This window comes from Rana temporaria, assembly GCF_905171775.1.
Source record: "Rana temporaria chromosome 9 unlocalized genomic scaffold, aRanTem1.1 chr9f, whole genome shotgun sequence".
Taxonomy (NCBI): Eukaryota; Metazoa; Chordata; class Amphibia; order Anura; family Ranidae; genus Rana; species Rana temporaria.
This window is the reverse complement of record NW_024404482.1, coordinates 582,303-654,391: the sequence shown is the minus strand read 5'-3', so window position 1 is coordinate 654,391 and position 72,089 is coordinate 582,303. Positions and strand designations below refer to the sequence as shown.

The 72,089-nt window shown below is 49.1% G+C and overlaps 1 protein-coding gene and 1 long non-coding RNA gene across 2 annotated transcripts; both read left to right on the top strand.

Moving 5' to 3' along the window:
- The first annotated feature begins 13,456 nt into the window (after positions 1-13,456).
- Positions 13,457-70,016, top strand: LOC120921942 (phosphatidylinositol 3,4,5-trisphosphate 5-phosphatase 2B-like). Its single transcript, XM_040334453.1, has 21 exons — positions 13,457-13,590; positions 15,464-15,527; positions 16,379-16,505; positions 25,764-25,923; positions 27,071-27,152; positions 28,424-28,495; positions 32,588-32,666; positions 34,726-34,919; positions 36,888-37,008; positions 38,518-38,614; positions 39,044-39,182; positions 39,372-39,471; positions 47,746-47,831; positions 50,662-50,743; positions 52,450-52,533; positions 52,625-52,723; positions 54,959-55,047; positions 58,375-58,453; positions 58,541-58,717; positions 61,513-61,597; positions 69,711-70,016. Exons 1-21 carry the CDS (start codon positions 13,457-13,459, stop codon positions 69,922-69,924), a joined length of 2,364 nt encoding a protein of 787 aa, XP_040190387.1. The 3' UTR covers positions 69,925-70,016.
- On the top strand, positions 25,743-28,496 carry LOC120921944. Its single transcript, XR_005745016.1, has 3 exons — positions 25,743-25,923; positions 27,071-27,152; positions 28,424-28,496. It is a non-coding gene; the product is annotated as an uncharacterized LOC120921944 (long non-coding RNA).
- Positions 70,017-72,089: the final 2,073 nt, after the last annotated feature.

Below are 72,089 nucleotides of genomic sequence, written 5' to 3'. Positions count from 1 at the left end.
GTTGTGTGTCTACGTGCCCGTTGTGTGTCTGTGTGCCCGTTGTGTGTGTGTGCGCCCGTTGTGTGTCTGCGTGCCCGTTGTGTGTCTGCGTGCCCGTTGTGTGTCTGTGCGCCCGTTGTGTGTCTGCGCGCCCGTTGTGTGTCTGTGCGCCCGTTGTGTGTCTGTGCGCCCGTTGTGTGTCTGCATGCCCGTTGTGTGTCTACGTGCCCGTTGTGTGTCTGTGTGCCCGTTGTGTGTGTGTGCGCCCGTTGTGTGTCTGCGTGCCCGTTGTGTGTCTGCGTGCCCGTTGTGTGTCTGTGCGCCCGTTGTGTGTCTGCGCGCCCGTTGTGTGTCTGTGCGCCCGTTGTGTGTCTGTGCGCCCGTTGTGTGTCTGTGCGCCCGTTGTGTGTCTGCGCGCCCGTTGTGTGTCTGTGCGCCCGTTGTGTGTCTGTGCGCCCGTTGTGTGTCTGCGCGCCTCTCATGCTTGTTTGAAAAAAGCCTCGGGAGGTTTTTGTGGCTTGTGATGTATTCAATGTCTTCCTTCCTTCTCACTCCGAACGCTGAACCCGGCGCAGTCGACAGCAGCTTATGCAACAGAGAGAGAGAGAGAAGAACGTCTGTGTGATCGCCGTAAGCCGAGCGACAGAAGGTGAGCAGATGTGCCAGGCTTTACACAACTGATTTATGTGCTGGTAGTCGCCATATACCGAGGGCACCACCCAGCCTGTACATGACCTCCGCCATGGAGCCGCCTGAGCACAGCCTCTAGTGGGACGTAGATTGGCGCTCTTTTGGTTTCTTGTTTGTCGATGTGGTACGTCTCAATTTGCATACTTTGCTTATTGATGATGAACTTCTGAAGAGAGCTTTCCAGGAGCAGACCGAAGCACGTTAGAGAACATTTAGCGATTTGTCAAAGCCGTTCAATGTGTGGGAAGCCTATAGAGTCTTCGGGGACATCTCTGAAGGGATCACCAGCACTGTGCCCATCAATTGCTGCCACTGTGCCATCAAACGCAGCTTCTGTGCCCATCAGTTTCTGCCACTGTGCCCATCAATTGCTGCCACTGTGCCCATCAATTGCTGCCAGTGTGCCCATCAATTGCTGCCAGTGTATCTATCAATTGCTGCCAGTGTGCCCATCAATTGCTGCTACTGTGCGCATCAATTGTTGACACTGTGCCCATAAATTGCTGCCAGTGTGCTAATCAATTGCTGCCAGCGTGCTCATCAATTACTGCCATTGTGCCCATCAATTGCTGTCAGTGTGCCCATCAATTTCTGCCACTGTGCCCATCAATTGTTGCCAGTGTGTTCATCAATTTCTGCTACTGTGCCCATCAATTGCTACCAGTGTGCCCATCAATTGCTGACACTGTGCCCATCAATTTCTGACACTGTGCCCATCAATTGCTGCCACTGTGCCCATCAATTGCCGCTACTGTGCCCATCAATTGCTGCCACTGTGCCCATCAATTGCTGCCATTGTGCCCATCAATTGCCGCTACTGTGCCCATCAATTGCTGCCAGTGTGCCAGTCAATTGCTGACACTGTGCTCATCAATTTCTGACACTGTGCCCATCAATTGCCGCTACTGTGCCCATCAATTGCCGCCACTGTGCCCATCAATTGCTGCCATTGTGCTCATCAATTGCCGCTACTGTGCCCATCAATTGCTGCCAGTGTGCCAGTCAATTGCTGCCAGTGTGCCCATCAATTGCTGACACTGTGCCCATTAATTTCTGACACTGTGCCCATCAATTGCCGCCACTGTGCCCATCAATTGCTGCCATTGTGCCCATCAATTGCCGCTACTGTGCCCATCAATTGCTGACAGTGTGCCCATCAATTGCTGCCACTGTGCCCATCAATTGCTGCCACTGTGCCTATCAGTTGCTGCCAGTGTGCCCATCAATTGCTGTCACTGTGCCCATCAATTGCCGCTACTGTGCCCATCAATTGTTGCCAGTGTGTTCATCAATTGCTGCTACTGTGCCCATCAATTGATGCCAGTGTGCCCATGAATTTCTGCCAGTGTGTTCATCAATTGCCACTACTGTGCCCATAAATTGCCGCCACTGTCCCCATCAAATGCTGCCAGTGTGCATCCCCCGCCCGCCCGACACTTACCTATCTCGGTGGGGCAGCGGTTTACAGCGGCGATATCCTCCACGCTGCTCGATGTCCTCTCCCGTCCTCTGCTCTAATTGGACGCCTGATAGATCACAGCACCTGTCATTTCAGCCAATCAGGTGACAGGTAACAGACCCGAGCACCTGATTGGCTGAGAGGCGGTTCAGTGTTATATTAATTTGCTTTCCTAACACAACGCTGAGTGAACTGAGTGCGCCCAGCATGGTGCCCGCTCTTCACCTTTTTTAGACGCCTATTAGAGCCTGTGGGGCTTCCAAAAAATACCCCCGCCGCTGTAATTCAGGTGCCCGAAAGGGGGCGGGTACCTGAATAGGGGGCGGAGCGGCGACCATAGATTCATACAATGCATGAATCTATCTATGGTGAGTGAGAGGGGGCGGAGCCCGTGCACCCTTTATGGACGCACCACCACTGACCAGCAGGAGGAAGGAGGTCCTGATCCCTCTATATAGATCTTTATATCACTAGAGGGGTCTTCATCAGGAGGAAGAAGGTCCCAATTCCTCTATATAGATCTTTATATCACTAGAGGGGTCTTCATCAGGAGAAAGGAGATCCTGATTCCTCTATACAGATCTTTATATCACTAGAGGGGTCTTCATCAGGGGGAAGGGGGTCCCGATTCCTCTATATAGATCTTTATATCACTAGAGGGGTCTTCATCAGGAGGAAGGAGGTCCTGATTCCTCTATATAGATCTTTATTTCACTAGAGGGGTCTTCATCAGGAGGAAGGAGGTCCTGATTCCTCTATATAGATCTTTATATCACTAGAGGGGTCTTCATCAGGGGGAAGGAGGTCCTGATTCCTCTATATAGATCTTTATATCACTAGAGGGGTCTTCATCAGGGGGAAGGAGGTCCTGATTCCTCTATATAGATCTTTATATCACTAGAGGGGTCTTCATCAGGAGGAAGGAGGTCCTGATTCCTCTATATAGATCTTTATTTCACTAGAGGGGTCTTCATCAGGAGGAAGGAGGTCCTGATTCCTCTATACAGATCTTTATATCACTAGAGGGGTTTTCATCAGGGGGAAGGAGGTCCTGATTCCTCTATATAGATCTTTATATCACTAGAGGGGTCTTCATCAGGGGGAAGGAGGTCCTGATTCCTCTATATAGATCTTTATATCACTAGAGGGATCTTCATCAGGGGGAAGGGGGTCCCGATTCCTCTATATAGATCTTTATATCACTAGAGGGGTCTTCATCAGGAGGAAGGAGGTCCTGATTCCTCTATATAGATCTTTATATCACTAGAGGGGTCTTCATCAGGAGGAAGGAGGTCCTGATTCCCTCTATATAGATCTTTATTTCACTAGAGGGGTCTTCATCAGGAGGAAGGAGGTCCTGATTCCTCTATACAGATCTTTATATCACTAGAGGGGTTTTCATCAGGGGGAAGGAGGTCCTGATTCCTCTATATAGATCTTTATATCACTAGAGGGGTCTTCATCAGGGGGAAGGAGGTCCTGATTCCTCTATATAGATCTTTATATCACTAGAGGGGTCTTCATCAGGGGGAAGGGGGTCCCGATTCCTCTATATAGATCTTTATATCACTAGAGGGGTCTTCATCAGGAGGAAGGAGGTCCTGATTCCTCTATATAGATCTTTATTTCACTAGAGGGGTCTTCATCAGGAGGAAGGAGGTCCTGATTCCTCTATATAGATCTTTATATCACTAGAGGGGTCTTCATCAGGGGGAAGGAGGTCCTGATTCCTCTATATAGATCTTTATATCACTAGAGGGGTCTTCATCGGGGGGAAGGAGGTCCTGATTCCTCTATATAGATCTTTATATCACTAGAGGGGTCTTCATCAGGAGGAAGGAGGTCCTGATTCCTCTATATAGATCTTTATTTCACTAGAGGGGTCTTCATCAGGAGGAAGGAGGTCCTGATTCCTCTATACAGATCTTTATATCACTAGAGGGGTTTTCATCAGGGGGAAGGAGGTCCTGATTCCTCTATATAGATCTTTATATCACTAGAGGGGTCTTCATCAGGGTGAAGGAGGTCCTGATTCCTCTATATAGATCTTTATATCACTAGAGGGGTCTTCATCAGGGGGAAGGGGGTCCCGATTCCTCTATATAGATCTTTATATCACTAGAGGGGGTCTTCATCAGGAGGAAGGAGGTCCTGATTCCTCTATATAGATCTTTATATCACTAGAGGGGTCTTCATCAGGAGGAAGGAGGTCCTGATTCCTCTATATAGATCTTTATATCACTAGAGGGGTCTTCATCAGGAGGAAGGGGGTCCTGATTCCTCTATATAGATCTTTATATCACTAGAGGGGTCTTCATCAGGAGGAAGGAGGTCCTGATTCCTCTATATAGATCTTTATATCACTAGAGGGGTCTTCATCAGGAGGAAGGAGGTCCTGATTCCTCTATATAGATCTTTATATCACTAGAGGGATCTTCATCAGGAGGAAGGAGGTCCTGATTCCTCTATATAGATCTTTATATCACTAGAGGGGTCTTCATCAGGAGGAAGGGGGTCCTGATCCCTCTATATAGATCTTTATATCACTAGAGGGGTCTTCATCAGGAGGAAGGGGGTCCTGATTCCTCTATATAGATCTTTATATCACTAGAGGGGTCTTCATCAGGAGGAAGGAGGTCCTGATTCCTCTATATAGATCTTTATATCACTAGAGGGGTCTTCATCAGGAGGAAGGAGGTCCTGATTCCTCTATATAGATCTTTATATCACTAGAGGGATCTTCATCAGGAGGAAGGAGGTCCTGATTCCTCTATATAGATCTTTATATCACTAGGAGGGGTCTTCATCAGGAGGAAGGAGGTCCTGATTCCTCTATATAGATCATTATATCACTAGAGGGATCTTCATCAGGAGGAAGGGGGTCCTGATTCCTCTATATAGATCTTTATATCACTAGAGGAGTCTTTATCAGGAGGAAGGAGGTCCTGATTCTTCTATATAGATCATTATATCACTAGAGGGGTCTTCATCAGGAGGAAGGAGGTCCTGATTCCTCTATATAGATCTTTATATCACTAGAGGAGTCTTCATCAGGAGGAAGGAGGTCCTGATTCCTCTATATAGATCTTTATATCACTAGAGGGGTCTTCATCAGGAGGAAGGAGATCCTGATTCCTCTATATAGATCTTTATATCACTAGAGGGGTCTTCATCAGGAGGAAGGGGGTCCTGATTCTTCTATATAGATCTTTATATCACTAACGAGGTCTTCATCAGGAGGAAGGAGGTCCTGATTCCTCTATATAGATCTTTATATCACTAGAGGGGTCTTCATCAGGAGGAAGGAGGTCCTGATTCCTCTATATAGATCTTTATATCACTAGAGGGGTCTTCATCAGGAGGAAGGAGGTCCTGATTCCTCTATATAGATCTTTATATCACTAGAGGGGTCTTCATCAGGAGGAAGGAGGTCCTGATTCCTCTATATAGATCTTTATATCACTAGAGGGGTCTTCATCAGGAGGAAGGAGGTCCTGATTCCTCTATACAGATCTTTATATCACTAGAGGGGTTTTCATCAGGGGGAAGGAGGTCCTGATTCCTCTATATAGATCTTTATTTCACTAGAGGGGTCTTCATCAGGAGGAAGGAGGTCCTGATTCCTCTATACAGATCTTTATATCACTAGAGGGGTTTTCATCAGGGGGAAGGAGGTCCTGATTCCTCTATATAGATCTTTATATCACTAGAGGGGTCTTCATCAGGGTGAAGGAGGTCCTGATTCCTCTATATAGATCTTTATATCACTAGAGGGGTCTTCATCAGGGGGAAGGGGGTCCCGATTCCTCTATATAGATCTTTATATCACTAGAGGGGGTCTTCATCAGGAGGAAGGAGGTCCTGATTCCTCTATATAGATCTTTATATCACTAGAGGGGTCTTCATCAGGAGGAAGGAGGTCCTGATTCCTCTATATAGATCTTTATATCACTAGAGGGGTCTTCATCAGGAGGAAGGGGGTCCTGATTCCTCTATATAGATCTTTATATCACTAGAGGGGTCTTCATCAGGAGGAAGGAGGTCCTAATTCCTCTATATAGATCTTTATATCACTAGAGGGGTCTTCATCAGGAGGAAGGAGGTCCTGATTCCTCTATATAGATCTTTATATCACTAGAGGGATCTTCATCAGGAGGAAGGAGGTCCTGATTCCTCTATATAGATCTTTATATCACTAGAGGGGTCTTCATCAGGAGGAAGGGGGTCCTGATCCCTCTATATAGATCTTTATATCACTAGAGGGGTCTTCATCAGGAGGAAGGGGGTCCTGATTCCTCTATATAGATCTTTATATCACTAGAGGGGTCTTCATCAGGAGGAAGGAGGTCCTGATTCCTCTATATAGATCTTTATATCACTAGAGGGGTCTTCATCAGGAGGAAGGAGGTCCTGATTCCTCTATATAGATCTTTATATCACTAGAGGGATCTTCATCAGGAGGAAGGAGGTCCTGATTCCTCTATATAGATCTTTATATCACTAGGAGGGGTCTTCATCAGGAGGAAGGAGGTCCTGATTCCTCTATATAGATCATTATATCACTAGAGGGATCTTCATCAGGAGGAAGGAGGTCCTGATTCCTCTATATAGATCTTTATATCACTAGGAGGGGTCTTCATCAGGAGGAAGGAGGTCCTGATTCCTCTATATAGATCATTATATCACTAGAGGGATCTTCATCAGGAGGAAGGGGGTCCTGATTCCTCTATATAGATCTTTATATCACTAGAGGAGTCTTTATCAGGAGGAAGGAGGTCCTGATTCTTCTATATAGATCATTATATCACTAGAGGGGTCTTCATCAGGAGGAAGGAGGTCCTGATTCCTCTATATAGATCTTTATATCACTAGAGGAGTCTTCATCAGGAGGAAGGAGGTCCTGATTCCTCTATATAGATCTTTATATCACTAGAGGGGTCTTCATCAGGAGGAAGGAGATCCTGATTCCTCTATATAGATCTTTATATCACTAGAGGGGTCTTCATCAGGAGGAAGGGGGTCCTGATTCTTCTATATAGATCTTTATATCACTAACGAGGTCTTCATCAGGAGGAAGGAGGTCCTGATTCCTCTATATAGATCTTTATATCACTAGAGGGGTCTTCATCAGGAGGAAGGAGGTCCTGATTCCTCTATATAGATCTTTATATCACTAGAGGGGTCTTCATCAGGAGGAAGGAGGTCCTGATTCCTCTATATAGATCTTTATATCACTAGAGGGGTCTTCATCAGGAGGAAGGAGGTCCTGATTCCTCTATATAGATCTTTATATCACTAGAGCGGTCTTCATCAGGGGGAAGGAGGTCATGATTCCTCTCTATAGATCTTTTAGTAGATATATTTTGCACAGTCGGTGAGGTGTGACCTCATTTGGCTCTGATGGTTTCCTCCTAAAGCTCTTTATTCTTCGTATTTCCTGGAAAGATCGGCTCTGATGTCTCATGTGAGCGCCTCACTTCTGCGTTCACCTACCTAGGAGGTTCTGTAGCAGCCGTTGTATGTTTTGTAACAGAATGATTTCTAATAAAGTAAAGCAATTTTGTTATTGCTGCCACGTGACCTCGTCTGAGTTACATTCTCACATGCTGAGTGTTTGGAAATTTTTGGCTGATTTACCATTGGTTGAAGACAGTGGGCTGGATTCAAGAAGCAATTGCGCCTGTGTAACCATAGTTACACAGGCGCAATTGCTTACTTGCCCCGGCGTAACGAGTTCTCCTGATTCAGGAACCTCGTTACGCCGACTGCAGCCTAAGATCTGCGCGGCATAAGGCTCTTATGCCCGCATATCTTAGGCTGCATTCTAGCGATGGCCGCTAGGTGGCGTTCCCGTTGTGCTCAGCGTATAGTATGCAAATTGCATACTAACGCCGATTCACAACGTTACGTGAGCCCTGCGTACGCAGTTTACGTCGTTTCCGTACGGCGGTTTTCGCGTAAGGCTGCTCCTTCTAATAGCAGGGGCAGCCAATGTTACGTATACCCGTCGCGAAATTTTAATTTTACGTAGTTTGCGTAAGTGAATGGTGAATGACGCTGGACGCCATTCACATTCACTTTGAAGCAAATGACGTCCTTGCAACATCATTTGCCGCAATGCACGTCGGGAAAGTTTCCCGACGGAGCATGCTCTCTACGATCGGCGCGGGAACACGCCTAATTTAAATGATTCCCGCCCCCTACGGGATCATTTAAATTGCGTGCTCTTGCGCCGGGCATTTTGCCGGCACGCCCGCGCAATTTACGGAGCTACTGCTCCGTGAATCAAGGGCAGCGCAGTAATTTTGCGGGGGCGCAGGGCAAAAACGTTGCCTTGCGCCTCCGTAAATTATGGGCAATTCTACTTGAATCCGGGCCATTGTTACTGAACCCACAACAGTAAAATCAGTGGGCCAGATTCAGTAAGAATTGCGCATTTATTACGGAGGCGCAGGGCAACGATTTTGCCCTGCGCCCCCGCATTTTTTTTGTGCTGCCCTCGATTCACGGAGCAAACTACGTAAAATTCAAATTTCGCGACGCGGGAACGACGGGTATACGTAACATTGGCAGCCTTACGAGAAAACCGCCGTACGTAAATTGCGTACGCAGGGCTCGCGCAACGTTGTGAATCGGTGTTAGTATGCAATTTGCATACTATACGCTGAGCACAACGGGAACGCCCCCTAGCGACCATCGCAAGAATGCAGCCTAAGATATGCGGGCATAAGAGCCTTATGCCGCGCATATCTTAGGCTGCAGTCGGCGTATCGAGGTTCCTGAATCAGGAGCATTCGTTACGCCGGAGCAAGTAAGCAATTGCGCTGTGTAACCTATGGTTACACAGGCGCAATTGCTTCTTGAATCCACCCCAGTCTGTATACGCTGTAAAGCATGCTTGTTATACTCACTGTGGACCCTAAGGGGTTAATCCTCTGCATTGTTTAAAAATAAAAGGCTGTTTGATCCTGTCTTCTCTGATCCTCTCCTCCTTCCACTGTCCCCAATCCATCTCCTGATAGTACAGAGCCTTTGGAGTCACTCTGCACATGCTCAGTTTGGCGTGTATTGCTAGAGAGTTTTTTCCCACACAGGGCCAATCGGCACTGTCCACACAGAGGGTCAGGGGTATTGCAGCCAATCAGGTACAATCAGGGGAGAATGAAAACTCCTCCTACAAGCTTTTACCAGACACTGATAGACGTCACAGGACTGCTATATACTGCGGATGAGAAAAGATGTTTAGCAGTTTGAATTTCCATGTTCTGTGTACTGTGGGAGAGCAGAGATAGTGACTGCGGGGTCCGGGGGTTTAGTAACACTTTGAATCAGGGGGGGGAGGCAACCTGGGGGCCCTCCAGCTGTTGCAGAACTACAAGTCCCATCATGCCTCTGGGAGAAATTGTAACTGCCAGCCTTGCAATGCCTCATGGGAAATGTAGTTTCCACAACAGTTGGGGGGCCACAGATTGCCTTCCCCTGCTTTAAATCCTCCCTCTGGCCTTCCCTTCAGTTTTGCACAGGTGTACCGGCTCCTCCCCCTTCGGTCTTGTACAGGTGTAAGGCTCCTCCCCTTCAGTCTTGCACAGGTGTACTGGCTCCTCCCCCTTCAGTCTCGCACAGGTGTAAGGCTCCTCCCCTTCAGTCTTGCACAGGTGTACCGGTTCCTCCCCATTCAGTCTTGCAAAGGTGTCCTGGCTCCTCCCCCTTCGGTCTTGTACAGGTGTACCGGCTCCTCCCAGGGCCGGTACTAGGGGTGGGCGGGAGGGGCAGCTGCCCAGGGCGGGATGATTTAGTGTGAGAAGAGGGCGCAGTTTGCCGGGTACAGCACTTCCCATTACAGATAATGCTGCAGAATGTAACACAGGCAGAGAGCGGCTTTGTCCCTGCATGTAGATCGTAGCACTGCACCCGCCCCCCTGCCTGCACAGTACACTGTACTAGTCTTTCGGCAACAGTAGTGGAGCAGGCAGGGCACGTGAGTTTGGGAAGGTATGAGCCCTGTCCTGATTCAGTGTACAGGCATACCCCGCTTTAAGTACACTCACTTTACATACACTCGCGAGTAAGGACATACCCGTGAGTGTATGTAAAGTGCCTTGCAAGCACTGTACAGACATTTTGCAGCCGTAGTAGAAGGAACTGAAGCTCAGAGAGCATAGCCCGCCCTGTTCCAGTGTGCCCCTGACACCCCCACTACAGCCCCTGAGACCTCAACTACAGCTCCTAACACCCCCACTACACCCCCTGACCCCCCACTACACCCCCTGACCCCCCACTACACCCCCTGACCCCCCACTACACCCTAGAAGTGAAAAGGGGTATTGTTTCACTTTAAGTACATTTTCGTTTTACATACATGCTCTGGTCCCATTGTGTACTTAAAAGTGGGGTATGCCTGTACAACTTTACAACTTTCCCTCTCCTGCACATCGGCTTCTCTCCCCTCTCCAGTCATTTCTCTCCTGCTTTCACTTTCACACTGTCCCGATGTCTGTGGGAGATCTCCACAGCGACCCCCCAGCCTCCTGTTATCTCTCCTTGCTGTAGACGATCTCAGAGCCTATTCCTGCTCTGTATAGTGACCCCCCCCTCATCTCCTGTGCCCTTCTCTTGGACCCCCTCCTCTCTACATGCACAGCCAAACTGAGTGATGGACTCTCCTGCTGCTGAACCTGTCTCTACTCAGGTACCAGTAACTGACTTTAGGCTTCATATCACTGCTAATTGCTGTGGAGACAACTGTTATTTCAGATTCTATTTTTAGTAGGGGCCCATTCTCAAGGGGTGCAAACATGCATCTCCCATGCAGGGCTGTCGTTTATCAGCAGGGGGTACATAGGTGTTGTGTGTATCCCTGTGCCAGCACCCCATTTATATCTACTTGTGTACATGGAGGCTTAGTGAGCTCCCCAGGCATAAGAAAACAGGAGCTACTAAACCTGCCCATAGATGGATGGAAATGTAACGGCTCCAGCAAGGACCGGACAAGTTTCAATCCTTCTGTAGTCATTCTTGTTAACCACTTAAGCCCCGGACCAATATGCAGCCTAAAGACCCAAGGTGTTTTTACAGTTCGGGACTGCGTCGCTTTAACAGACAATTGCGCGGTCGTGCGACGTGGCTCCCAAACAAAATTGGCGTCCTTTTTTCCCCACAAATAGAGCTTTCTTTTGGTGGTATTTGATCACATCTGCGGTTTTTAGTTTTTGCGCTATAAACAAAAATAGAGCGACAATTTTGAAAAAAAAGCAATATTTTTTACTTTTTGCTGTAATAAATATCCCCCAAAAACATATATAAAAACATTTTTTTTCCTCAGTTTAGGCCGATACGTATTCTTCTACCTATTTTTAGTAAAAAAAATCGCAATAAGCGTTTATCGATTGGTTTGCGCAAAATTTATAGTGTTTACAAAATAGGGGATAGTTTTATTGCATTTTTTTTTTTTACTACTAATGGCGGCGATCAGCGATTTTTTTCGTGACTGCGACATTATGGCGGACACTTCGGACAATTTTGACACATTTTTGGGACCATTGTCATTTTCACAGCAAAAAATGCATTTAAATTGCATTCTTTATTGTGAAAATGACAGTTGCAGTTTGGGAGTTAACCACAGGTGGCGCTGTAGGAGTTAGGGTGCACCTAGTATGTGTTTACAACTGTTTGGGGGTGTGGCTGTAGGAATGACGTCATCGATCGTGTCTTCCCTATAAAGGGAATGACGCGATCGATGCGCCGCCATATGCGCCGCCATAGTGAAGGACGGGGAAGCCGTGTTTACATACGGCTCTCCCCGTTCTTCAGCTCCGGGGAGCGATCGCGACGGAGCGGCTATAAACAAATAGCCGCGCCGTGGTCCCGGATCGCTCCCCGAGCGGACCCGACCGCCGCATGTAGCGGGGGGGGGTCCCGATCGGACCCCCCACCCGCTAATAGGTGAGGACGTACCTATACGCCCATGTGCCTGTACGTGCCATATTGTGGACGTATATGTACATGGGGTGGTCGGGAACTGGTTAAAGAGACATCAATTTAATGATCAGCTTCTCTCCAACCAGCAGGAATATTCCCTTAGATTTGCAGCACCGACATCGATGTCTCAGCAGTAAGGATTCCCTCATCCACCTTAGTTGTGTGGATTGGGGGGATTCATTATTTTTTTTTCGATCACATGAAAATAAAAACGATCTATCGCCAGCCTCCAGCTTACCATACGTTATACAATCTGATTGTACAATATCTTTTGGATCTACCACCAACACTATGTAGTACAAAGGCCTGCCTGATTGGATACTACTTAAATGAATTGTTTAGGTTGTCCATATATTACAAAGTTTTCATAAATATAAAAGAGATTGTACAATCAGATTGTATAGTGTATGCTATACCTACAGTATAGTGTTCTTGTTCATGAGTACTAACAGTGACAAATGTTTTCCCTGTTATCTTTATTCTAACCTATGTAGATTTGTTTGCCCAGGAGCTTTGTCTTTGATTCCATTAAACAACCTGACACATTGTCTATAGCTGGGTACACACTAGGGTTGCACCAATACCTGTTTTGTACCAACAATACTTGTGCTCAAGTACTCGCTGATACCAGTTGCCAATACCTTTGCGGTGCGATTTGAGCTCATACAAAATTAATGGGCTTAAATCGCACTTTAAAGAACTACAGGAATGTGGTGCGATTCCTGTGTGAATCACATGTGGTTTCCCTGCACCACTCCTGTGTGAACCCAGGCTGAAGTCATTATGACAAGCCTGGGTTCACACAGGAGCGGTGTGAGAAACAGCACGTGATTCAGACAAGAATCGCACCACATTCCTGTTCAAATAACATGTGGATCTTTACAGTGCGATTTGAGCCCATTCATTTTGTATGAGCTCAAATCGCATAGAAAGTGTTGGTTCTAGATATTGTAGCATTTGCAAGTACCGTACTCTTGCAAATGCTTAGTATCAGTAACAATGACAATGGTGATGATGAACGGTAACGATAATTGGGGGGGGGGGGGGGGGGGCGCAGTTTGCCATCTTCGCCCTGGGCACCAAATGACCTTGTCCCAGCACTGGCTCCTCCCCTTCAGTCTTGCACAGGTGTACCGGCTCCTCCCCCTTCAGTCTTGCACAGGTGTCCTGGCTCCTCCCCCTTTCGTCTTCCACAGGTGTACCGGCTCCTCCCTCTTCAGTCTTACAAGGTGTAATGACTCCTCCCTCTTCAGCCTTGCACATGTATATACAAACTTTATTGTACAAATAAAACTTTATTCTTGTAGTTATGACAACCAATACATTTGTACTTTCCCTTTAAGGAAGAAGATGTGCGATTGCTGGTACCACCCTGAGCTGAGCCAGACGAGCGCCGAGCAGTTGTTGGTCCGCGATGGACGGGACGGGGCGTTCCTCGTGCGCCAGAGCGAGTCTGTGCCCGGAGCGTACGCCATCTGCCTCATGTGAGTGACCTAAACGGCCTCCTGTGCTAACAAGGAGCATGCTGGCAGGAGGAGAGAGCAGAGTGACAGAGAGATGAGATGATCCGTTTTCTGCTTCTCTTTTTACCGTCCAATCACAGGCAGGGGGAGGGACAAAACCTGTAAGGGTTAATGAAGCGTTAAAAAAAATATCAGGTTACCTTACTGGTTGTGCATAGTGGCAGAGCCAGGGGCGGACTGACCATTGAGGCACTCGGGCACTGCCCGAGGGCCCCATGCCACTAGGGGGCCCCATGAGTTGTCAGTCCGCCCCTGGGAAGAGCCATGTAAATCTCAGAACTGGATGGACACCAATCCTCAGGCAGGCAGAACGGCTCCTCTGTATTCCTTCTGTATTTAGCTGCTTGTAGGCAGTGCAGTCTGCTTTCTCCACTGCAGGTGGCGCTCTTACGCAGCGGTACTGCAGCTGGGGAGGAAGGCAAGAGGAGAAAGGTTCCTCTATGGTTTCTTGGGTCACTGAGGAAACTTTCCCATTGGATACTGCCGCCCCATGTGACTCTAGTAGCCATCTTGGGTCAAGCAGAGCCTTTTTGAGGGTCGGCACCTGACTCTGTGAGTTATTACTGCCACCCCACACCGCACCCCTCCTACATGCGTGTCTCACGCGCTCCCCCTCCCAGACACTGCAGCTGGCAGTGGGAGGGGTTCAGCAGCCGAGGCAGAGCTGCCAATCTAGGAAATGGTGGGCGGGACTAGGTGTGGGTGATAAATGACACAGCTGCAGGCTTGGGAATCAGCAGTGACAATGCTGATAGCCACACCCTCCTGCAACATCTTCCCCCTCCCACTGTACTACAAGCAGGCACCGCCCACATGAGAGTGACAACTCTGCTCTGATTTCAAAGGGGTGAAAGTGCCCAGTATTGAGCTGGCAGGGGGGCAGCAGGGCAGGTGAAAAGGGGGTGAAAATGCCTGGTATTGGGCTGGCAGGGGGACAGTAGTGCAGGTGAGAAGGGGGTGAAAGTGCCCGGTATTGGGCTGGCAGGGGGAAAGCAGGGCAGGCTAGAAGGGGGTAAAAGGGCCCGGTTTTGGGCTGGCAGGGGGACAGCCGGGCAGGCGGGAAGGGGGTGAAAGTGCCTTGTATTGAGCTGGCAGGGGGACAGCAGGGCAGGCTAGAAGGGGGTGAAAGTGCCCAGTATTGGGCTGGCAGGGGGACAGCAGGGCAGGCAGGAAGAAGGTGAAAATGCCGATATTGAGCTGCCAGGGGGACAATGGTAAGGGGGTGAAAGAATCTGGTATAGGGCTGGCAGGGGGACAGCAGGGCAGAAAGGGAAGAGGGTAAAAGTGCTCGGTATTTTGCTGGCAGGGGGACTGCAGGGCAGGCAGGAAGGGGGTGAAAATGCCCATATTGAGCTGGCAGGGGGACAACAAGACAAGTAGGAAGGGGGTGAAAGTACCTGGTATTGGACTGGCAGAGCAGGTCAGGGGAGAAGGGGGTACAGGTCTCGGTATTGGGCTGCCAGGAGGGCAGCAGGACAGGTAGGAAGGGGGTGAAAGTGCCCATATTGATCTGGCAGGGGGACAACAAGACAAGTGGGAAGGGGGTGAAAGTACCTGGTATTGGACTGGCAGGGGGACAGCAGGGCAGGTGGGAAGGGGGTGAAAATGCCCGGTATTGGGCTGGCAGGGGGGCAGCAGGACAGGTGGTAAGGGTGTGAAAATGCCCGGTATTGGGCTGGCAGGGGGGCAGCAGGACAGGTGGGAAGGGGGTGAAAATGCCCAGTATTGGGCTGGCAGGCAGGAGGGTTCAATGCGTGGAAAACAGAACATATATGACCTCTCCGGACAGATATGATGATATTGGAATGATTGCAATGCGATGTTCTTCCCGCAGGTCTCACCAGCAGGTTCACACCTACCGCGTCTTACCGGATGACAAGGGACTGCTCGCCGTTCAGGTACCCCCCTCCCCTCCCCCACCGTGCCCCATCACACCCTCCTCCCCCACCGTGCCCCATCACACCCCCCCTCCCCCACCGTGCCCCATCACACCCCCCCTCCCCTCCCCCACCGTGCCCCATCACACCCCCCATCCTGCCTGGCGCTCTCTTCTTACATGTGGTGGGTTGTTTGGTTTCCTGTCACAGCCGCACTAATATACTGAGAGCGTCAGACATTTCTATCACTGTCACCCAATCAAAGTGTCTGTATAGCTAAGACCGCCCACATGTTATCAGAGACTGCATGCATGACACAAGAGACTGTCACAGACTGCTTGCATGTCACAAGAGACTGTCAGAGACTGCTTGCATGTCACAAGAGACTGTCAGAGACTGCCTGCATGACACAAGAGACTGTCAGAGACTGCTTGCATGTCACAAGAGACTGTCAGAGACTGCATGACACAAGAGACTGTCAGAGACTGCTTGCATGTCACAAGAGACTTCAGAGACTGCTTGCAGGCAACATAAGACTGTCAGAGACTGCTTGCATGACACAAGAGACTGTCAGAGACTGCTTGTATCCCAGAAGAGATTGCCAGAGACTGCTTCCATGTCACAACAGACCATCAGAGACTTCTTGCATGACACAAGAGACTGTCAGAGACTGCCTGCATTGGGCTGGAAGAGGCTGTCAGAGACTGTCTGCATGTCACAAGAGACTGCTTGCAGGCCACAGTAGACTGTCAGAGACTTCTTACATCCCACAAGAGACTGCTTGCATTCTACAAGAGACTGTCAGAGACTGCTTGCATGCCACAAGAGACTGTCAGAGACTGCTTGCAGTTATATATATATCTCTTCCTCAGTCTGCACAAGGAATTGATGTCAGGAGATTCTTCGGACTCCCCAACCTCATATCTGCCTACAGAAGGAAGGGGAACGGCCTCGCCACCGCCTTACATTTCCCTGTCAGTAAGGAGAATTCCCAATCTGGTGAGTCACACCGATGACCTCACAACCCGATGACATCACACAACGATGACATCACACAACGATGACATCACACACAACGATGACATCACACAACGATGACATCACACACCGATGACATCACACACCGATGACATCACACACCGATGACCTCACACACCGATGACATCACACACCGATGACATCACACACCGATGACATCACACACCGATGACCTCACACAACGATGACCTCACACAACGATGACCTCACACAACGATGACCTCACACAACGATGACATCACACACCGATGACCTCACACACTGATGACATCACACACCGATGACATCACACAACGATGACATCACACACCGATGACATCACACAATGATGACATCACACAACGATGACCTCACACACCGATGACCTCACACACAGATGACATCACACAACGATGACATCACACAACGATGACATCACACAACGATGACATCACACACAACGATGACATCACACAACGATGACATCACACAACGATGACATCACACAACGATGACATCACACACCGATGACATCACACACCGATGACCTCACACACCGATGACATCACACACCGATGACCTCACACACCGATGACCTCACACAACGATGACCTCACACAACGATGACCTCACACAACGATGACATCACACACAACGATGACATCACACAACGATGACCTCACACACCGATGACATCACACACACCGATGACATCACACACAACGATGACATCACACAACGATGACATCACACACCGATGACATCACACACCGATGACCTCACACACCGATGACCTCACACAACGATGACATCACACAACGATGACATCACACACAACGATGACATCACACAACGATGACCTCACACAACGATGACCTCACACAACGATGACATCACACAACGATGACATCACACAACGATGACATCACACACCGATGACATCACACAATGATGACATCACACAATGATGACATCACACACCGATGACCTCACACACCGATGACCTCACACACCGATGACATCACACACCGATGACCTCACACACCGATGACCTCACACACCGATGACATCACACACCGATGACATCACACAACGATGACATCACACACCGATGACATCACACACCGATGACCTCACACACCGATGACCTCACACACCGATGACCTCACACACCGATGACCTCACACAACGATGACATCACACACCGATGACCTCACACAACGATGACATCACACACCGATGACATCACACACCGATGACATCACACACCGATGACATCACACACCGATGACATCACACAATGATGACATCACACACCGATGACCTCACACACCGATGACATCACACACCGATGACATCACACAACGATGACCTCACACAACGATGACCTCACACAACGATGACCTCACACAACGATGACCTCACACAACGATGACATCACACACCGATGACCTCACACAACGATGACCTCACACAACGATGACCTCACACAACGATGACATCACACACCGATGACCTCACACACTGATGACATCACACACCGATGACATCACACAACGATGACATCACACACCGATGACCTCACACACCGATGACCTCACACACCGATGACCTCACACACAGATGACATCACACAACGATGACCTCACACAACGATGACATCACACAACGATGACATCACACACAACGATGACATCACACAACGATGACCTCACACAACGATGACCTCACACAACGATGACATCACACACAACGATGACATCACACACAACGATGACATCACACAACGATGACATCACACACCGATGACATCACACAACGATGACATCACACACCGATGACATCACACACCGATGACCTCACACAACGATGACATCACACACCGATGACATCACACAACGATGACCTCACACAACGATGACATCACACACCGATGACCTCACACACCGATGACATCACACAACGATGACATCACACAACGATGACATCACACAACGATGACATCACACAACGATGACATCACACACCGATGACCTCACACACCGATGACCTCACACACCGATGACATCACACAACGATGACATCACACACAACGATGACATCACACAACGATGACATCACACACCGATGACATCACACAACGATGACATCACACACCGATGACATCACACACCGATGACCTCACACACCGATGACATCACACACCGATGACCTCACACACCGATGACCTCACACAACGATGACATCACACACCGATGACCTCACACAACGATGACATCACACACCGATGACATCACACACCGATGACATCACACACCGATGACATCACACAATGATGACATCACACACCGATGACCTCACACACCGATGACATCACACACCGATGACATCACACACCGATGACATCACACAACGATGACCTCACACAACGATGACCTCACACACCGATGACATCACACAATGATGACATCACACAACGATGACCTCACACAACGATGACCTCACACACAGATGACCTCACACAACGATGACATCACACAACGATGACCTCACACAACGATGACCTCACACAACGATGACCTCACACAACGATGACATCACACAACGATGACCTCACACAACGATGACCTCACACAACGATGACATCACACACCGATGACATCACACAACGATGACCTCACACACAGATGACCTCACACACCGATGACATCACACAACGATGACATCACACAACGATGACCTCACACAACGATGACCTCACACAACGATGACCTCACACAACGATGACCTCACACACCGATGACATCACACAACGATGACATCACACAACGATGACCTCACACAACGATGACCTCACACAACGATGACCTCACACAACGATGACATCACACAACGATGACCTCACACACAGATGACCTCACACAACGATGACCTCACACAACGATGACCTCACACAACGATGACATCACACAACGATGACCTCACACACAGATGACCTCACACAACGATGACCTCACACACAGATGACCTCACACACCGATGACATCACACACCGATGACATCACACAACGATGACCTCACACACCGATGACATCACACCGATGACATCACACAACGATGACCTCACACACAGATGACCTCACACACAGATGACATCACACAACGATGACCTCACACAACGATGACCTCACACACCGATGACCTCACACAACGATGACATCACACAACGATGACCTCACACACCGATGACCTCACACACCGATGACCTCACACACCGATGACATCACACCGATGACCTCACACACCGATGACCTCACACAACGATGACCTCACACAACGATGACATCACACACCGATGACCTCACACACCGATGACATCACACAACGATGACATCACACAACAAAGACATCACACAACAAAGACATCACACAACGATGACATCACACACCGATGACATCACACAACGATGACATCACACAACGATGACATCACACAACGATGACATCACACACCGATGACATCACACACCGATGACATCACACAACGATGACATCACACACCGATGACATCACACCGATGACATCACACACCGATGACATCACACACCGATGACCTCACACAACGATGACATCACACAACGATGACCTCACACACCGATGACATCACACAACGATGACCTCACACACCGATGACATCACACACCGATGACCTCACACAACGATGACATCACACAACGATGACCTCACACAACGATGACCTCACACAACGATGACATCACACAACGATGACATCACACACCGATGACATCACACAACGATGACCTCACACAACGATGACCTCACACAACGATGACCTCACACACAGATGACCTCACACACAGATGACATCACACAACGATGACATCACACAACGATGACCTCACACAACGATGACTTCACACAACGATGACCTCACACAACGATGACCTCACACAACGATGACCTCACACAACGATGACATCACACAACGATGACCTCACACACCGATGACCTCACACAACGATGACATCACACAACGATGACATCACACAACGATGACATCACACACCGATGACATCACACACCGATGACATCACACAACGATGACATCACACAACGATGACCTCACACACAGATGACATCACACAACGATGACCTCACACAACGATGACCTCACACACAGATGACCTCACACACAGATGACCTCACACACCGATGACATCACACAACGATGACATCACACAACGATGACCTCACACAACGATGACCTCACACAACGATGACATCACACAACGATGACCTCACACACCGATGACCTCACACAACGATGACATCACACAACGATGACATCACACAACGATGACATCACACACCGATGACATCACACACCGATGACATCACACAACGATGACCTCACACAACGATGACCTCACACACAGATGACCTCACACACCGATGACATCACACACCGATGACATCACACAACGATGACCTCACACACCGATGACATCACACCGATGACATCACACAACGATGACCTCACACACAGATGACCTCACACACAGATGACATCACACAACGATGACCTCACACAACGATGACCTCACACACAGATGACCTCACACAACGATGACATCACACAACGATGACCTCACACAACGATGACCTCACACACAGATGACCTCACACACAGATGACCTCACACACCGATGACATCACACAACGATGACATCACACAACGATGACATCACACAACGATGACATCACACACCGATGACATCACACACCGATGACATCACACAACGATGACATCACACAACGATGACCTCACACAACGATGACCTCACACAACGATGACATCACACAACGATGACATCACACACCGATGACATCACACAACGATGACCTCACACAACGATGACCTCACACACAGATGACCTCACACACAGATGACCTCACACACCGATGACATCACACAACGATGACCTCACACAACGATGACCTCACACAACGATGACATCACACAACGATGACCTCACACACCGATGACATCACACAACGATGACATCACACAACGATGACATCACACAACGATGACATCACACACCGATGACATCACACAACGATGACCTCACACAACGATGACCTCACACACAGATGACCTCACACACCGATGACATCACACAACGATGACATCACACAACGATGACCTCACACACAGATGACCTCACACAACGATGACCTCACACAACGATGACATCACACAACGATGACCTCACACACAGATGACCTCACACAACGATGACCTCACACAACGATGACCTCACACACAGATGACCTCACACACCGATGACATCACACACCGATGACATCACACAACGATGACCTCACACACCGATGACATCACACAGATGACATCACACAACGATGACCTCACACACAGATGACCTCACACACAGATGACATCACACAACGATGACCTCACACAACGATGACCTCACACAACGATGACATCACACAACGATGACATCACACAACGATGACCTCACACACCGATGACCTCACACACCGATGACATCACACCGATGACATCACACAACGATGACCTCACACACAGATGACCTCACACAACGATGACATCACACAACGATGACCTCACACAACGATGACCTCACACAACGAGGACCTCACACACAGATGACCTCACACAACGATGACCTCACACAACGATGACCTCACACACAGATGACCTCACACACCGATGACATCACACAACGATGACATCACACAACGATGACCTCACACACAGATGACCTCACACAACGATGACCTCACACAACGATGACATCACACAACGATGACCTCACACACCGATGACCTCACACACCGATGACATCACACCGATGACCTCACACACAGATGACCTCACACACAGATGACATCACACAACGATGACCTCACACAACGATGACCTCACACAACGATGACCTCACACACCGATGACCTCACACAACGATGACATCACACAACGATGACCTCACACACAGATGACCTCACACAACGATGACATCACACAACGATGACCTCACACAACGATGACCTCACACAACGAGGACCTCACACACAGATGACCTCACACAACGATGACCTCACACAACGATGACCTCACACACAGATGACCTCACACACCGATGACATCACACAACGATGACATCACACAACGATGACCTCACACACAGATGACCTCACACAACGATGACCTCACACACAGATGACCTCACACAACGATGACCTCACACAACGATGACCTCACACACCGATGACATCACACCGATGACATCACACAACGATGACCTCACACACAGATGACCTCACACAACGATGACCTCACACAACGATGACATCACACAACGATGACCTCACACACAGATGACCTCACACAACGATGACCTCACACAACGATGACCTCACACACAGATGACCTCACACACCGATGACATCACACAACGATGACCTCACACACCGATGACCTCACACACCGATGACCTCACACACCGATGACATCACACCGATGACATCACACAACGATGACCTCACACACAGATGACCTCACACACCGATGACAACGTGTGATGTCATCGTTGTGTGATGTCATCGGTGTGTGAGGTCATCGTTGTGTGATGTCATCGGTGTGTGAGGTCATCGTTGTGTGATGTCATCGTTGTGTGAGGTCATCGGTGTGTGATGTCATCGGTGTGTGATGTCATCGTTGTGTGATGTCATCGGTGTGTGATGTCATCGTTGTGTGATGTCATCGGTGTGTGATGTCATCGGTGTGTGATGTCATCGTTGTGTGATGTCATCGTTGTGTGATGTCATCGTTGTGTGATGTCATCGTTGTGTGATGTCTTTGTTGTGTGATGTCTTTGTTGTGTGATGTCATCGTTGTGTGATGTCATCGGTGTGTGAGGTCATCGGTGTGTGATGTCATCGTTGTGTGAGGTCATCGGTGTGTGAGGTCATCGTTGTGTGATGTCATCGGTGTGATGTCATCGGTGTGTGAGGTCATCGTTGTGTGATGTCATCGTTGTGTGATGTCATCGGTGTGTGAGGTCATCGTTGTGTGAGGTCATCGTTGTGTGATGTCATCTGTGTGTGAGGTCATCTGTGTGTGAGGTCATCGTTGTGTGATGTCATCGGTGTGATGTCATCGGTGTGTGAGGTCATCGGTGTGTGATGTCATCGGTGTGTGATGTCATCGGTGTGTGATGTCATCGGTGTGTGAGGTCATCTGTGTGTGAGGTCATCTGTGTGTGAGGTCATCGTTGTGTGAGGTCATCGTTGTGTGATGTCATCGTTGTGTGAGGTCATCGTTGTGTGAGGTCATCGTTGTGTGAGGTCATCTGTGTGTGAGGTCATCTGTGTGTGAGGTCATCGTTGTGTGAGGTCATCGTTGTGTGAGGTCATCGTTGTGAGGTCATCGGTGTGTGAGGTCATCGTTGTGTGATGTCATCGGTGTGTGAGGTCATCGTTGTGTGATGTCATCGTTGTGTGAGGTCATCGTTGTGTGAGGTCATCGTTGTGTGAGGTCATCGTTGTGTGATGTCATCGTTGTGTGATGTCATCGGTGTGTGAGGTCATCGTTGTGTGATGTCATCGTTGTGTGATGTCATCGGTGTGTGATGTCATCGTTGTGTGAGGTCATCGTTGTGTGAGGTCATCGTTGTGTGAGGTCATCGTTGTGTGAGGTCATCGTTGTGTGATGTCATCGTTGTGTGAGGTCATCGTTGTGTGAGGTCATCGTTGTGTGATGTCATCGTTGTGTGAGGTCATCTGTGACCTCACACAACGATGACCTCACACACCGATGACATCACACCGATGACATCACACAACGATGACCTCACACACCGATGACCTCACACACCGATGACCTCACACAACGATGACATCACACAACGATGACCTCACACAACGATGACCTCACACAACGATGACATCACACACAGATGACCTCACACAACGATGACCTCACACAACGATGACCTCACACACAGATGACCTCACACACCGATGACATCACACACCGATGACATCACACAACGATGACCTCACACACCGATGACATCACACCGATGACATCACACACCGATGACCTCACACACAGATGACCTCACACACAGATGACATCACACAACGATGACCTCACACAACGATGACCTCACACACCGATGACCTCACACAACGATGACATCACACAACGATGACCTCACACACCGATGACCTCACACACCGATGACATCACACCGATGACATCACACAACGATGACCTCACACACAGATGACCTCACACAACGATGACATCACACAACGATGACCTCACACACAGATGACCTCACACAACGATGACCTCACACAACGATGACCTCACACACAGATGACCTCACACACCGATGACATCACACAACGATGACATCACACAACGATGACCTCACACACCGATGACCTCACACACCGATGACATCACACCGATGACATCACACAACGATGACCTCACACACAGATGACCTCACACACAGATGACATCACACACCGATGACATCACACAACGATGACCTCACACAACGATGACCTCACACACCGATGACATCACACAACGATGACATCACACAACGATGACATCACACAACGATGACCTCACACACCGATGACATCACACCGATGACATCACACAACGATGACCTCACACACAGATGACCTCACACACCGATGACATCACACACCGATGACATCACACAACGATGACCTCACACAACGATGACATCACACACCGATGACATCACACAACGATGACCTCACACACCGATGACCTCACACACCGATGACATCACACCGATGACATCACACAACGATGACCTCACACACAGATGACCTCACACACCGATGACATCACACACCGATGACATCACACAACGATGACCTCACACAACGATGACCTCACACAACGATGACCTCACACACCGATGACCTCACACACCGATGACATCACACAACGATGACCTCACACACCGATGACCTCACACACCGATGACATCACACACCGATGACCTCACACACCGATGACATCACACAGCGATGACCTCACACAACGATGACATCACACAATGATGACATATTCTGATGATCGGTATATTCGGATATAATATTGTTTTCCGGTTGTAGATGACGATCCCCACAGATGTTCTTGTTGGAAAGACGTCACTTTTCTGGATCCTAAAAGACTTTTACCGAGGAGCTCGTCCAACATTCCCCACAATGCATCTCTCCAGGGAGGGACTCCGAGGAGCGCAGAGCTGGACGCCGAGTGTCTGAGACTGGACAGGTCAGTGATACACAACAATGTATACACAACAATGTATACAGAACAATGCAACAATGTATACACAACAATGTATACACAACAATACAACAATGTATACACAACAATGTATACACAACAATACAACAATGTATACAGAACAATGTATATGGAACAATGTATAAACAACAATGTATACAGAACAATGCAACAATGTATACAGAACAATGTATACAGAACAATGCAACAATGTATACAGAACAATGTATACAGAACAATGCAACAATGTATACAGAACAATGTATATAGAACAATGCATACAGAACAACCAAACATTTTACATTCATGATTTCACAGGGCCATATTCTGAGTAAATCTCCGCCTGCTGCGCTTAGGGCACTTACACTCCGCTGTCCCAACTTACTGGAGCAGGTGTTGTATTCCCCAACCACTTGCTCCATAAGTTGGGACAGCGGAGTGTAAGTGTCCCGGCGTAGCCTGGCGGATCTCCAAGGGGGCGGCTTCTATTCAAATGAAGCGCGCCCCCGATACAAAAGAACTGGGCATGCGCCGGGCTGCAAAAAGCCCAGTGCGCATGCTCCAGTTCTCGGCGGAAAACGTCAATGACGCCGACGTGTGCGTCATTGACGTAAAGTCGTATTCAAGAACGACTTACGTAAACGACGTATCCGACGAAAAAACACGACGGGGACCCGACGCCATCCGTAACATGGCCTACGCGAGACTTGCGGAAACTTACCCCTCATATAGCAGGGGTAAGTTTCCGCTTACGCAAACGACGTTAGCGACGGTTACGCGACGCGAACTCGTTCGTGAATCGGCGTAGAAGGATCATTTGCATACGCAAATGACTCCTTCACTTAAATGCCATCTAGCGGCGGCCGGCGTCATTGCATTTAAGATCCGCCAGTGTAAGTGACTTACAGATGGCGGATCTTAAGTGTATCTATGCAAAAATGATTCTAAGAATCAGGAGCATAGATACACGGGCCAAAAAAGGGAGTTACGATGGAGTATCCTGAGTTACTCCATCGTAACTTTACTCAGAATATGGCCCCTAGTTCTTTTTACTGACCTGACCTCTGATTGGATTCTGTGGGTTGTTGATCTTTTTGTTACATTGTAACATTTTTATTCTTTGTATTCTCAGAGAGATTGAAGCCACATGGAACAGTCTGAGGATCCTGGCCCAGCTATTCGGCTGCATGTCTATAATTCAGTACAGTGACCAGGTACGAGGCCCTCCGGGGGACGGACGGGGGGGGGGAGGGGTAAATAGATTTATTACTTATATATCATCAGAGCCAATCAGAGCAGCCACACACTACAGAAGCCACTCCCGGTTGCCCTTTAAGGGCTGTCAGTAAAACATGTTATTGGGCTATTTCCTGTGCTGGTTGAATGTTTCCCTTGATTTAAAAGAGAACAATACCACATGTAGCCACTAGATGGTGCTAAGTATAATAGTATAAGTATGATAGGAAACGTCTATGCTACTTAGCGCCACCTAGTGGCCAAGTGAAGCAACTTCGATTTTAAATCGATGGAAAACATTCAACCAGCACAGGAAATACCCTAAAATCATGAATTATTTGCCCCATTCGCACTCAGTGGGGCAAAAAATGCAGATTTTTTTTTTTTTTTATAAATACACCATATGATGTTTTAACAAACTAAATGATGATGTTCAGCTTTACTTCTATAGAGCTGCACACCCGTAGATGTTCAAGACTCCTTAGGCCCAGATTCTTACGATGGCGCAACGCCATGTACGCCGTCGTAAGTCCTAATCTGGGCCGTCGTATCTCTGCGCCTGATTCTTAGAATCAGTTACGCATAGATATCCATTAGATCCGACAGGCGTGAGGCTCTTACGCTGTCGGATCTTAAATGCATTTTTGGCCGCTAGGTGTCGCCTCCGTCGTTTTTCCCCGTCGAGTATGCAAATTAGCTAGATACCGAATTCCCGAACGTACGCGCGGCCGACGCAGTGAAGTTACGACGTTTACGTTAGGTTTTTCTGGCGTAAAGTTGCCCCTGCTATATGAGGGGCAACCGATGTTAAATATGGCCGTCGTTCCCGCGTCAAAAATGTACGTCGTTTGCGTAAGTCGTCCGTGAATGGGGCTGGATGCCATTTACGTTCACGTCTAAACCACTGGCGTCCTTGCGACGTCATTTGGAGCAATGCACCCTGGGATATTCTTCGGATGGCACATGCGCAGTACATTCGGCGCGGGAAGGCGCTTAATTTAAATACTACACGCCCCCTACCCGGCTAATTTGAATTAGGCGGGCTTGCGCCGGGTGATTTACGCTACGCCGCCGCAACTTTACAGGCAAGTGCTTTGTGAATAAAGCACTTGCCTGTAAAACTTGCGGCGGCGCAACTTAAATGAGATACGTTACGCCGCCGCAGAGATACGCTGATCTCTGTGAATCTGGGCCTTAGTGCTCTTTATTTAATAAAATCTTGTCAGCCATGTTACTTGTCTTATATCAGATCTCCGCAGTGGACAAACTCATCCATAGAATGTCCGATGTTCTGCCGCTGCTGTCCGGCCTGGAGATCCGGGTGAGTTATGAGGTGCCCGGGGCAAAGATGCCAAACTGCGCCCCCCCCGCACTTCTATTAGGGACAGGGCGCCCACATCCCTGCAGTAAACCATTGCCCCCCCCCAGGGCAAAGATGCTAAACTGCCCCCCCCCTGCCCTTCTATTAGGGTCAGGGCGCCCACATCCCTGCAGTAAACCATTGCCCCCCCCCCCCCAGGGCAGTGATGTATTTAGGTTTTGTGCTGCCCTAGGCCTGACTAAACTCCTGCACCCCCTAATTTAAATATGACCCACCCCTTTCTGTTTAAGACCCACCCTGAAATTTTTTAAATGGGGACACTAGTTCTTAGGGCCTTGGGGAGGGGGAGCAACAGATTCCCTTAACCACTTAAGACCCGGACCTTTAGGCAGCTAAAGGACCCGGCCAGGTTTTGCGATTCGGCGCTGCGTCGCTTTAACTGACAATTGCGCGGTGGTGCGACGTGGCTCCCAAACAAAATTGGCGTCCTTTTTTCCCACAAATAGAGATTTCTTTTGGTGGTATTTGATCACCTCTGCCGGTTTTTATTTTTTGCGCTATAAACAAAAATAGAGCGACGATTTTGAAAAAAAATCAATATTTTTTACTTTTTGCTATAATAAATATCCCCCAAAAATATATATAAAAAAAAGTGTTTTTCCTCAGTTTAGGCCGATACGTATTCTTCTACCTATTTTTGGTAAAAAAAAATCGCAATAGGCGTTTATCGGTTGGTTTGCGCAAAATTTATAGCGTTTACAAAATAGGGGATAGTTTTTGTTATACCTGAAGGGTTCCACATGTACTGGCACTTTAAGGCTGGCTCCACCCAGCAGTGATGACAAGGGTCAAGGGGCATAGTAGCCATCTTAGAGAGACCACATGTAGGAAGCAGAGAGATATGTAATGTCCTGAGATGCATGTTCAAGTGTACAGTCTGTACTGAATAAACATCCATTGTTCCAGACCAGAGTCTTGTGTCTCCCACAACACAGAGGATATAACAGTTTTATTGCATTTTTATTAATTATTTATTTTTTGCTACTAATGGCGGCGATCAGCGATTTTTTTCCGTGACTGCGACATTATGGCGGACACTTCGGACAATTTTGACACATTTTTGTCATTTTCACAGCAAAAAAATGCATTTACATTGCATTGTTTATTGTGAAAATTCTAATTGCAGTTTGGGAGTTAACCACAGGGGGCGCTGAAGGGGTTAAGTGTGACCTCATCTGTGTTTCTAACTGTAGGGGGGTGTGGCTGGACTTGTGACGTCATCGATTGTGTCCCCCTATAAAATGGAACACACGATCAATCACTGGACCACTGTGAAGAACGGGGAAGGTGTGTTTACATACGGCTCTCCCCGTTCTTCAGCTCCGGGGACCAATCGCGGGACTCCAGCGGCGATCGGGTCCGCGTTTCCCGCGGTCCCAGAGCTTCAGACTGGGTCGCGGGAGCGCGCCCGCGACCCACGGCTGGGCACTAGCAGAGGACGTACCTGTACGTGCTTGTGCCCAGCCGTGCCATTCTGCCGACGTAGATGTGCAGGAGGCGGTCCTAAAGCGGTTAATTTGCATAGATTTCCTCTCACTTCCTGTTTGGCGATGGGGCAGGAAGTGAAGGGAAATCTCCGCAATGGGACAGGGATGGTAAAAAAAGAAACTGACCGGGGCTATAACCAGGGCAGGACTTAGGTTAGGGTGGTGGGGGCCCCTGTGCTTAATAATTGAAGGGCCCGCCTGGAGCAGAGAAGTGGGGGGAGGGGGGGGAATCCGGCCAATCAAAGTTGTTGAGCAGGGGGGGCAGCCACTGGACAGAAGGTAATTTTGGGGCCCCTTACACAGCTGGGGCATCGAACTTGTTTAGCGGGGGGGGGGGGCTGCCGAGGATTGCATCCATCCGCCGAAGTTGTTGCGAAAGGGGGATTGACGCGAAATTGCAGGAGGGGATTGCCGTGAAATTGCGGGAGGGGATTGACGCGAAATTGCGGGAGGGGATTGCCGTGAAATTGCAGGAGGGGATTGCCGTGAAATTGCAGGAGGGGATTGCCGCGATTGCCGTGAAATTGCAGGAGGGGATTGCCGCGATTGCCGTGAAATTGCAGGAGGGGATTGCCGCGATTGCCGTGAAATTGCAGGAGGGGATTGCCGCGATTGCCGTGAAATTGCAGGAGGGGATTGCCGCGATTGCCGTGAAATTGCGGGAGGCGATTGCCGTGAAATTGCAGGAGGGGATTGCCGCGATTGCCGTGAAATTGCAGGAGGGGATTGCCGCGATTGCCGTGAAATTGTGGGAGGCGATTGCAGTGAAATTGCAGAAGGGGATTGCCGCGATTGCCGTGAAATTGCGGGAGGGGATTGCCGTGAACGGGGTGGGGTTGCCGCTATTGGGCACGGGGCCCCTTATTGGGGGGGCCCATGGGCTTCAGCCCAGTCAAGTCCAATGGTAAGTACGGCCCTGGCTATAACCCTCCCTTACTCTATCCAAAATGAAAATGTTGCCTATACAGGGGAACCTCGGATTACGAGTATATAATCCGTTCCAGGAGAATGCTTGTAATCCAAAGCACTCGCATATCAAAGCGAGTTTCCCCATAGAAGTCAATGGAAACTAAGATAATTTGTTCCGCATTGACTTCTATGGCATGCAATACCGCATGTGGCCAGAGGTAAGGGGGGGGGCGCCGGAGAGCCTTGGAAATACTCGGGAACAGAGTATTTCCAAGCGATTCCGAGCATTTCCAAACCGCTCAGAGTGTCATCGGTGCCCCCGCACCTCTGGTCAAATGCGGTACTGCACCCCCTATTAGCTTGAAGCCGGCAGGGACTCTTTCCGTGCTTCCCCAGGCCCGTTCCTTGTTGGCCTAGGCCAGGATACAGCGTTGCCCCCAGGGCAGCTGCCCTACTGCCCCTCTCCTCCCCCCATGCCCCGTCCCTGGGTGGGCAGGCTGGTGAGTTGAGATAGAAGCTGGATGCTGCCTATTTCACATTCAGTGGGGAAAAAATGCAGTCAGAGGACTTCACAGCTAGGGACGTTGCCAGGGACACTTGTTTTCCAGGGACAGACCCCACAAAACCGGGACCACCCCCATCAAATCGGGACCACCCCCATCAAATCGGGACCACCCCCATCAAACCGGGACCACCCCCATCAAACCGGGACCGACCCCCATCAAATCGGGACGGGTTACAACCTCAGCACTGCAGAACACAAAGACAGTCGGGACATTTCTCTTCATACGTGGAGGAGGGGGAGGGTAGAGAGGGGCGGAGGCTTCAGTGACCAATGGATCTTCTCTCTTTCTTCATCCACCAAGGCAACCAAGACGCTCCAGGATTTCATCATTTCCTCCTCTGCCGCTCTCGCTGATTTCTCTCCCAGGGCGTCCTCAGGAAGCAGTCCTGATGAAAAGACAAGCAGGAGAAACGAGCAACAAGTAAGAAATCAGCAGAAATCTGAAATTCATAACAATCTGTCGGGATGATTGAAGTGACCCCCCGGGGGGAAGGTCCACCTATGGAGGTGACCACAGTCCCGGGACAAGGTCATCAGGTTTCTAGCGGACCAGATGAAGGGGGAAGGAGAGGATGAGGTGGGGGGGGGGGGGGATCTATCCTGGAAGTCGGCTCTTCCTCACCAGCAACTCCAGACTGAAGCCCTCAAGGGGGCGCCAGAGAGGACAGGTGGGGGAAGAAGCTCAAAGGGGTGAAGGCTGTCTCCTCCATAAGGCGGGGGGAGGTAAGGCGTAGCAAATCACCCCTTTCAACTCTAACCCCAAATTACACTACCTAGTACAAATCCCCCCCCCCCAGTACAAATACCCCCCTCCCAGGACAAATCCTCTCATCCCACCACAAATATTTGCCCCCCCCCCCTCCTTCCCATTGTGTCCCCGGTTCCACAATGTCCCCACATTTCTCCCCCCCCCCCCCCCCAGTACAAATCCCCCCTCCTAGTACAAATCCTCTTATCCTCACACAAATATTTGCCCCCCCCCTCCTTCCCATTGTGTCCCCGGTTCCACAATGTCCCCACATTTCTCCCCCCCCCCCCCCCTGAAACCTACCAATGTTCCTCGTCTTTCAGGTGAAGCAGAATGAGAACAATCTTCCCAGGAGGAGCGCCCCCCGAAGGCTCTCAGTGTTCATCGGCACCTGGAATATGGGTAATATCACCAACAACAACCTTACCCGTACACTGGTGGTCAATGGGGGGAGGGCCCCCGTATACTGGTGCTCAATGGAGGAAGGGCCCCTGTATACTGGTGCTCAATGGAGGAAGGGCCCCCGTACACTGGTGCTCAATGGGGGAAGGGCCCCCGTACACTGGTGCTCAATGGAGGAAGGGCCCCCGTACACTGGTGCTCAATGGGGGAAGGGCCCCCGTACACTGGTGCTCAATGGAGGAAGGGCCCCCGTACACTGGTGCTCAATGGAGGAAGGGCCCCCGTACACTGGTGCTCAATGGGAAAATTACCCCCTTACACTGGTGCTCAATGGAGGAAGGGCCCCCGTATACTGGGGCTCAATGGGAAAAGTTCCCCCTTACACTGGTGGCCAATTTAAAAAGTACCCCATACAGTGGTGGCCAATGGAAAAAGTACCCCCATACACTGGTGGGCAATGGAAAAAGTACCCCCATACACTGGTGGCCAATGGGAAAAGTTCCCCCTTACACTGGTGCTCAATGGGAAAAGTTCCCCCTTACACTGGTGGTCAATGGGAAAAGTACCCCTTACACTGGTGGCCAATGGGAAAAGTTCGCCCTTACACTGGTGGAAAATGGAGGAAGGGCCCCGTACACTGGTGCTCAATGGGGGAAGGGACCCCACATACTGGTGGTGAATAGGAGAAGGGCCCCACATCCAGTGGTCAATGGGGGAAGGGCCCCCATACATGGTGGACAATGGGAAAAGTACTCCCTAATATTCATAGTCAATGGGAGAAGGGTCCCTATACATTGGTGGACAATGGGAAAAGTACCCAAGTACGCCCTTACACTGGTGGTCAATTGAGGAAGGGCCCTTGTACACTGGTGTTCAATAGCGGAAGGGACCCCACATACTGGTGGTGAATAGGAGAAGGGCCCCCACATACAGTGGTCAATGTGGGAAGGACCCCCATACATGGTGGACAATGGGAAAAGTATTACTTAATATTGATGGTCAATGGGAGAAGGGTCCCTGTACATTGGTGAACAATGGGGAAAGTACCCAAGTACGCCCTTACACCTGTGGCCAATGGGAAAAGTATCCCCTGTACACTGGTGGTCAATGGTAGAAATTCCCTTGTACACTGGTGGCCAATGGGAAAAGTATCCCCTGTACACTAGTGGTAAATGAAAGAAGGAATCCTGTACACTGGTGGTCAGTGGGAAGAATGCTATGCTCCTTACAGTATTGGTCAGTGCTAAATTGGTGGTCAATGGGGAAAAGGCCCCCATACACTGGTGGTGAATAGAGGAAGGGCCCCCTTACACTGGTGGTCAATGGGGGAAGGGTCCCCATACACTGGTGGTCAATGGGGGAAGGGCCCTCGTACACTGGTGGTCAATAGATGAAGGGCCCCCTTACACTGGTGGTCAATGGGGGAAGGGTCCCCATACACTGGTGGTCAATAAGGGAAGGGTCCCCATACACTGGTGGTCAATAAGGGAAGGGTCCCCATACACTGGTGGTCAATGGGGGAAGGGTCCCCATACACTGGTGGTCAATAAGGGAAGGGTTCCCATACACTGGTGGTCAATGGGGGAAGGGGCCCCGTACACTGGTGGTCAGAAAGAAGAATGTTCCTAAGAGTATTGGTCAGTGCTAAATATCCCAGACACACCCACTCCTACATGGTTGGTCGGTGGATTAATGGCACTGACATTGGAGGTCACTGAACAGCCCCATTAGTCAGTAGAGAAGGGTGGTCACTAAATTGGTGGTCATTGGGAAAAGTCCCCCCTTGGGGGGGTGGGGGGGATGCTCCTTCCAGTATTGGTCAGCAGAGAAGAATCCCCCTTAAAGCTCCCCTCCCCCCTTCTTGTTACTAAAGATGGGACTATCCCTTTAAAAACGAGGACAGGGGAAAAGTCCGTTATTCTTTCCATCGCTCCGCCCATCGTTATATTTCCAGTTCCCCTGAGAAGCTGATTGGCTCTCACCCCTTTGCATCCTCTGGATTGGTCACATCTGATGAATGTTACTTTGTTTCATGATTTATTTATGAAATTCCTTGCAGGTGGCGCCCCCCCGCCCCGTTCCCTGGTTTCCTGGTTGTCTGGCAAACATCAGAATGGGGCCCCGGATGACGGCGGGTCATGTGACCATCACGACCTGTATGTGATCGGAACGCAGGAAAACCCACAAGGAGATCGGGAGTGGGCGGAGTCTCTCAGAACGGCGGTGACGTCACACACTTCAAAAATCTATAAAGTGGTAACCAATCAAATGGTTCTCTGTAATCGTGAGCAGGGCTGCTGATAAGGCAGAGCAACTGGTCCCGTTGTTCTGGGCCCAGGCCTCATCAGCTAAACAGGGGGGCCCAGGCCTCATCAGCTAAACAGGGGGGCGAGGCCTCATCAGCTAAACAGGGGGGCCGAGGCCTCATCAGCTAAACAGGGGGGCCCAGGCCTCATCAGCTAAACAGGGGGGCAGACCCCATCAGCTAAACAGGGGGGCCGAGGCCTCATCAGCTAAACAGGGGGGCCCAGACCCCATCAGCTAAACAGGGGGGCCCAGGCCTCATCAGCTAAACAGGGGGGCCCAGGCCTCATCAGCTAAACAGGGGGGGCGGGCCTCATCAGCTAAACAGGGGGGCCGAGGCCTCATCAGCTAAAACAGGGGGGCCCAGGCCTCATCAGCTAAACAGGGGGGCAGACCCCATCAGCTAAACAGGGGGGCCGAGGCCTCATCAGCTAAACAGGGGGGCCCAGGCCTCATCAGCTAAACAGGGGGGCCGAGGCCTCATCAGCTAAACAGGGGGGCCCAGGCCTCATCAGCTAAACAGGGGGGCCCAGGCCTCATCAGCTAAACAGGGGGGCCCAGGCCTCATCAGCTAAACAGGGGGGCCCAGACCCCATCAGTTAAACAGGGGGGCCCAGGCCTCATCAGCTAAACAGGGGGGCCGAGGCCTCATCAGCTAAACAGGGGGGCCCAGGCCTCATGAGCTAAACAGGGGGGCAGACCCCATCAGCTAAACAGGGGGGCCGAGGCCTCATCAGCTAAACAGGGGGGCCCAGACCCCATCAGCTAAACAGGGGGGCCCAGGCCTCATCAGCTAAACAGGGGGGCCCAGGCCTCATCAGCTAAACAGGGGGGCAGACCCCATCAGCTAAACAGGGGGGCCGAGGCCTCATCAGCTAAACAGGGGGGCCCAGACCCCATCAGCTAAACAGGGGGGCCCAGGCCTCATCAGCTAAACAGGGGGGCCCAGGCCTCATCAGCTAAACAGGGGGGCCGAGGCCTCATCAGCTAAACAGGGGGGCCCAGGCCTCATCAGCTAAACAGGGGGGCCCAGGCCTCATCAGCTAAACAGGGGGGCCCAGACCCCATCAGTTAAACAGGGGGGCCCAGACCCCATCAGTTAAACAGGGGGGCCCAGGCCTCATCAGCTAAACAGGGGGGCCGAGGCCTCATCAGCTAAACAGGGGGGCCCAGGCCTCATCAGCTAAACAGGGGGGCAGACCCCATCAGCTAAACAGGGGGGCCGAGGCCTCATCAGCTAAACAGGGGGGCCCAGACCCCATCAGCTAAACAGGGGGGCCCAGGCCTCATCAGCTAAACAGGGGGGCCGAGGCCTCATCAGCTAAACAGGGAGGCCCAGGCCTCATCAGCTAAACAGGGGGGCCCAGACCCCATCAGCTAAACAGGGGGGCCCAGACCCCATCAGCTAAACAGGGGGGCCCAGACCCCATCAGCTAAACAGGGGGGCCCAGGCCTCATCAGCTAAACAGGGGGGCCGAGGCCTCATCAGCTAAACAGGGGGGCCCAGGCCTCATCAGCTAAACAGGGGGGCAGACCCCATCAGCTAAACAGGGGGGCCGAGGCCTCATCAGCTAAACAGGGGGGCCCAGACCCCATCAGCTAAACAGGGGGGCCCTGGCCCCATCAGCTAAACAGGGGGGCCGAGGCCTCATCAGCTAAACAGGGGGGCCCAGGCCTCATCAGCTAAACAGGGGGCCCAGGCCTCATCAGCTAAACAGGGGGGCCCAGGAGGTGGGAGCAGAGGAGGGACTTTTTTTTTTCTCTTTTGGGGTGTAGGCAGATTGGTCCAGGATTGACAGCTGCCTTCTGTGATTGGCTGAATGTAAGTTTGGCCCGAACCATAGGAGGCCGTCTCTATGGGGGGGGGGGGGGCGGCGTCAGACGTGATTGTGTGACTGACGCTCTCTCTCCGCCTAGGTGGGCGGCGCACATTCTGTCGGGGGGATCCGACTGGTTCTATTGGTGAGAGAAGAACATGAAGATCTGATCTCCGGTGTGCAGACCTCCGCCGTGAGGACGCGGATCAGCAACGCGTTGGGTATGAACTTCACTGACCTCAGACCTCCTGACTTCCGGGTCATTTCACTGAGATATAAATAACCACTGGAAAAAAATGCCGTAATTTATCGCACGGCGGCTGGTTGGTAACCACTCCCCCCCCCCCCCCCCCCGGGCCGTCAATCTGCCAATAGCGCATGACGTCCTTCAGAACAGGCTGCTCGTGTGCGCCCCCCTCGGGCACCCCACATCACCGATCACAGGAAAGAGCCGATGATGTAGGTCAGCTGTGTCCAATCACAGTGTGAGGCATTCCTCTCCTCACACTGACAGCAGAGGGGACACACAGATATTCAGTGCAATGATTACCAGTGCAGCCCCATTAGTGATGCCAGTCAGTGCCACCAATCAGTGCAATCTTACAGTGCCGATTAATGCCACCCATCAGTGCTGCATATTAGTGCCCATCCTTGATGCTTGTCAGTGCCACGTATCATTGCCTGTCAGTGCCGCCCATCAGTGCTGCATATTAGTGCCCATCAGTGCTGCAAATTAGTGCCATCCATCAGTGCTGTATATCAGTGCCATCCATCAGTGCTGCATATCAGTGCCCATCAGTGCTGCAAATTAGTGCCATCAGTGCTGCCTATCAGTGCCCATCCTTGATGCCTGTCAGTGCCACGTATCATTGCCTGTCAGTGCCGCCCATCAGTGCTGCATATCAGTGCCCATTAGTAATGCCTGTAAGTCCCACCAATCAGTGCCATCTATCAATGCCCATCAATGTTGCCTATTAGTGCTGCATATCAGTGCCATCCATCAGTGCTGCCCATCTGTGCTGCATATTAGTGCCGCCCATCAGTGCTGCCCATCTGTGCTGCATATCAGTGCCGTCCATCAGTGCGGCATATCAGTATCCATTAGTGATGCCTGTCAGTCCCACCAATCAGTGCCACCTATCAATGCCCATTAGTGCCACCTATCATTGCCCATCAGTGTTGCCTATCAGTGCCGCCCATCAGTGCTGCCTATCAGTGCCATCCATAAGTGCCCAACAGTGCTGCCTATCCGTGTCCATCAGTGCTGCATATTAGTGCCCATCAGTGCTGCATATCAGTGCCCATCAGTGCTGCCTATCAGTGCCATCCATAAGTGCCCAACAGTGCTGCCTATCCGTGTCCATCAGTGCTGCATATTAGTGCCCATCAGTGCTGCATATCAGTGCCCATCAGTACTGCCTATCAGTGCCCATCAGTGCTGCATATCAGTGTCATCCATCAGTGCTGCATATCAGTGCCCATCAGTACCATCCATCAGTACTGCCTATCAGTGCCTATCAGTGCTGCCTATCAGTGCCTATCAGTGCTGCCTATCAGCCTTTTTCATTTGTTTAGCAAAAAATAAACCCCTCCCCTCCTCCCCCCTCAGTGATGATCAAATATCCCCAAATAAATCTCTCTGTGCGATGAAATGATAGAAGTTTCCCGTGGTGTACAATGTCACATGACCGAGTGATTGTCATTCAAAGTGTTTCCCGCTTCCTTCGCAGGCGTCCGCGGAGCTGTGGGGGTTTCGTTGGATTTCGATGGGACGTCTTTGGGTTTCGTCACGTGTCACCTCGTCTCCGGAGCCGAGAAAGTACAGAAGTGAGAAGAAACCCGACTTTATTCACCCTCCGCTCACTTCCTGGTCCACTGACGCGTTTCACTCCTTATCAGGGGGGGCAAAACGCGTCAGTGGGGGCGTGGCTACAGGCAGCAAAACAGACTTTGAACAATCTTGTTTTTAAGGATTTGGCGTCATCGGCTCGGGGGGGCCTTCTTTGTATAAATGCTGCGACGCTTTAGATCCGGGGGGGGGGGGGTCAAACTCAATCTCATTGGATGGGTAAGACTAGAGAACCCCCCCCCCCTCCCTTAGATCACAGAACACCCACCTTACCTTGTGCTGCTGCTGCCGGGGGGGGGGAATCTGGGGGCGGAGCTGGGAAGCCGAAGGTGCAGGGTCTGGAGGAGGACCCTGGGGGGGGGGGGATTGTCTATCGATCGCTGTTCTCACTGGTTATCTCTTTTCAGGAGGAATCAGAGTTACGGGGAGATCCTGCGTGGTCTGGTCCTCGGAGACGAGGCTCTACGAGGGTTCCAGCTCCCCCTGAGACTCACCTACCTGTTCTGGGCCGGAGACGTGAACTACAAGCTGGAGATGCCGGCGCAGGTACAAGCCAAAGACGTACACTTGGTGCAATCTCCTACAGACTTCCCTGATTGGCCAGAAATCATGTACACATGACCCATTAAAGTGGATGAACACCCCCAAGTGCTGCAAGTAATAAATAAAAAATCATCTGTTGATCCTGCCAGAAATCCGTGCATTAACTTATACTGACCCCTCCCCCCCCCACAGGATGTTCTGCAGTGTGTGTACAGCGGGCAGCACCAACTTCTCCTTCCTGTAGATCAGCTGAACCAGGAGCGTGAGAAGAAGAAAGTCTTCCTGGGATTCAGTAAGAAATATTCTCACCTTCCACTGTGACATCACCTCGCCCCTCATCTTCCACTGTGACATCACCTCGCCCCTCATCTTCCACTGTGACATCATCTCACCCCTCACCTTCCACTGTGACATCATCTGACCCCTCACCTTCCACTGTGACATCACCTGACCCCCTCACCTTCCATTGTGACATCATCTCGCCCCTCACCTTCCACTGTGACATCATCTGACCCCTCACCTTCCACTGTGACATCACCTCGCCCCTCATCTTACACTGTGACATCATCTCACCCCTCACCTTCCACTGTGACATCATCTCACCCCTCACCTTCCACTGTGACATCATCTGACCCCTCACCTTCCACTGTGACATCATCTGACCCCTCACCTTCCACTGTGACATCATCTGACCCCTCACCTTCCACTGTGACATCATCTCACCCCTCACCTTCCACTGTGACATCATCTCACCCCTCACCTTCCACTGTGACATCATCTGACCCCTCACCTTCCACTGTGACATCATCTGACCCCTCACCTTCCACTGTGACATCATCTCACCCCTCACCTTCCACTGTGACATCATCTGACCCCTCACCTTCCACTGTGACATCATCTCACCCCTCACCTTCCACTGTGACATCATCTCACCCTCACCTTCCACTGTGACATCATCTGACCCCTCACCTTCCACTGTGACGTCACCTCACCCCTCACCTTCCACTGTGACATCATCTGACCTCTCACCTTCCACTGTGACATCATCTGACCTCTCACCTTCCACTGTGACATCACCTCACCCCTCACCTTCCACTGTGACATCATCTCACCCCTCACCTTCCACTGTGACATCACCTCACCCCTCACCTTCCACTGTGACATCATCTGACCCCTCACCTTCCACTGTGACATCATCTGACCCCTCACCTTCCACTGTAACATCATCTGACCCCTCACCTTCCACTGTGACATCATCTGACCCCTCACCTTCCACTGTCACATCATCTGACTCCTCACCTTCCACTGTGACATCATCTCACCCCTCACCTTCCACTGTGACATCATCTCAGCCCTCACCTTCCACTGTGACATCATCTCACCCCTCATCTTCTACTGTGACATCATCTCACCCCTCACCTTCCACTGTGACATCACCTCACCCCTCACCTTCCACTGTGACATCATCTCACCCCTCACCTTCCACTGTGACATCATCTCGCCCCTCACCTTCCACTGTGACATCATCTCGCCCCTCACCTTCCACTGTGACATCACCTCACCTTCCACTGTGACATCATCTCACCCCTCACCTTCCACTGTGACATCATCTCACCCCTCACCTTCCACTGTGACATCATCTCGCCCCTCACCTTCCACTGTGACATCATCTGACCCCTCACCTTCCACTGTGACATCATCTCACCCCTCACCTTCCACTGTGACATCATCTGACCCCTCACCTTCCACTGTGACATCATCTCACCCTCACCTTCCACTGTGACATCATCTGACCACTCACCTTCCACTGTGACATCACCTCACCCCTCACCTTCCACTGTGACATCATCACACCCCTCACCTTCCACTGTGACATCATCACACCCCTCACCTTCCACTGTGACATCATCTCACCCCTCACCTTCCACTGTGACATCATCTCACCCCTCACCTTCCACTGTGACATTATCTCACCCCTCACCTTCCACTGTGACATCATCTCACCCCTCACCTTCCACTGTGACAACATCTCACCCCTCACCTTCCACTGTGACATCATCTCACCCCTCACCTTCCACTGTGACATCACCTGACCCCCCCACCTTCCACTGTGACATCATCTGACCCCTCACCTTCCACTGTGACATCATCTCGCCCCTCACCTTCCACTGTGACATCATCTCACCCCTCACCTTCCACTGTGACATCATCTCGCCCCTCACCTTCCACTGTGACATCATCTCACCCCTCACCTTCCACTGTGACATCATCTCACCCCTCACCTTCCACTGTGACATCATCTGACCCCTCACCTTCCACTGTGACATCATCTCGCCCCTCACCTTCCACTGTGACATCATCTCACCCCTCACCTTCCACTGTGACATCATCTCACCCCTCACCTTCCACTGTGACATTATCTCACCCCTCACCTTCCACTGTGACATCATCTCACCCCTCACCTTCCACTGTGACATCATCTCACCCCTCACCTTCCACTGTGACATCATCTCACCCCTCACCTTCCACTGTGACATCATCTCACCCCTCACCTTCCACTGTGACATCATCTCACCCCTCACCTTCCACTGTGACATCACCTGACCCCCCACCTTCCACTGTGACATCATCTGACCCCTCACCTTCCACTGTGACATCATCTCGCCCCTCACCTTCCACTGTGACATCATCTCACCCCTCACCTTCCACTGTGACATCATCTCGCCCCTCACCTTCCACTGTGACATCATCTCACCCCTCACCTTCCACTGTGACATCATCTCACCCCTCACCTTCCACTGTGACATCATCTGACCCCTCACCTTCCACTGTGACATCATCTCGCCCCTCACCTTCCACTGTGACATCATCTCACCCCTCACCTTCCACTGTGACATCATCTCGCCCCTCACCTTCCACTGTGACATCATCTCGCCCCTCACCTTCCACTGTGACATCATCTCACCCCTCACCTTCCACTGTGACATCATCTCACCCCTCACCTTCCACTGTGACATTATCTCACCCCTCACCTTCCACTGTGACATCATCTCACCCCTCACCTTCCACTGTGACATCATCTCACCCCTCACCTTCCACTGTGACATCATCTCACCCCTCACCTTCCACTGTGACATTATCTGACCCCTCACCTTCCACTGTGACATCATCTGACCCCTCACCTTCCACTGTGACATCATCTCGCCCCTCACCTTCCTCTGTGACATCATCTCGCCCCTCACCTTCCACTGTGACATCATCTCACCCCTCACCTTCCACTGTGACATCACCTGACCCCTCACCTTCCACTGTGACATCATCTGACCCCTCACCTTCCACTGTGACATCATCTGACCCCTCACCTTCCACTGTGACATCACCTGACCCCTCACCTTCCACTGTGACATCATCTGACCCCTCACCTTCCACTGTGACATCATCTGACCCCTCACCTTCCACTGTGACATCACCTGACCCCTCACCTTCCACTGTGACATCATCTGACCCCTCACCTTCCACTGTGACATCATCTCGCCCCTCACCTTCCACTGTGACATCATCTCGCCCCTCACCTTCCACTGTGACATCACCTCACCTTCCACTGTGACATCATCTCACCCCTCACCTTCCACTGTGACATCACCTGACCCCTCACCTTCCACTGTGACATCACCTGACCCCTCACCTTCCACTGTGACATCACCTGACCCCTCACCTTCCACTGTGACATCATCTGACCCCTTACCTTCCACTGTAACATCCCCTCACCCCTCACCTTCCACTGTGACATCATCTCGCCCCTCACCTTCCACTGTGACATCTTCTGACCCCTCACCTTCCACTGTGACATCATCTCACCCCTCACCTTCCACTGTGACATCATCTCACCCCTCACCTTCCACTGTGACATCATCACACCCCTCACCTTCCACTGTGACATCATCACACCCCTCACCTTCCACTGTGACATCATCTCACCCCTCACCTTCCACTGTGACATCATCTGACCCCTCACCTTCCACTGTGACATCATCTCACCCCTCACCTTCCACTGTGACATCATCTGACCCCTCACCTTCCACTGTGACATCATCTCGCCCCTCACCTTCCACTGTGACATCATCTCACCCCTCACCTTCCACTGTGACATCATCTCACCCCTCACCTTCCACTGTGACATTATCTCACCCCTCACCTTCCACTGTGACATCACCTCACCCCTCACCTTCCACTGTGACATCATCTCACCCCTCACCTTCCACTGTGACATCATCTCACCCCTCACCTTCCACTGTGACATCATCTCACCCCTCACCTTCCACTGTGACATCATCTCACCCCTCATCTTCCACTGTGACATCACCTGACCCCCCACCTTCCACTGTGACATCACCTCACCCCTCACCTTCCACTGTGACATCATCTCACCCCTCACCTTCCACTGTGACATCATCTGACCCCTCACCTTCCACTGTGACATCATCTGACCCCTCACCTTCCACTGTGACATCATCTCACCCCTCACCTTCCACTGTGACATCATCTCACCCCTCACCTTCCACTGTGACATCATCTGACCCCTCACCTTACACTGTGACATCATCTCGCCCCTCACCTTCCACTGTGACATCATCTGACCCCTCACCTTCCACTGTGACATCACCTCACCCCTCACCTTCCACTGTGACATCATCTCACCCCTCACCTTCCACTGTGACATCACCTCACCCCTCACCTTCCACTGTGACATCATCTCACCCTTCACCTTCCACTGTGACATCATCTGACCCCTCACCTTCCACTGTGACATCACCTCACCCCTCACCTTCCACTGTGACATCATCTCACCCCTCACCTTCCACTGTGACATCACCTCACCCCTCACCTTCCACTGTGACATCATCTCACCCCTCACCTTCCACTGTGACATCATCTCGCCCCTCACCTTCCACTGTGACATCATCTGACCCCTCACCTTCCACTGTGACATCATCTGACCCCTCACCTTCCACTGTGACATCATCTCACCCCTCACCTTCCACTGTGACATCCCCTCACCCCTCACCTTCCTCTGTGACATCATCTCACCCCTCACCTTTCACTGTGACAACATCTCACCCCTCACCTTCCACTGTGACATCATCTCACCCCTCACCTTCCACTGTGACATCATCTCACCCCTCACCTTCCACTGTGACATCACCTCACCCCTCAACTTCCACTGTGACATCACCTCACACCTCATCTTCCACTGTGACATCATCTCACCCCTCACCTTCCACTGTGACATCATCTCACCCCTCACCTTCCACTGTGACATCATCTCGCCCCTCACCTTCCACTGTGACATCATCTCACCCCTCACCTTCCACTGTGACATCATCTCACCCCTCACCTTCCACTGTGACATTATCTCACCCCTCACCTTCCACTGTGACATCATCTCACCCCTCACCTTTCACTGTGACATCCCCTCACCCCTCACCTTCCTCTGTGACATCATCTTACCCCTCACCTTCCACTGTGACATCATCTCGCCCCTCACCTTCCACTGTGACATCATCTCACCCCTCACCTTTCACTGTGACATCCCCTCACCCCTCACCTTTCACTGTGACATCATCTTACCCCTCACCTTCCACTGTGACATCATCTCACCCCTCACCTTCCACTGTGACATCATCTGACCCCTCACCTTCCACTGTGACATCATCTCGCCCCTCACCTTCCACTGTGACATCATCTCACCCCTCACCTTCCACTGTGACATCATCTCACCCCTCACCTTTCACTGTGACACCCCCTCACCCCTCACCTTCCTCTGTGACATCATCTCACCCCTCACCTTTCACTGTGACATCCCCTCACCCCTCACCTTCCTCTGTGACATCATCTTACCCCTCACCTTCCACTGTGACATCATCTCACCCCTCACCTTTCACTGTGACATCACCTTACCCCTCACCTTCCACTGTGACATCACCTTACCCCTCACCTTCCACTGTGACATCATCTCACCCCTCACCTTCCACTGTGACATCACCTTACCCCTCACCTTCCACTGTGACATCATCTCACCCCTCACCTTCCTCTGTGACATCATCTCGCCCCTCACCTTCCACTGTGACATCACCTCACCCCTCACCTTCCACTGTGACATCATCTGACCCCCCACCTTCCACTGTGACATCATCTGACCCCTCACCTTCCACTGTGACATCATCTGACCCCTCACCTTCCACTGTGACATCATCTCACCCCTCACCTTCCACTGTGACATCATCTCGCCCCTCACCTTCCACTGTGACATCATCTTACCCCTCATCTTTCATAGGGAGACATTATACTGTGAAGATAGAGAACATTCATAGGAATAATTTAAAGGTTATAAAGATAAAATCATTTGTCAGACAAGTGTACTCTCTTACCTGCGAATCAAAGCCAATTATCTACTCTAGCCCAAACTAAACTGGAGCCTTTCCCTGCAGTGCCCCCCCCCCCCCCAGTGGAAGAAATGCATATGTTTCTTGTTTGAGAATTGCATTAGGAAGTACAGTGTTACTTGAACTGTATTCCAGGATTTTCTTGTCTTCTGCTGAGAGAACTTGCAGTAATTTAAGACTTTACATAAAGTTATAGAAATCTTCCACGACACAGTCCGAAGCTCCGTGACCGAGGGCCGCGGGAGCCGCGGACCCGATCGCCGCCGGTGTCCCGCGATTGGTCACAGGAGCTGAAGAACAGGGAGAGGTGAGTGCAGACACACCTTCCCCGTTCTTCACAGTGGCAGTGTCAGTGATCATCTGTTCCCTGATATAGGGAAAGACGATCAATGACGTCACACGTCCAGCCCCGCCCCCCTACAGTTAGAAACACATATGAGGTCACACTTAACCCCTACAGCGCCCCCTAGTGGTTAACTCCTAAACTGCCATTGTCATTTTCACAGTAATCAGTGCATTTTTATAGCACTTTTTCGCTGTGAAAATGACAATGGTCCAAAAAATGTGTCAAAATTGTCCGATGTGTCCGCCATAATGTCGCAGTCACGGAAAAAAAAATGCTGATCGCCGCCATTAATAGTAAAAAAAAAAAAATATTAATAAAAATGCAATAAAACTATCCCCTATTTTGTAAACACTATAAATTTTGCGCAAACCAATCGATAAACGCTTATTGCGATTTTTTTGTACCAAAAATAGGTAGAAGAATACGTATCGGCCTAAACTGAGGAAAAAAAATGTTTTTATATCTTTTTTGGGGGATATTTATTATAGCAAAAAGTAAAAAATATTGTTTTTTTTTTTCAAAATTGTCGCTCTATTTTTGTTTATAGCGCAAAAAATTAAAACCGCAGAGGTGATCAAATACCACCAAAAGAAAACTCTATTTGTGGGGAAAAAAGGACGTCAATTTTGTCTGGGAGCCACGTCGCAGGACCGCGCAATTGTCAGTTAAAGCGACGCAGTGCCGAATCGCAAAAACTGGCCAGGTCCTTTACCTGCCTATTGGTTCGGCGGCTTAAGTGGTTAATGGCCATTCTTCTCGTCGAGAAAATTGCTCTGGGGCCCCACACACGACCGTTTTTAACGACCGATTTAAAAAATAGAATTTTCCTCCTCATGAAAAGCGGTCGCGTTGTACGCGGCATTAGACCAAAACTAAATGGGGTAGATTCAGGTACCTTTTGCGGCGGCGTATCTCCTGATACGCCGCCGTAATTTGAATTCCGCACCCGCGTAGCGTTACGCCGATTCACAAAGGCAGTTACGCTGAAAAAATAGGCTTCGTCCACCGACGTAACTTGATTGCGGCGGCGTAGAATTGTGTGCAATATCACTTTGGCCGATAGGGGCGCTTCCGTTGTTGTCGGCGTAGACTATGCTAATTTCTTAGATACGCCGATTCACAAACGTACGTGCGCCCGGCGTTCGTTTTTTACGTCGTTTGTGTTAAGGCTTTTTCGGCGTAAGGCTGCTCCTGCTATTAGGAGGCGCAGCCAATGTTAAGTATGGACGTCGTTCCCGCGTCGCGATTTGAAAATTTTACGTCGTTTGCGTAAGTCGTCCGTGAATGGCGCTGGACGCCATTTACGTTCACGTCGAAACCAATGACGTCCTTGCGACGTCATTTACCGCAATGCACGTCGGGAAATTTTAGGGACGGCGCATGCGCAGTACGTTCGGTGCGGGAACGCGCCTAATTTAAATGATCCACGCCCCCTACAGGATCATTTGAATTACGCACGCTTACGCCGGCCCCTTTTACGCTACGCCGCCGCAACTTACGGAGCAAGTGCTTCGTGAATACAGCACTTGCTCCTGTAAGTTACGGCGGCGTAGCATAAAGACGATACGCTGCGCCTCCGTACCAGTGCGCGCCCCTACCTGAATCTAGCCCAATGGAACTTTGCTGGCAAAATGGACACTTCTCTATTCTGAATAAAAACCGCGATGGCGAATCTTTAATTAAAGACGATGGTTTCCATTGCGTTTTACATTTATACACAATGGAAGTGAAGGTTAATGTTACAATGTATCAATGTGTCTTCCCTGTGTATTTCCAGAAGAGGAAGCGATCGCCTTCCCCCCCACATGTCGCTTCGAGAGAGGTTCTCGCACCTATGATCTGCAGAAGGCCAAGACCAGCGGGGTGAGATCCGTTCCTCCTCATGTTATTGGACACGTCTGTCTTGTGATACAATGCGGGGGGGAGGGGGGGTTTACTAAAACTGGAGAGCGCAAAATCTGGTGCAGCTCAGCATGGGAACCAATCAGCTTCCAGTTTTTATTGTCAAAGCTCATTGGACAAGCTGAAGTTAGAAGCTCCAGTTTTAGTAAATCTCCCCAAAATGTCTTTGAAGGTTCTCATTGATCCCAGTCATTGTGTCTTGTGAAGGAAAAAGAAAAGGCGCCTCCAGGTTAGGCACATGTCCTCCTTATTCTGACCTAAATGATGTTCTCCCTCAAGATGATGGAGTTCAGGGATCTCCAGTGAAGGGTCTCGGTGATCCTCCATCATACAAAAACATTGGAGACAATTGGGCTCTTCTATACTTGTGGTAACAGTTTGGTGAAGACCCTTTTCTGTTCCAGCATGACTGCCCCCCCCCCCCTCCCCCGTGTACAAACCCAGCTCCATAAAGACATGGGCCCGGATTCACAAAGGAGTTACGACGGCGTATCTCCGGATACGCCGTCGTAACTCTGAGTGTGCGGGGTCGTATCTATGCGCCTGATTCATAGAAGTCTCTTACACCGTCGTATCTTAGGCTGCATATTTACGCTGGCCGCTAGGTGGCGCTTCCGTATATTTACGCAAGGAATATGCTAATTAGGTAGATGCGCCAATTCAGAAACGTACGTCCGCCTGGCGCATTTTTTTACGTCGTTTACGTTCATCTCTTTCCGGCATTAAGTTGCCCCTGCTATACGAGGGGTATCCTATGTTAAGTATGGACGTCGTTCCCGCATCAAATTTTGAAAATTTTACGTCGTTTGCGTAAGTCGTTCGCGAATAGGGCTGTACGTAAGTTACGTTCACGTCTAAAGCATTGACGATTTGCGGCGTAATTTTGAGCATGCGCACTGGGATTCTTTCACGAACGGCGCATGCGCCGTTCGTAAAAAAACGTAAAATACGCGGGGTCACATGAAATTTAAAGAAAACACGCCCACATCATCCAGATTTGAATTAGGCGGGCTTACGCCAGACCACATGCGTTACGCCGCCGTAACTTAGGGCGCAAGTTCGAATACGGAACTTGCGCCTTAATTTACGGCAGCGTAACGTATCTGAGATACGTTACGCCCGCCAATAGATACACCATTGTATCTGAATCCGCTGCTGCTTGAAATTGAGAAGCGGCGGGGGGGGGGGGGTCTGCCGCGAATTGAGAAGCGGCGGGGGCCCTTTACAAAAAAAATATATATATATATATTAAAAAAGGGGGGGGGGGGGTAGCCATCCAGGGCCTTGGGAACCTCTGGGCCCTTTAATAAAAAGAAAAAGAAGAAAGAAAAAATATATATATTTATTTTTTTTAAAAGGGGGGTTGCCATCTGGGGCCCTGGGGACCTCTGGGCCTTGATATATATATATACACACATACATATTTGTATTTTTTTATAAAAAGAAATTACAGAAAAAGGGGGGTCGCCATCCAGGAAATCTGGGCCCATTAAAAAAAAAAAAAAAACCTCTGGGCCCTTATAAAAAAAAGGGGGGGGGGGTTTTCCACATGGGGCCCCGGGGACTTTTGAGCCCTTTAATAAATATATATATATAAAAGAACTAAAAAAAAAAACTAAAATAATATAAAAAAAAATATATTTTTTTTATTAAAAAAAAGGGGGGTTGCCATCCGGGGTCCTGGGGACCTCTGGGCCCTTTAATAATATATATATAAAAAATAAAAGAAATAAAAAAATATATAAAAAAAAATTTTTTTTTTTATTAAAAAAAAGGGGGTTGCCATCCGGGCCCCTTACAGGTGTACTGCCTGTACCCCCCCCCTGATGACGGCCCTGCTCATGACTACTGATCCCCTTGGGGTTGATATGGGACACCAGTGGTGAGCCAGACCTTATAAATGGACCAAATTCCCACCCTCCATAATCTTGTGGAAAGCCTTCCCAGAAGAGTGTAATCGGGGCCACAAAGGGGGCAACTCCATATTAATGGGAGGGAGGGAGGGAGGAACAGAGCATCGGCCTCAACCCTACTGATCACCTTTGGGATGAGTTGGAATGCTGATGGTGATCCAGGTCTTCTCATCCAACAATCAGAACCCGACCCCAGAAATGGGCAAGCTCCAGCGTCCTGCACAGAGCCCTGACCTCATCCCTACTGATCACCTTGGGGGGTGAATTGGAATGCTGATGGTGAGCCAAACCTTATAAATGGAACAAATTCCCACAGACACCCTCCAACACCTTGTGGAAAGTCTTCCCAGAAGAGTGGAGGACGTTGTGACCACAAATGGGGGGAACTCCATAGGGAAGGGAGGAGGACAACACTCGATGAATGGCCATGGATTTGGATATCCAGCAAGCTCATATAGGTGGGATAGGTGGAGGAACCTGAGAGTCCTGCACAAGACTGGAGGCTGGTAACTCAGTAAAGGGCGCTGACTCCATATTAATGGCCATGGTTTGGTGTGGAGGAACTCAAGTGTCCTGCACAGAGTCCTGACCTCAACCCTACTGAACCCCTTTGGGATGAATTGGAATGCCAACAGGTCTCTTTTTTTTTTTTTGGTGCCCAATTTATGAGCCTGGTCTTCTCATCCAACATCAGTGCTTGACCTCGCAATGGCCATGGGGCGGGGCAAATCCATATCAATGGGTATAGGATTGGAATGGGTGTGACGGCCGGAGGCACACGAGACTTTGCGCCGTGTAGTGTACGTGTTATTTCCTCATTGCATAGCGACCCAGCGCCTGTATGTGATGCCGACCTCCCTTCTTGTATTTTCTTCTAGACTCGTATAGCTGCCCCATCGTGGAGCGATCGGATCCTATGGACGTGTTACCCGGACGCTGAGGTCAGATGCACCTCATATGGTGAGAACCAAAATGCCCGCCCCACACAAGGCGTCTAATATGTGCATTTCCTATGAATAACAGCGCCATCTAGTGGCCACAAGGTAGTATTTTCCTAATGGAGGTATCGTATATACTCGAGTATAAGCCGACCCGAATATAAGCCGAGGCAGCTAAATTTACCACAAAAAAAACTGGGAAAGCTTATTGACTCGAGTATAAGTCTAGGGTGGGAAATGCAGCAGCTACTGTAAGTGGAAAAGAGGGTCAACAATCCCCATCTACAGCCTCACTGTGCCCATTTGCAGCCTCACTGTGCCCATTTGCAGCCTCACTGTGCCAATCTGCAGCCTCACTGTGCCAATCTGCAGCCTCACTGTGCCCATCTGCAGCCTCACTGTGCCAATCTGCAGCCTCACTGTGCTTATTTTCAGCCTCACTGTGCCCATTTGCAGCCTCACTGTGCCCACCTGCAGCCTCACTGTGCCAATCTGCAGCCTCGCTGTGCCCATCTTCAGCCTCACTGTGCCAATCTGCAGCCTCACTGTGCCAATTTGCAGCCTCACTGTGCCCATTTGCAGCCCCACTGTGCCCATTAGCAGCCTTACTGTGCCCATACGCAGCCTTACTGTGCCCATCTTCAGCCTCACTGTGATCATAAGCAGCCTCACTGTGCCCATCTTCAGCCTCCCTGTGCCCATTTACAGCCTCACTGTGCCCATTTACAGCCTCACTGTGCCCATTTGCAGCCTCGCTGTGCCAACCTGAAACCTCACTGTGTCCACCTGCAGCCTCACTGTGTCCACCTGCAGCCTCACTGTGCCCATGTTCAGCCTCACTGTGCCCCTTTTCAGCCTAATTTTACCACAAAAAAACTGGGAAAGCTTATTTACTCGAGTATAGGTCTAGGGTGGGAAATGTAGCAGCTACTGTAAGTGGAGAAGAGGGTCAACAATCCCCATCTACAGGCTCAGTGTGCCCATTTGTAGCCTCACTGTGCCCTTTTTCAGCCTCACTGTGCCCGTACGCAGCCTTACTGTGCCCATACGCAGCTTCACTGTGCCCATTCCAGGCCTCACTGTGATCATAAGCAGCCTCACGGTGCCCATCTGCAGCTTCACTGTGCCCATTCGCAGCCTTACTGTGCCCATATGCAGCCTCACTGTGCCCATATGCAGCCTCACTGTGATCATAAGCAGCCTCACTGTGCCCATCTGCAGCCTCACTGTGCCCATTTGCAGCCTCACTGTGCCCATTTGCAGCCTCGCTGTGCCAACCTGAAACCTCACTGTGCCCACCTGCAGCCTCGCTGTGCCCATGTTCAGCCTCACTGTGCCCATGTTCAGCCTCACTGTGCCCCTTTTCAGCCTCACTGTGCCCATGTTTAGCCCCACTGTGCCCATCTAAAGCCTCACTGTGCCCATGTTTAGCCTCGCTGTGCCCCTTTTCAGCCTCACTGTGATCATAAGCAGCCTCACTGTGCCCATAAGCAGCCTCCATGTGCCCATTTGCAGCCTCATTTCTATGTCTATGTTGTTGTATTAGTGATTCCATCTCCCGGCACATATCACCTCTAAGCTCCCGAGACTTGTGACCTCCAGTCCCTCCCATTCTGTTCCTTGGGATTTTCATTCCTCCGTCTTTTTCTGCTCCACAAAGACTTCTATTTCTTTCCCCCGGCGCTCCGCTTTACATTCAGCCGGCCGATCGTTTCCTTCTCTCCGTAGGTTGTACCGATGAGATCGTCAGCAGTGACCACGCCCCCGTTTTCGCCACTTTTGAGGTCGGTGTGGATTTCTTGGCGCAGAGAGGTGAGTGGCGTGTTCCTCGTTCACAAGAACTCTTCTCCTGCTCTTTAGTATTAGAATTTGTTATTATTTGTTGTTTTGTTTTTGTTCCCAGATTGCCGTTATACGCTCCGATTTCTGCAGGTCGAGTCCATCGTGAAAACCCCGAGCCGATCCCGAGCGTCGATCGAGTTCCGATCCCTGTGCTTGAAGGGTAAGACCCGGACCGGGACAAAACATAGGCCCGGGCATTTTACACTGAGCAGCCCGATAGGGGGGAGGTTGCACGGCGGCGGAGCTTCGCGACGGCGGTTAATGATTGGATGTGGGGTTCCAGCACCCTGCACCTCTGGACCCCTTTACATTACACAGCACCCTGGACCTCTGGGCCCTTTTACATTACACTGCCCCCTGCACCTCTGGACCCCTTTTACATTACACAGCACCCTGCACCTCTGGACCCCTTTTACATTACACAGCACCCTGTACCTCTGGACCCCTTTACATTACACAGCACCCTGCACCTCTGGACCCCTTTACATTACACAGCACCCTGTACCTCTGGACCCTTTTACATTACACAGCACCCTGCACCTCTGGACCCCTTTACATTACACATCACCCTGTACCTCTGGGCCCCTTTTCATTACACAGCACCCTGCACCTCTGGACCCTTTTACATTACACAGCACCCTGTACCTCTGGACCCCTTTACATTACACAGCACCCTGCACCTCTGGACCCCTTTACATTACACAGCACCCTGCACCTCTGGACCCCTTTACATTACACAGCACCCTGCACCTCTGGACCCCTTTACATTACACAACACCCTGCACCTCTGGACCCTTTTACATTACACAGCACCCTGTACCTCTGGGCCCCTTTTCATTACACAGCACCCTGTACCTCTGGACCCTTTTACATTACACAGCACCTTGTACCTCTGGACCCCTATACATTACATAGCACCGCACCTCTGGACCCCTTTACATTACACAGCACCGCACCTCTGGACCCCTTTACATTACACAGCACCCTGCACCTCTGAACCCTTTTACATTACACAGCACCCTGCATCACTGGACCCCTTTACATTACACAGCACCCTGTACCTCTGGACCCCTTTTACATTACACAGCACCCTGTACCTCTGGACCCTTTTACATTACACAGCACCCTGCATCACTGGACCCCTTTACATTACACAGCACCCTGTACCTCTGGACCCCTTTTACATTACACAGCACCCTGTACCTCTGGACCCCTTTACATTACACAGCACCCTGTACCTCTGGACCCCTTTACATTACACAGCACCCTGCACCTCTGGACCCTTTACATTACACAACCCCCTGCACCCTGGACCCCTTTACATTACACAGCACCCTGCACCTCTGGACCCCTTTACATTACATAGCACCCTGCACCTCTGGCTCCTTTACATTACACAGCACCCTGCACCTCTGGACCCCTTTACATTACATAGCACCCTGCACCTCTGGCCCCCTTTACATTACACAGCACCCTGCACCTCTGGACCCCTTTACATTACACAGCCCCCTGCACCTCTGGGCCCCTTTACATTACACAGCACCCTGCACCTCTGGACCCCTTTACATTACACAGCACCCTGCACCTCTGGACCCCTTTACATTACACAGCACTCTGCACCTCTGGGCCCCTTTACATTACACAGCACCCTGCACCTCTGGACCCCTTTACATTACACAGCCCCCTGCACCTCTGGGCCCCTTTACATTACACAGCACCCTGCACCTCTGGACCCCTTTACATTACACAGCACCCTGCACCTCTGGACCCCTTTACATTACACAGCACCCTGCACCTCTGGGCCCCTTTACATTACACAGCACCCTGCACCTCTGGACCCCTTTACATTACACAGCACCCTGCACCTCTGGACCCCTTTACATTACACAGCACCCTGCACCTCTGGACCCCTTTACATTACAGAGCACTGCACAGTTTGTTACAAAGACACCCCCTAACAGTTCTGGACCCCCTGCATGTTACACAGACCCCCTCCCTACAGTACAGACCCCCTCCCTACAGTGCAGACCCCCCTCCCTACAGTGCAGACCCCCCCTCCCTACAGTACAGAGCCCCCTACATTACAGACCCCCTCTACAATACAGAAACGTGACCTATGGCCACCCTCTCCCGCCGCCAATAAAAGTGAACTTGCGGTGAATCCGCCGCAGAGACCACTTTTATCTGAAAGAGGACCGCCCGCTACCTGGAAGTACAGGGTGTGTCTTTCCTAGGGAAGGAACGTACATGGAGGGGGTGGGGGTGGGAACCTGATCCTATACCTGTGGTTTTCGCACGTGATCAGAAGTGTTCAGAATCTTTGAAGGCCTCCTCAGATCTTTGTATCACTACCTCCTGCTTGCTCACTTTTTGTCTTTTTCCTGGAATAATTCAGACTCTCCACAAAGTAATGTGAATAGCGCACACGGTACAGAGGGGGCGGCCTTTCTCAAGCTGGGATGGTCAGAGCAAGACTTACCGGAGGTGAGAAATTAGGAGTATAAATAATTCACTATAGGGGGGCAAATGTTGGTGGACACCAGAACATCACATCTATATGAGCTTGTTGGGCATCCCATCCCATCCCATGACCAATAATATGGAGTAGGCCTCTTCTCCCCCACCACCACCATGGCCATTAATATGGAGTAGACCCCTCCCCACCATGGCCAATAATATGGAGAAGCCCCCTCCCCATCATGGCCAATAATATGGAGTAGCCCTCTTCTCCCCCACCACCACCATGGCCAATAATATGGAGAAGCCCCCTCCCCATCATGGCCAATAATATGGAGTAGCCCTCTTCTCCCCCACCACCACCATGGCCAATAATATGGAGTAGGCCTCTTCTCCCCCACCACCACCATAGCCATTAATATGGAGTTTCCCCCTCCCCACCATGGCCAATAATATGGAGTAACCCCTTCCGCACCATGGCCATTAATATGGAGTAGACCCCTTCCCACCATGGCCATTAATATGGAGTAGACCCCTTCCCACCATGGCCATTAATATGGAGTAGACCCCTTCCCCACCATGGCCAATAATATGGAGTTGCCTCCTCCCCCCCATGGCCAATAATATGGAGTAGCCCCCTCCCCACCATGGCCAATAATATGGAGTAGACACCTTGCCCACCATGGCCATTAATATGGAGTAGACCCCTTCCCCATCATGGCCATTAATATGGAGTAGCCCCCTCCCCACCATGGCCAATAATATGGAGTAGACACCTTGCCCACCATGGCCAATAATATGGAGTAGCCCCCTCCCCACCATGGCTATTAATATGGAGTAGCCCCCTCCCCAACATGGCCATTAATATGGAGTAGACCCCTTCCCCCCATGGCCATTAATATGGAGTAGACCCCTTCCCCCCATAGCCATTAATATGGAGTAGACCCCTTCCCCCCATAGCCATTAATATGGAGTTGACCCCTCCCCATCATGGCCATTAATATGGAGTAGACCCCTTCCCCATCATGACCATTAATATGGAGTAGACCCCTTCCCCACCATGGCCATTAATATGGAGTAGCCCCTTCCCCACCATGGCCATTAATATGGAGTAACCCCCTCCCCACCCCCCATAGCCATTTATATGGAGTTGCCCCTTCCCCACCATAGCCATTAATATGGAGTAGCCCCCTTCCCACCATGGCCATTAATATGGAGTTCCCCCCTCCCCACCATGGCCATTAATATGGAGTAGCCCCCTCCCCACCATGGCCATTAATATGGAGTAGCCCCCTTCCCCCCATAGCCATTAATATGGAGTAGACCCCTCCCCACCATGGCCATTAATATGGAGTAGACCCCTCCCCACCATGGCCATTAATATGCAGTAGCCCCCTCCCCACCATGGCCATTAATATGGAGTTGCCCCTTCCCCATCATGGCCATTAATATGGAGTAGACCCCTCCCCATCATGACCATTAATATGGAGTAGACCCCTTCCCCCCCATTGCCATTAATATGGAGTAGACCATTCCCCACCATGGCCATTAATATGGAGTAGACCCCTTCCCCCCATAGCCATTAATATGGAGTAGACCCCTTCCCCCCCATAGCCAATTAATATGGATTTTCCCCCTTTTTTCCCTCCCTTGGCTATGACATCCTTCACTCTTTTGGAAAGACTTCCTACAAGACTTTGGAGGGTGTCTGTGGGAATTTGTGCCCATGTGTGAGGTCAGGAAGACCTGGCTGACATGTTAAGCCTCACGTTGGGGCGCCAGGAAAAAGACCGGAATCACTGGCATTGCAATTCATCCCAAGGGTGTTCAGTAGGGTTGAGGTCAGGACTCTGTACAGGACATTGGAGTTCCTCCATGATCTCAAACCTACTGAACACCTTTGGGACGAGAAGACCTGATTCCAAAGGTGTTCTGTAGGGTTGAGGACAGGTACTGATGTTGGATAAGAAGATCTTATACCAAAGGCCTTCCAAAAGTAGGATTGAGGTCAGGGGGGCTCTGTGCAGGACACTGGAGTTCCTTCACACCAAACTGGTCACACAAGTCCTGATGGAGTTGGCTTTGTACATGTAGGGGGGGGGGGGCACAGTCATGGTGGAACAGAAAAGGGTCTTCACTAGAGTTGAGCGGACACCTAGATGTTCGGGTTCGGACCCGAACTTAAAAAAAAAAGTTTGGGTTCGGGAACCCGAGCCCGAACTCCGGACCCCATTGAAGTCAATGGGACACGGACTTTTAGTAAAAAAAAAAAAATGCGCGGAGGTCCCCCCAAATTCAATAACCAGACCCTTTAGGTCTGGTATGGATATTAAGGGGAACCCCGCTGTCAATTAAAAAAAAAAATGACGTGGGGTTCCCCGCAAATATCCAAAACCAGACCCTTCAGGTCTGGTGTGGATTTTTAGGGGGACTCCACGCCATTTTTTTTTTCAATTTGGGGTGGAGTTCCCCTTAAAATCCACACCAGACCCTTATCCGAGCACGTTGACCTGGCCGGCCGCAGAAAAGAGGGGGGGACAGAGTGCGCCCCCCCCTCTCCTGAACCGCACCAGGCCACATGCCCTCAACATTGGGAGGGTGCTTTGGGGTGCCCCCCAAAGCACCTTGTTCCCATGTTGATGGGGACAAGGGTCTCATCCCCACAACCCTTGCCCGGTGGTTGTGGGGGTATGCGGGCGGGGGGCTTATCAGAATCTGGAAGACCCCTTTAACAAAGGGGACCCCCAAATCCTGGCCCCAAAGCACCCTCCCAATGTTGAGGGCATGTGGCCTGGTGCGGTTCAGGAGAGGGGGGGGCCGCACTCTGTCCCCCCCTCTTTTCTGCGGCTGGACAGGTCAACGTGCTCGGATAAGGGGTCTGGTGTGGATTTTAGGGGGAACTCCACGCCATTTTTTTTTTAAATTTGGGGTGGAGTTCCCCTTAAAATCCACACCAGACCTGGTCTGGTTATTGAATTTGGGGGGACCTCCGCGCATTTTTTTCCCAAACTCCGAACCCGGACCCGAACTTTCAGCAATTCGGGTTCGGGAAAAAAAAACAAAGTCCGTACCGAACCCGAACTTTACAGTTCGGGTTCGCTCAACTCTAGTCTTCACCAAACTGTTACCACAAGGTTGGAAGAGCTCAATTGTCTACAATGTCTTTGTATGATGGAGGATTACCAGGACCCTTCACTGGAGACCCCTGACCTCCATCATTTGGACAGGTGACTACATACTTCTGGCCATGTAATGTGGGTTTGGTGGTCAGGTGTCCGAAATCCTTTGGCCTTGTAGTTTATCTACCTGAAGCCCCATATGTTTTATCTGACATGAGATTTGTATTCCCTACAGATACCTCTGGTTGGTGGCGACACATTTACTGGACATTTGCTTCTCAGTATCCGACCAGCGGATGGCGGAGAAACCTTCGGTAGGAGGATTTTTGGTTTTATACGGTGTCCGGAGGAACGCTTGTGCAATTCCTTCTGTCCTCTCATTTTATTGAATGTGTTTCTAGGTGAGTGTTGCGTGTCGGTGCTCTCAGCCAATAGCAATTCTGATCATCAGTTTCAAGCTTTTCTGTCCCAACGTGGAGAAGAAACGGGATCCTTGAGAGGGAAAGTGAGAGTGACCCAATATCCAAATGTGACCCCAGAAAGGAGCCCCAGTGTGGCCAACAGAGAAGCTGAGAAAGGCAAGAATTGCCCCAGGGTATATTGTATTAAATGGTTACACTATGTGACAGTGGGGGGATCATAATTTTTGGGGGGCGCAAACAAACTGAAAAAAAAAATCAATTGCTGCCACTGTGCCCATAAATTGCCACCACTGTGCCCATCAAATGCAGCCACTGTGCCCATCAAACGCAGCCACTGTGCCCATAAATTGCCACCACTGTGCCATCAAACGCAGCCACTGTGCCCATCAAACGCAGCCACTGTACCCATAAATTGCCACCACTGTGCCATCAAACGCAGCCACTGTGCCATCAAACGCAGCCACTGTGACCATCAAATGCAGCCACTGTGCCCATAAATTGCCTCCACTGTGCCATCAAACGCAGCCACTGTGCCCATCAAACATAGCCACTGTAACCATCAGTTGCTGCCAGTGTGCCCCATCAATTGCCGCCAGTGTGCCCCATCAATTGCTGCCAGTTTGCCCATCAATTGCCGCCAGTGTGCCCCATCAATTGCTGTCAGTTTGCCCATCAATTTCCACCAGTTTGCCCCATCGATTGCCACCAGTTTGCCCATCAATTGCTGCCAGTTTGCCCATCAATTGCCGCCAGTGTGCCCCATCAATTGCTGCCAGTTTGCCCCATCAATTGCTACCAGTTTGCCCCATCAATTGCCGCCAGTTTGCCCCATCAATTGCTGCCCGTTTGCCCAAAAATTGGCCACCAGTTTGCCCCATCAATTGCCACCAGTTTGCCCATCAATTGTCGCCAGTTTGCCCATCAATTGCCACCAGTTTGCCCCATCAATTGCCACAAGTTTGCCCCATCAATTGCCACCAGTTTGCCCCATCAATTGCCACAAGTTTGCCCCATCAATTGCCGCCAGTTTGCCCCATCAATTGCCACAAGTTTGCCCCATCAATTGCCACCAGTTTGCCCCATCAATTGCCACAAGTTTGTCCCATAAATTGCCGCCAGTTTGCCCCATCAATTGCCACAAGTTTGCCCCATAAATTGCCACCAGTTTGCCCCATCAATTGCCGCCAGTTTGCTCATCAATTGTCGCCAGTTTGCCCATCAATTGCCACCAGTTTGCCCCATCAATTGCCACAATTTTGCCCCATCAATTGCCACCAGTTTGCCCCATCAATTGCCACAAGTTTGCCCCATCAATTGCCACAAGTTTGCCCCATCAATTGCCACCAGTTTGCCCCATCAATTGCCACCAGTTTGCCCTATCAATTGCCACCAGTTTGCCCCATCAATTGCCACCAGTTTGTCCCATCAATTGCCGCCAGTGTGCCCATCAATTGCCACCCGTTTGCCCCATCAATTGCCACCCGTTTGCCCCATCAATTGCCACAAGTTTGCCCCATCAATTGCCACAAGTTGTCCCCATCAATTGCCACCAGTTTGCCCTATCAATTGCCACCAGTTTGCCCCATCAATTGCCGCCAGTTTGTCCCATCAATTGCTACCAGCTTGCCCATTAATTGCCGCCAGTTTGCCCCATCAATTGCCACCAGTTTGCCCATCAATTGTCGCCAGTTTGCCCCATCAATTGCCGCCAGTTTGCCCCATCAATTGTCACAAGTTTGCCCCATCAATTGCTACCAGTTTGCCCCATCAAATTCTGACAGGGGGGGTCACATACCTTTGGCCATATGGTGTGTTGAGTTGTCATGGGGGGGGGTCACATTCCTTTGGTCATATAGTGTATAGAGATGGCATTGGGGGGGCGCATACTTTAGGCCATATAGTATATTGAGATGAAATTGGGGGGCGGGGTCACATACTTTTGGCCATATGAGATGACATGGGGGGCAGATACTTTAGGCCATATAGTATATTGAGATGGCATTGGGGGGTCACATACCTTTGGCCATTAATGGGTATTGATGGCATGGGGGGGGGGGGGGGTCACATACTTTAAGCCACATAGTGTATTGAGATAGCATTGGGGGGGCACATACCTTTGGTCATATAGTGTATTGAGATGGCATTGGGGGGGCACATACTTTAGGCCACATAGTGTATTGATAACATGGGGGGGCACATATTTTTGCCCATATGAGATGACATGGGGGGGCAGATACTTTAGACCATATAGTGTATTGAGATAGCATTGGTGGCATGGGGGGCACATACTTTTGCCCATATGAGATGACATGGGGGGGGGGCACATACTTTTGCCCATATGAGATGACATGGGGGGGGGGCACATACTTTTGCCCATATGAGATGACATGGGGGGGGGCACATACTTTTGCCCATATGAGATGACATGGGGGGGGGGCACATACTTTTGCCCATATGAGATGACATGGGGGGGGGGCACATACTTTTGCCCATATGAGATGACATGAGGGGGGGGGCACATACTTTTGCCCATATGAGATGACATGGGGGGGGGGCACATACTTTTGCCCATATGAGATGACATGAGGGGGGGGGCACATACTTTAGGCCACATAGTGTATTGATGACATGGGGGGGGGGGCACATACTTTTGCCCATATGAGATGACATGGGGGGGGGCACATACTTTTGCCCATATGAGATGACATGGGGGGGGGGCACATACTTTTGCCCATATGAGATGACATGGGGGGGGGGGCACATACTTTTGCCCATATGAGATGACATGGGGGGGCACATACTTTTGCCCATATGAGATGACATGGGGGGGGGGGCACATACTTTTGCCCATATGAGATGACATGGGGGGGGGGGGCACATACTTTTGCCCATATGAGATGAATACAAAGTATCATTTAGAAAGTCTGAATGTAATTTGTTTCCTTTTGTAGTTCCGGAGAATCCCGCCAAGAAATCGCGTTCCCCCGGATCTCCTCGCCACTCTCCGGCGTCGCGCTCCTCCAAACGCTCCGCCAGGTACGCGCCGCTCTCTGATTCGCTGACCTCTTCCTGTGTCAGTGATGTGCGCAGAGGGGAGTTCCGTTATCGTTTCTCAGAGAAAGTTTCAATTTTTACTTCATTTTATTTTTATGTTTTTTTAGAAATCTGTCAGTGAGGTCATAATATAGGAAGCAGCCTATAGGAGGAGAGGGGCGGGGCAGTATGGCGGCCTCCTAGGAGCCCCGCCGCCGTGCGTGCGCAGGAGAACGGCTTATCCTACTTTAGTTCCCTTCGCATGGCGTCTTGACACAAAGATGATCTCCGGGTCAGAGATTAGGAAGGTTTAGAGATTAAACGCTGGAGATCGCGTCACTGCGCAAGGCAAAAAGTTCACCGAAAAATAACGCCCGAGAAAATACGAGATGTACAAAAGATTTTATAGAAAGAGAAGGTAAAGGGTAACCCCACTGTTGTGAAAAAAATAAAATAAATAAATAAATTATAGCAAATAATAATTAAAAAAAAAACTATAGCTAATAAAAAAAGTAATAAAATAGTTGTGAAAAAATATATAGCAAATAAAAAAATAAAAAAAATAAAAACTATAGCTAACAAAGAAGTAATAAAATACTGCAAAATAAAAATAAAAAATATAGCAATTACAAAAAAAAAATACAAAAAAATATAGCAAAGAAACAAATAATTAAATAAATACAGCAAAGAACAAAATTATAATAAAATATAGTAAATAAAAAAATTAAAAATAACAAACTATAGCTAATAAAAAAAAGTAATAAAATATTTGTGAAAAAAAATATGGCAAATAAAAAATAAATAATAAACTATAGCTAACAAAGAAGTAATAAAATACTGCAAAATAAAAAAATATATATATAGCAATTACAAAAAAATAAAAAATTTAACAAATACAAAAAAATTCAGCAAAGAAACAAATAATTAAATATAGCAAAGAAAAAAAATTATAATAAAATATAGCAAATAAAAAACAATTAGCAAATAAAAAAAATAAAATAAAGTATAGCTAACAAATAAGTAATAAAATACTGCAAAAAAAAATATATATATATATATATATATATATATATATATATATATATATATATATATATATATATATATATATATATATATATATATATATATATATATATATATATATAGCAATTACAAAAAAAAAAAAAGAAAATTTAACAAATACAAAAAAATACAGCAAAGAAACAAATAATTAAATATAGCAAAGAAAAAAATTATAATAAAATATAGCAAATAAAAAAATAAAAATAACAAACTATAGCTAATAAAAAAAGTAATAAAATATTTGTGAAAAAAAATATAGCAAATAAAAAATAATTAATAAACTATAGCTAACAAAGAAGTAATAAAATACTGCAAAATAAAAAAAATATATATAGCAATTACAAAAAAAAAAAAAAATATTTAACAAATACAAAAAAAATATAGCAAAGAAACAAATAATTAAATATAGCAAAGAAAAACATTATAATAAAATATAGCAAATAAAAAAATAAAAATGACAAACTATAGCTAATAAAAAAAGTCATAAAATATTTGTGAAAAAAAAATATAGCAAATAAAAAATATATAATAAACTATAGCTAACAAAGAAGTAATAAAATACTGCAAAATTGAAATAAAAATTATAGCAATTACAAAAAAAAAAAAATGTAACAAATACAAAAAAATATAGCAAAGAAACAAATAATTAAATATAGCAAAGAAAAAAATTATAATAAAATATAGCAAATAAAAAAAATAAAAATAACAAACTATAGCTAATAAAAAAAGTAATAAAATATTTGTGAAAAAAATATAGCAAATAAAAAAAAAAAAAAACTATAGCTAACAAAGTAATAAAATACTGCAAAATAAAAAAAAAATATATAGCAATTACAAAAATGTTTTAATAATTTAACAAATACAAAAAAAATATAGCAAAGAAACAAATAAAAAAATATAGCAAATGAAAAAAAAATATAGCAAATAATAAAATATAGCAAATAAAAAAATAATAAAATATAGCCAAGGAAAAAATAATAAGATATAGCAAATAAAAAAATAATAAACTATAGCTAACAAAGAAGTAATAAAATACTGCAAAATTAAAAAAAATAGCAATTACAAAAATAAAATAATTACATTTTGCAAATACAAAAAATATAGCAAAGAAACAAATAATTAAATATAGCAAAAAATAATAATAATAGTAAAATATAGCAAATAAAAAAAATAATAAAATATAGCAAATGAAAAAAAAAAATACAAAACAAAAAATATATAGAAAATGAAAAAAAAAATAACAAATGATAGCTAATAAAAAAAGTAATACAATATTTGTGAAAAAATATAGCAAATAAAAAAAGAACAAACTATAGCTAACAAAGAAGTAATAAAATACTTCAATATAAAAAAAATATAGCCATTAGGAAAAAAAATTGAAAATACAAAAAATATAGCAAAGAAACAAATAATAAAATATAGCAAAGAAATAAATAAATAAAATATAGCAAATAATAAAATATAGCAAATAAAAAAAATAATAAAATATAGCAAAGAAACAAATAATTGAATATAGCCAAAAATAATAATAATAGTAAAATATAGCAAATAAAAAAATAATAAAATATAGCAAATGACAAAAAATTACAAAATAAAAAATATATAGAAAATGAAAAAAAAAATAACAAATTATAGCTAATAAAAAAAGTAATAAAATATTTGTGAAAAAGTATAGCAAATAAAAAAAAAAGAATAAACTATAGCTAACAAAGAAGTAATAAAATACTGCAAAATAAAAAAATATAGCAGTTACGAAAAAAAAAATTGAAAATACAAAAAATCTAGCAAAGAAACAAATAATAAAATCTAGCAAAGAAACAAATAATAAAATCTAGCAAAGAAAAAAAAAATCTAGCAAAGAAAAAAATAATAAAATCTAGCAAAGAAAAAAATAAGATATAGCAAATGGAAAAAAATAATAAACTATAGCTAACAAAGAAGTAATACAATACTGCAAAATAAAAAAAATATAGCAATTACAAAAAAAATATTATTTTGAAAATACAAAAAATATAGCAAAGAAAAGAAATGTAAAATATAGGAAATAAAAAATAATAAATACAATTTAACAAATATAAAAACAAATAGCAAATAAAAATATATATATACATAACATATACAATTAAGATCAGATTGTTCTGTTGGTGATTGGCTGTACATTCACCCTTCTACTCTCTGTGAGCACCCAATAAATTCATTATTTTTCCTCCGTTTCTCAAAATGCTGTAAAATGAACAAAATTATTCGCACACATGCTTGAAAATGTGCGAATAATAATAAAAACCTTCGGAATCCCTGCAATGTCTGTATGATTAATAGGCTCTGGACATTTTCACCGACACAACCCCCCCCCCCCCCCCCCCCCCCAAGCTCCGGCTGTTCTGCAGACCATTAGCCGGCTATGCAGTAAGTGGATCATTAGCGCCACCTTGTGGGTGATTTTTGCATTTCTCTGTTTATAGATTTCTTGTGTTTAGGATTACATTGAAGGACCCTTCCAATGGGATATTTAACAGGCTAATGCCGCGTACAGACGAACCGTACCGGATTTTTTTCCCCGACGGAATGTTGGCTCAAACTTGTCTTGCATACACACGGTCACACAAATGTTGTCGGGAATTCCGAACGCCAAGAACGCCGGTGACGTACAAGACGTACGACTAGAAAAGGGAAGTTCTGGCAGTTGGCTGACTAAGATCCCCACATTTGATGACTGAACTCCTCTTCGGCACACAAAGGCTTTGCCTGAACTCAGATTGCTTCCAGACACTGAGGTGTGGAGCAGGGGAGGGGTGTGTTATTTACATCATATATTATCTGACGCAGAGGCGGCTCTAGGCTTTGTGAGGCCCTTAGGCAAAACCTGACATGGAGCCCCCCACTTACACCCATGATGGGAAAAATAATTCAAGGACAAGAGCCTCTTCCCCACAACCCTGGCCGGAGGTTGTGGGGGGGTCTGCGGGCAGGGGGCTTATCGGAATCTGGAAGCCCACTTTAACAAGGTGGCCCCCAGATCCTGCTCTTTAAGAACTAAGGGGCGGGGGTCACCTGGTGATGTCACCTGGTGAACCCGCCCCTTGTGACAACACTGACTGAGGGCATGCTGGGTCCTTGACCTCACAAGGGGTGGTGTCATCGATATTCACTGGTTGTTAGGGACGCTGGTGGCCCCCCCGCTCCTGAGTCAGGGCTCATAACGCTGCCTGAGAACAGCAGCGTTAAGGTCCCCTGTCCCTCAAAACTGGGGTAATGCATTGGGCAAGCTAGGCGGCCGCGAGGCCCCTGTGAGTGCTTTTTTTTTTTTTTATGTGTCATGCGAGGCGGTCCCAGTTCTCTCCAGCCATCCCACAGCCGACTCCTAATGCTCTGGTTTGCGGTGATCGAGGGATCGGTCGATCGGGGTCGGTCGATCTCTGGCTTCTACAGTATGCTCCTCACTCCATCGCCCACCACAATAGCATTTAACCTTAAACCGAGATGGGAGAGAGATGTGGGGCCGCTGGAGGATGAGGAGTGGAGTGGGGCCCTAGATCAGTGGTTCTCAACCTTTTAGTGCTGTGACCCCTTGATAAAATTTCCCAAGTTGTGGGGACCCCCTAACAGTAAAATCATTTTTGTGGCATGGGTTGTCAGCACCCAAGGCAAGACAAGTAATTTGTGCCCCTAACCCATAGAGATTTAGCTTTCTCCCTCCCCCTCTTTTCCTCTCCCTTCCATGTATTCTCTATTTTAATTCCTTCTCTCACTCCTTGGTGGAGGGGGGATGGGATGAGTGGCAGTGGTGGGGGGAGTTCTGATCGGCCAACTTAGGTGCTCTTGATCAAGGTCATCTGCTGATCTGAGAACTGTAGTGGGGACTTTTAATGGCAACTCTAATCACAGGTAGTGTTACCCAGTGTGTCTCCAACTTTGTGGTGTCTCGTAGCAGTGACACCTATGCCGAAATCAGGAAATAGGGTCTCCTCCAGCCCCTCCCACCTCACATTCCTCACCAGTAAGCGGACCTCTAGTCTATGCCCCCCCCCCCCCCAGCCATGCCGTGAACTGAATGTGCCCTTGCGAAGAGGCTGAGTGGGCGGCTGTGTTCTCAGGAACAGCCCAGCTGGGTGGCCACCGGCTCCGGAGACGGCCCTGCTGAGCAGCTGCAAGAAGGCTGGGAGAGTGCTGCGGGGCTTCAGGAACAGCCCAGGATTTGGTGACCCCTGGCAAATCATCATGAGAACCACTGCCCTAGATGCATGCAAGATTGTTTCCCCCAGGCCCTCTGATCTGACAGGTTGTCACAATTGTTCATCTTGCATCGGTCGTACCTTACTCCTCTCAGGGTTGCCCGTTTTAAGCCTGGAACCGCCACATCCTGCCCGATGTGCGCACAAGAACCGGGCACTTGTTTTCATTTGCTCTGGTCATGTCCCATGCTTCAGGAGCTATGGAAACCGCTCCGCTTTGTCCCTAGACCCTAAACCAGGGGTCTCCAAACTTTCTAAACAAAGGGCCAGTTTACTGTCTTTCAGGCTTTAGTGGGGGGCCGGACTGTGCCCAGCGGGAGTAGAACATTTCCTGGAGTCACTGGAAGAACAGTGTCCCCTCTTTGGTGTCAGTAGAAAGAATAGTGTCCCATCATTGGTGTCAGTAGAAAGAATAGTGTCCCATCATTGGTGTCAGTAGAAAGAATAGTGCCCCATCATTGGTGTCAGTAGGAAGAATAGTGTCCCATCATTGGTGTCAGTAGAAAGAATAGTGTCCCATCATTGGTGTCAGTAGGAAGAATAGTGTCCCATCATTGGTGTCAGTAGAAAGAATAGTGTCCCATCATTGGTGTCAGTAGAAAGAATAGTGACCCATCATTGGTGTCAGTAGAAAGAACAGTGTCCCATCATTGGTGTCAGTAGAAAGAATAGTGCCCCATCATTGGTGTCAGTAGGAAGAATAGTGTCCCATCATTGGTGTCAGTAGAAAGAATAGTGTCCCATCATTGGTGTCAGTAGGAAGAATAGTGTCCCATCATTGGTGTCAGTAGAAAGAATAGTGTCCCATCATTGGTGTCAGTAGAAAGAATAGTGACCCATCATTGGTGTCAGTAGAAAGAATAGTGTCCCATCATTGGTGTCAGTAGAAAGAATAGTGACCCATCATTGTTGTCAGTAGAAGGAATAGTGACCCATCATTGGTGTCAGTAGAAAGAATAGTGACCCATCATTGGTGTCAGTAGAAAGAATAGTGTCCCATCATTGGTGTCAGTAGAAAGAATAGTGACCCATCATTGGTGTCAGTAGACAGAATAGTGTTGTCATGGATATGCAATAATGTCTGGCAGCTTACCTCTCTTATCTGGCTGTCTTTATCATCTCTCCTCCCTGTATGGCTCCACCCCAGGCCATCCCAGGAACTCTATATTAACCACTGCACTGCTGGTCTGCTTTGCTGATCAACGTTGTTTGTTAGTATTGTGCTCCTGCTTGCCGTGTGTTACGTTATCTCTGTGTACTGACTTTGGCTTGTCTCCGACTTCTCCTGTTTGCCTGTGACCCTGGTCCTTGGCCTGTTCCTTTTGGTTATTCTCGTTTGCTTGTTGCCCCGACCTCGGCTTACCCTTCACTCTCTTGTGTCCTGAGTGGCTGCTTCCCTTCTCTCCCTACGGAGCGTGACATAGGGGACTCCAGGGGCCGCGACCTGGATCCAGTTGCAGCGAAGGCCATCCTCACCACTAGAGGCTCTGGTGAATACCAACTGGATCTTGGACTCCGCGCCCTGGGGAATCTTGGGCTCAAGCTTCCAGTAGGATCCCTGTTGTGCCCCAGGGAATCTCTCCTCATATCCACTCTGTGGTCCATCCGCAGTAGTCTGCTACAGGGTTCACTACCTTGTGGTGCACCCCTGACTCCAACGGGGTGCACTTCTCACCTGGCCACAGGTGACCTGACAAGTGTCCCATCATTGGTGTCAGTAGAAAGAATAGTGACCCATCATTGGTGTCAGTAGAAAGAATAGTGACCCATCATTGGTGTCAGTAGAAAGAATAGTGACCCATCATTGGTGTCAGTAGAAAGAATAGTGTCCCATCATTGGTGTCAGTAGAAAGAATAGTGACCCATCATCGGTGTCAGTGGGAAGAAAAGTGCTCCGTTGTCAGTGTCAATGGCAGAAACTATGCCCCACTGTTGCTGACAGTGGGGGGGATAATGGCCCAAGGGCCGGATAAAAACACACAAAGGGCTGCATCTGGCCCCCCGGCCACAGTTTGGAGACTATTGCCCTAAACACTGCCTATTGGGCATTTTCCCTGACCCTGACCTAGATAAATTTACCAAAACGTTCCTTCACAACACACTCTTCTCAGCTAGAAAGATTATAGCCCGACATTGGATGAGGCCCACGCCTCCCAGCGCCTCAGTCCATTACAGCGTGAGGAATGTGCGATCTCCATTACGAATGCGAGTCTTACCAGACCGAGCGTTTCCGTCTCGTACTTGATTCAGAGCATGCGTGTAATTTTGTGCATCAAAATTGTCCACACACGATCAGAATTTACAAGAACCAGCTCTCAAATTTTTGTTGTCGGAAATTCCGACAGCAAATGTCCGATGGAGCCTACACACGATCGGATTTTCCGACAACAAGCCCCCATCGAACATTTGTTGTCGGAAATTCCGACCCTTGTGTACGTGGCATAATAGGGAGAAAAAAGAGCTGGCCATTGTTATGCCGCTTACACACGGTCGGAATTTCCAACAGCAAATGTTCGATGGAAGCTTGTTGTCGGAAAATGCGACCCTTTGTAGGCTCCATCGGACATTTGCAGTCGGAATTTCAACAAAAATGTGAGAGTTGGTTCTCAAATTTTCCAACAATTTTACACAATTCAACGCAAAAAAATACTACGCATGCTCGGAATCATTGAACTTTATTTTTCACGGTTTTGATGTCGGAATGTCCGATCGTCTGTACGCGACATAAGGGTAATAAGTAAACTGTTCCAAAGTCTATTTCTTGTTGCATCTTCTTGTGAAGGATTTTTTTTTAATTCTAAATGTCTTTATCCTTCCAGACGTCGTCCTGCGAGTATCTGCTGCGGCAGTTACAGTAACGCCGAGTATTTCCTATTTGAAGGTTTGTGTTCCCCCTCCACCCCGATATCTCCCAGACCGCGATCGGCGCTGGTGGGTGGGGAGCAGACGGGGGAACATGAAGAGACGATGTTCCCGACTGAATCCGGGAGGAAGCCGACATCTCCGCACTGTATGAGGAACATCTCCAAGTGATACGGGAAGGAAGGTGTCACGGTGGAGGGGTGGGGGATGGAAAGCAACCAACATCACCATATTGTATGAGGAACATCTCCAAGGGATACAAGAAGGAAAGTGTCATGCATGGTGGAGGGGGGAAGGCCACCAACATCACCAGATTATATGAGGAACATTTCCAAGGAATACAAGAAGAAGGTGTCACGGTGGGTGGGGGAGGGGGATGGAAGGCCACCAACCTCAGCGCACTGTATGAGGAACATCTCCAAGTGATACGAGAAGGAAGGTGTCACGGTGGGTGGGGGGGGGGATGGAAGGCCACCAACCTCAGCGCACTGTATGAGGAACATCTCCAAGTGATACGAGAAGGAAGGTGTCACGGTGGAGGGGTGGAAAGCCACCAACATCCCCATATTGTATGAGGAACATCTCCAAGGGATACAAGAAGGAAGGTGTCATGGTGAGTGGGGGGGGGGGATGGAAGGCCACCAACCTCAGCGCACTGTATGAGGAACATCTCGAAGGGACACAAGAAGGAAGGTGTCATGGTGGGTGGGGGGGGGATGGAAGGCCACCAACCTCAGCGCACTGTATGAGGAACATCTCGAAGGGATACAAGAAGGAAGGTGTCATGGTGGGTGGGGGGGGGGATGGAAGGCCACCAACCTCAGCGCACTGTATGAGGAACATCTCCAAGGGATACAAGAAGGAAGGTGTCATGGTGGGTGGGGGGGGGGGGGGGATGGAAGGCCACCAACCTCAGCGCACTGTATGAGGAACATCTCCAAGGGACACGAGAAGGAAGGTGTCATGGTGGGAGGGGGGGGGAGTGTAAAGCCTTTAAAGCCCAACTCCAGCCCTAATGACACAATTTGGGAAAGAGAGATCGGAACTTCCATAAAGGCGAAAGATTAGGAAGAGTCTTCATTCCTTCCCTTAAACTATCTACACCAAGCAAGGCTCGAGGGAAGAACTTTAATACCCTCACCCTCTTGTAGACCATGCCGAGGTCTCCTTCATACTTTGAACTCCTCTGTTCCAGGTGACTGTTGGCAATGCCAGGCTGTGATTGGTGACATGACCCACATATGGTGCGTCTTTCTTGGATCCTACAGATCTACACAAGGGTGACCAATACTATAATACCAAGGAGCCCAATGACCACCTCAGGCGGCATCGATTTTCCCCCCACAGTCTCTCCTCTGGCCTCGCACCCAGCTCCCCTGGCATGCCTCACCCAAAAATCCACTCACGACCTTCTCCTGCCCTGAATCCATGGTGAAGAACTTTATCTGGACACATGTTCCCCGACAGCTTCTCCAGCCCCTCTGTTCCAGGACACTCCACCCATGACCGTGTAAGGATGTAGCTCCTTCCCATCTCTACCGGGCCCCTCCATGATCAGCACCCCCCCCCCCCCCCCCCAGATGGGCATGGCCTCCTGCTGCTCAGCTGCCTAATGCTCCGAGTCTCCCGGCCAACAACTCCTCTCCAGGCTGGGACCTGAGCTTATATGGGAGGCCTGCCCCCTGCCAATACAAAGTGAGGATTGGTCAGGGCTCCTCACATGAGCTCCCTGTCAGTCCAGTCCTGTGCCCTGCCCCTCTTCCAGACCATTCTCCCTGGAAGCAGGGGAGGTGCCCCAGAACTAAAGCACAGGTGGTCACACCCACTGCTTACACTAACCACTCCCAGCCCCCAGATCAAAACAAGCAGGCCTAGCCTGAAGCATAAGCCTGCCTAAATTTACCTGCACTGAAATCCTATTCTAGCACCTACCTACAGGGCCGCCATCAGGGGAGGTACAGGCAGTACACCTCTAAGGGGCCCGGATGGCAACCCCCTTTAAAAAAAAAAATTATATTTTTTATTTCCTTTTTATTAAAGGGCCCAGAGGTCCCCAGGACCCCGGATGGATACCCCCCTTTTTTTATATATATTTTTCTTTATTTCTTTTTTTTTTGTAAAGGGCCCCCCCGCTTCTCAATTCGCGGCAGCACCCCCCACGCTTCTCAATTTCAGGCGGCAGCACCCCCCCCCCCCCCCCCCACAGTTCTCTGCTCCAGGAGGGCCCATGCCTGAAGCTGTGTAAGGGGCCCCATAATTCCTGATGGCTACCCTGCCTACCTACAGCAGAGGGTGCTACATTTGCTATGCGGGAGCTGCGGGTGGCTGTCTGGGGG

Coding starts and splice junctions, on each gene's coding strand:
- LOC120921942 (XM_040334453.1), top strand. CDS start 13,457: ATGTGCGATTGCTGGTACCACCCTGAGCTGAGCCAGACGAGCGCCGAG. Junction 34,920..36,887: donor ACACTTCAAAAATCTATAAA/GTGGTAACCAAT, acceptor CTCTCCGCCTAG/GTGGGCGGCGCACATTCTGT. Junction 58,718..61,512: donor CAACAGAGAAGCTGAGAAAG/GCAAGAATTGCC, acceptor TTCCTTTTGTAG/TTCCGGAGAATCCCGCCAAG.